Consider the following 72,089-nt stretch of genomic DNA (forward strand, 5'->3'; position numbering starts at 1 on the left):
AGGAGGGGTTGATATATGGGATGGAGTGCCCGGTTTGCTTGAGTGAGTTCGAAGAAGATGAAGACTTAGACTTTGCCTAAGTGTTATGCTTTTCATGTACCTTGCATAGATATATACCTGGTTAAGATCAAACAAGAATTGTCCATTGTGTCATGCCCCTGTAGTTAGTGACCTGGTTATCAGGTAAGTGCAATTGAGCCTAATTTGAGTGCTCTAGGTTCAAGCCAAGAAACCCAGTAGAGAATGTTGAAAACCATAGTGGAGCGGAAAGCAATCAAATTGGAACTCAAGTGGCGAGACTAGTAAAAGTGGGGCTGGTGAGGGTGAGGGAGAAGAAAGGGAGATGTAATCTAATGAGAGAGAGAGAGAGAGAGAGACTTTAGAAGTCTGCTTTTGATGGTCTCAGCAAATCCACCCTAATTGCCTTGTTAAAACAGCAATTGAAGGATGAAGAAGAAGCTGCAAATGCTAATGAAGAAGAAGAAGATGGCCAAGAATTAGGGGCATCCTCAGAAGCCTTTGTTGCTAATACTAATCCTTATTACCCCTACAATCAGGAAGTATTTGGCCATGATGAAGCCTCCACACCAAACTTAGGAGAGAATTAACACTATCGACACAAGTAACCAAAACTACTAATATAATCTAAAACTACTAATATATATATGTGTGTGTGTGTGTGTGTGTGTGTGTGTGTAAAAGATAGGTTCAAGTTACACATAGTTTAACTCCACAAAAGTGAACATTTTTTAAACCATAGATTTCAAATAGACCTAATAGTTAAAAATGAACTAAAATCCATGTCATTCATTCTTAAAATTTATTGTTGACCACATCAGCTAACCTAATCAATTTGAGATAATATTATACTAGTATTTTTTTCCGACTTGCTCTCTCTCCTAATTAATTCATCCCTAACCTCTGCACAAAATGCCTATTCTCAATGTTCTTGAGTTACAAATTTTCTTTCTCATGGACTTAATTCTTATCTGGTATTATGTGAAGTTTAGATAATAAACGTTTAGAGAGAGAGAGAGAGAGATATTTAATACGGTAGGGATTAGAATTTGAAATACAAACAAATTCTATTCACTACCGATCAAATTTTGATAGTTTAATCTCATCATAATCTTTACAATTTGATAATTTTATTTTAACTCTAAGGATCGGAATTGGTTTCATTTGTTTTTCCCCTTATAAAAACAATATCTAAGAGCCTAAGATCATTTAATAGTAACTTTTCCACACTAAGATATATATCTCCCTTATTAAGAGCATCCACCTGCCGTTGATTTTTACATTCCACCTCAAGATTTGTGAATTCAAAATAAAGAAATCTAAATCTAGACCCAAATAATCATTTGCCAAATGGCCTCACATATCAAATAATCAATACGTAAATACCAGAGTAATATAAGGCTATTAGGAAGAAAATCTGCAACTCAAAAATAAAGAATAAACACTTATGCAAGGTTAGGGATGAATTAATTAAGAAATAGAAATAAAGTAGAAAAGAATAATATAATATTCACTCAAATTAATTAGGTTAGCTAATGTGACAATTAATTTTAAAGATGACATGGATTATAGTGATTTTCCAACCATTAGGTGGCGTTTGGTACGGGAAAATCCACATTACTCCTGGCATCCAGATTCCTAGGAATGTGATTCTTAGGAATCACATTCCTAAGAATGTAGCTATTCCTATGTTTGGTTTCATTAGGAATTTCTTAAAATTCATAAGAATGTGAGATGATAATGTTTGGTTTATTCCCAAGAATCTTAAATGAATTATTTATTTTTCCCATTCTATCTTTAGATTTGAATGTGAACTACCAAGTCATTTAAAAAAAAAGGTTAAAATTGTCAATTTATAAAAAATACAATTTCCTTTAAACTTAGGAATCTGGATTCCCACTTGTTTTAAAAGGAATCTACATTTTTACTGAGAGAAGTTTAAAGGGGGAATCCAGATTCTCCTGACATTTGATTCCCTAGCATGATTTGCAACCAAACATAGGAATCTTTAAACATTCCTAAGAATCCTAAAACATTACCCTGTACCAAATGCTACATTAGGTTTCTTTAAAATCTACAGTCTAAAAATGATGTAAATTGAACCCATCTTATATATATATATATATATGATGACATCCCAACCCAAGGTGGACGAGGATGCACCCAAATTGTAAACCTTGCTTGACAGGTGGTGCACATCTAGTCTTTTCAGTTGACTTCAACTGAAACTTAGGAATTCAAACTCATCCATTCCCTATTTATACCTCACTAACAAGCAGTGTTCATACTGTCCCAACCATTAATAGACAAAGCCAAAAGCCCTAGTAATCACACTTCCTGGTGTTCAAATACCCCCTCTCACAACTTTTGAATTATCTATAAACAACAACAACAACAACAATAATAATAATAATAATAATAAAAAGGTATTTTGAATTATAATGTGAAAATGTAGACATCGCCAATGCATATGATTTCTTACTATCTGTTTTTGTTCAAGGCACAAACAACAGGGACAAGTATCTTGCCAACTAGTCCGAGTCTTCTTTAAACAAAGCCTTATCAAATACCAATTTTCTGTGTTTTTTTTTTTTTTTTTTGGGTAAGTTATATGCATCCAATGGGTCTTATAACTACACCTTCACCCAGAGGTCATTAGCTGCTGATATACGAAATAACAATTGTAGTTATAAGCAAATAATGTCAAAAACGAAAGCACTAAAATATACTGTGAGATTATCATATGATTATACCTATTTTACCTAAAACAATCTTTTATCAGCAAGGCAGAGACTCTAAAATTACCACACCAAAGAACTGAAATAATTAATTAATTAATTTTTTTTTAAAACCCTGTGATTTTTAATAATTTACTATATCATGATCCCCTCTACATTTGCTTTGAAATAGAGAGGGTTCATTTCATAGTAAGAATTTCATTTTTTTCATAAATCTAATCAGGTTAATGGCATTATGTCATATAAAATCTCATTCCACCAAATAAAAATTGATAATTGATGTTAAATGACGTGAGATTGTATATACCTTCAAATTTTTGAAGAGCTAAATCTTTGGCATTGAATGGTCCCTCTCCATTTCAAAAACAAATAGAGATTCCTAGTACTATCTTGGAATCACCAATAACTAATGCATCCAACATTGTTGTTACAATTCTAAAAAACCTAATTATGTCTAAAAAGTTCCCCCAAAGCAAGCAACAACTATAAGTTAAAAGTCTCAAAAAGAATGAAAAGTCAAGATCTTTTGCCATGAGAAAATGTAAAGGCTGAAATACATTTTAGTCCCTCTAACTTTGGTGGTGTTGTCATTTTATTCCTTCAAGTTTCAAAAATTGCAATTAATCCTTTGAACATTTGAACTATTGCCATTTTGGTGCCTCAAGTTTCCAAATTTGCAATTAACCCCATGAACTTTCAAAATACTATCATTTTTGTCTGTCAAGTTTAAACTTTTTTTTTAATGTTTCAAAACAAATGACTTCGTTTAGATATAGTTAACAAAACATGATGGGATGGTCAAATTGACAACAATGCAAAAGTTTGTGGTTAATTGCAAGTTTTGATACTTTAAAGGATCATAATGACAACAACACTAAAGTTATTTTGGGTGTAAAATGTATTTTAACCAAAAAAAAAAAAAAAAAAATCAATGTAATTCCAGCTCACCTTATACATATTCTAATTGAGAAATTAACTTTCCCATTATGGCTCTCCTCCCTTCCCCAACCTAAATAAAACACTAAAATTGCTCCCTTTCTTTGTCACTCTGTAAACAGGTTGATGACTGCCTTCATGGTCTCTAGATGGATTAATGAGTACCACTGTACCAAAAGACTATCAACTCCAAAAAAAGAATCAAACATACTCGGAACCCTCATCTAGAGGCACATCCCACATGAACCTTCCTTTTTCATTAAAGAGAAAAGACAGGTTGGGCTAGAAATTTTTGGAAGCTATATATATATATATATATCCTAAAATAAAACACCCCAAATCTTTCTCTACCACATCATACAATTCATCAACTGCATTTGCTAAATATAACTCTAAGCACCAAACATGCATCTAGTATCTCCCAGCATTTTCCCTTCTTTATATATATATATATATATATATCTCCCACCATAAACCATCCACCCTCTCAAAAGAGGGTAAAAAAACCAATCAACAGACTTAGTAAGCAGGCTATGAGGAGGAGGCGAAAACCAAATGCACCTTCATTCCTTATTCCACAGGGCCATCAATGGAACTTCTTGGCTCATGGCTCTTCCATATCCCATCATCAACACCATAAGGAAATATAATAGTATAAATATTGTATACACCTCATATTTCTCCTCCAAAAACTATTCTACACAACCAACAACCTTGATGACCTGCAAATGATGGTGGACCAGAAAGAAAGAAAAAAAAAAAACCAAAATAAGCAGCAACACAAAGAAAAACAGAAATGCACTAAATGAGGGGAAACAAAAAGGAAGAACACAACAAGATGGTATGTGGAGATCCTTGACTTGCACTTGGAGAAAGAGTATTTTATGATGCCACTCTAAGATCATTATTGAGGTTTGTAAATACTAAACACCCCAGTGTAATACTTCCTACCATGGCAGATCAACACCTAATACAAGCCTCAGAATCAAGCAACGTTTCTCAAACTTCTTAATCTACTCAATTTCCAAACCAAAGATAATAAGACACGGATCCAGACTTTCATATTCCTATGAAGGCAATGCTCAAAGATTAATGACAATTCACAAGTTAAGACACATATCAGAACATTATCAGTCATTAGGCTAAGTAAATATATATTCTACATATGAGCATAAAATTATAGGCACAATGTGTCAACTACCAGTAGCTAGGACTTGTGCAACCTTTGTCCTGGTCATTGTAGCATGTGTGTTGCCCAAGGCATGTGAGGCATGAAAACTTGACAAATATTAACAACCACTACACCTATGTGAAAGCCTGTGTGTAAGATCAATGGAAACATATTTTGAATTCCTAAAATAAGGTTTACATTTAGGTCAATTTACAAGCACAATAACTATCATTCCCTAACCAACTTCTGTTATACTAGTGAGATGCTGAAACTATCTTGAAGCAAACAACAACAAAATAATTACAAGAAGTGAATGCTCACCTAGAGAAGTGAAAAATAGAAAAATAGAAAAAGGGGCAATGGGGTGTTGTTTCATATTACACAAGGAGAACAAATAACCAAAAAGTATGAACCAAGAAAAAAGAATAAAGGGAAGGAGAGCAGGGAGGGGGAGGGGGAAGAGGAAAACATTGAAAGACGCCATGTACTGTGCGTTTATGATCATATGTACTCAAGAAAAGAATGAGTTGAACTGTACAGAGTCATAATAAAAATAAAAGTATAACATCCAAATATAGCTCACCAGCTGCCCTTTGTTTCATTGTAGAAGCTCTAAAACTATCTACCAAACAAATAACTCACTCATGGGCTTTAAATGAGAAATTTCTAAAGAATCACATTGTGCCTGAAAATTGTGGAGACTACCATGTTCAATCGCTGCTTGATTCTAACTTTTATGTTTATACAAATATATGTTACGACAAAAGTCACAACTGCATTAATATAGTTGTCAAATGTAAAAGGAATTGACAGCTCCAACACAAAAAACTTGCAAGATAATTAACATCTTCAATTTTGAGTGTCTAGAAGCACAGCTCATTTGAAAAGACATTATTCATTAAACTTAAACTGAAACCAAATAAATAATAATCATAATTTATGCAGACAAACCTAAAACTCTTCATAAACAAGGCGAGAATCATGTTGAATCCAGAAATGATAACAACTATCAAAAGATTCTAGCAGGATTAATTAGAATTTTCCCCAAAAAAAAAAAGATGAGTTCTTGCTAAAATCTTACCCTCGAAACTCTAACCCGAACCTTTGTCCTTCCCTTCATTACCACCAATAGCATCAGTCACCAAAGCCATCGGTCTTTGATCAATAACCTCATCGATAATCCCAAACTCCTTGGCCTCACCCGGTGTCATGAAATAATCCCTGTCCATGTTCGTCTGAATTACCTCTAATGATTGCCCTGTGTGCTTCACATACAGTGCATTCAGAGAATCCCAAACCCGAACAATCTGCTTGGTGTGAATTGTCAGATCCTTCGCCTGCCCACTGTATCCACCGGAAGGCTGATGAATCATAATTGTGGCATTGGGAAGTGCCCGCCTCTCACCCTTGGCTCCTGCAGCTAAAAGGAGAGAAGCCATCGAAGCAGCTTGCCCCAAACAAATTGTATTGATTGGAGACCGGATGTATTGCATTGTATCATAAATTGCAAGACCTGTATAATTCAATCCAATCCAGGAAAATATAAATAAGTTTCCGGACGGGGAGGAATAGAAGGACTTTCCAACAAGCCTTTAAATATGTACAACAGAAAAAACTAAGCTCAATACATATGCATCACAAATGTTTTTTCCTACAAAGAAGCCACAGCAAGAAAAGTTCCATCAACAAATTTTAAGTTGTTATGTTTTGACAAATATATCTTGAATCTCTAGATCCTTTGAACTAACAAATAGAAATAAGCAATATGGAATTTGAAAAGTGGAATAGAATGTACATACCTGCGGTGACGGCGCCGCCGGGGGAGTTGAGGTACATGTGGATGGGTTTGGAAGGGTTTTCAGACTCGAGGAATAGGAGCTGGGCGACGACAACGTGGGCAGTGTCGTCGGAGATGGGTCCGTTGATGCAGACAATTCGTTCCTTGAGGAGACGGGAGAAGATGTCGTAGGCGCGTTCGCCTCGCGACGAGTGCTCTATCACCATCGGGATCAGGCTGTAGCTGCGCATCATTGGCTGCTGCATCTGTTGACACCATGTCGCCCTGCCCACCAGTCTCGCGCTCGAAATTAGACTCCTCATCCTAATGCCAATGCTATAGAGAGAAAATATGAGAGTAGCAGTGGTAGTAGGAGTAGAAGATCTTTGATTTGGAAACAACCGCCTAGGGTTTATGACTTAAGATAAGACGTTTTTTTTATTTTTTTATTTTTATTTATTATTACTCCGTATTTTTTTTAGAATGTTAAGAATTTTTTTTTTTTTTGAGCATTCATATTGAGTCTTATAAATGCTATATAATGGTAATATTTAGTGGAGTGCCAAAACCCCCTATTACCTGGTCTTGCAAAGTATTGTAATTGCAAAAAAAAATTTGTAATTGTGCTACAGTGTCATCATAAAAGAAAAATGATATGTTTACAATATTTTTACAACATTTTTACAACAAATCTTAAGTAGCATGTTGTTACTGGTTGTTATTATTAGGTAAAAAGTAATCTTAGTGTTAGTTTTAAATTTGAACCAATAACAACTAACTACCTGTGATTTGTTGTAAAAATGTTGTAGAATTATTGTAGACGTAACATCTCTCATCATAAAATGATGGCACTTTAGCAACTTGTAAAAGGTGTATATTGTACTAGTTAAAGACTCGTGCGTTGTACTGTTTTATCATAAACTTATAGAATATACATTTTATTTGATAAAATGTAACATCTCAAATAAAGGAAAAAAAAATTGGTATAATAATTATCAAATATAAAATGATAACATATAATAAAATTATTATTTTGTAACCTACCAATTGTGCTCCAATGAGAATTTTGTATTTTTGGGAGATTGTTGAATACTTCTTTGTACACTATATCCTTGTTCTTGTTTGTCATTGTTCTTTATTATAAAATTTTATGATTGATAAAAAATCATGTCAAACCAAATTTAATGATTGATAAAAATAAAAACTAAATGGATAGATTGACTTCTTTTATAGATCAAAGTGTACAACTCTAATAGGTAGCCAAAGCTATTTCAATTAGGAAAAAAAAAAAAACAAATTGTTATGAACAATTTACAATCAAATTTATATCAAAACATGCTTAATTGTAAGCTAAAAAGAAGATTTTTCACTAAATCAAAATTGAGAGGATGAAGAAAACATATCACCATTAGAACCCATGTCATAAAACAAAAAATAATTTAAAAAATCATGTCGAAGCATATTTAATGATTAATTCTCAAACCATAATCATATATATTGTATAAATCATAAGCAAATTAGGTTAAACAAAAAACAAAACAAAAAAATACACAAAACCCATACGATTTAATGAAAAAAAAATTAGAGCAAACAAATACATACCTGAAAGGTTGTAGGTAGAAGAAGAGAAGTATAAGAAAAAGAGCTGTATAGTATATATTCATTATAAATTATTTAGTATATATAGACTCCACATTGAAGAAATTGATATGAATAAAAAGTCTAATGTTAGTCTAATTTGTGGGAGTGTAAAGCTAAAGTCTAAATCTTAAAAAAAAGTGACAAGAGGAAATTCAAAGAATTCAGTGTTTTATTTAAATACTAAGAGTAGTTGCTGTTTTTTTACATGTACTACCTTGCTGATTTTTTAAAGTGTACAGTGTACAACATTGAATTTTTTTTTTTTTTACGTGTAGTAATATAATTTAAATTAAACGATAAGTTGAAGATTTTGGATTGTAATCAAATTGATATTATTTATCAACTTATAAATTATAATAAGAAAATGATTAGATGACGAATTTGGATTGTAATCAAATTATCAACTTAGAAATTATAAGAGAAGAAGATAAGAAAAAAAAAAGTCTATTTTAAAAACAAAATCTAACAAAATTTCTGCAATTTGATTGAGAGGGAGAGAATTTTCAATTGTATGGAAATTAGATTTCTAATCATCTTAGGAATTATAAGAGAAGAAGAATTAACTTAGGATGTATGTTTATCCAAAATCTTCAGCATATACTTTATTTTTACGTGTACTATGTAGTTTTTTGGTTACACGTGATAATATAATTAAAAAAAAAAAGGATTAGATGAAGAGTCTATTGATTTTAGACTTTGTTGATAACATTTTAGATAAACATAATTGTTATAGTTGTAAATCAAATACTATTTTATTTTATTACTTGATTTGTCATATTTATCCAAAAAATATGTATATCTATTCTTAAAATTTAAAAATTTATTAAAATTTATGCAATTTGGTGAAGCCACTAGGCGCAACCATGGTGTCTAAGCCCAACTTTTATTATATATAATATGATATGATTTTATGGTTGTGGGTGGGTATTTTTAATTATATTTTATGAAGAGGAAGAGAGAGAAAAAGTTGGTGAAATTAATATTTTTAATGAATAGATGAGATAAATAAAACTTGGGATGTTGGGTGTGTTATAAAATGATATGGTATAATTGATATAGTAGTTGTTAAGATGGTAAAATAGAATAGTTCTAAAAAAGCGGATGTGAATACTCTTACTCTTTTAATTTAATTAATGTGAAAAATAATAATAAATAAAAACTATATTTATTAAATTTTCTTTAGTCAGACTTCAACAAAGTACCACTAGATCATACATAGTTATCATACCATTGTCACATCTATTGCTTCCCTTGTTCTAGTATTTTTGCACTTGCATGCTTGTAGTCCTCTTCTATTTTTTCTAAGATTGTTATATTTTTTAATCACAAAAATACATAATAGTGTGATGAGATTTATGTGTTTGTGACGAGTAGCATGTAAATGGTCGTCCATTACTTGCAAACCAACAGTGACAGTGACAAGTAAGGGTATGGACGAGCATATGTGCATTAACTCTAGGTAGTAATTGTTAGGGATATGAAATAATTGTTGTAATCCATTTAGTTAGGTAGTTAGTTGAGATTAAGATGAGTTAGTTAGGATTTGAGCACATGTAGCTCATTCAACATGTGCTCTAATGTGGGCTAATGAGATTAGAGCTAGTCTCATATAAATACATAATTGTAATTCAACATTAGATATCAATGAAGAATAAACCAATTTCTTAGTGCATTAGTGCATCCCTCTCTCTATCTTTTAATCTCTCTATTTCTCTATGGAGGGTGACTATCTCGAATTAAGTCAATTTCCCCACAATCCACATCCATTTCCCTATAATTCCCATCAATCTCCATTAGGAACCACCAGGTTCCTAACAAGTGGTATCAGAGCCATTGATCCGGAGACGAGCAATTGTGATCAAAGAAATTTTTTGAAAGAAATACAGCATATGTTGAACAAAGCCTTAGAAGAAGTCAAGGATATTTCAAAGAAGATGAAGGCTTTGGCTGAATCTAACATGGCCATGAACGAAAAACTTTCAAGAGTGCAGAAGGATCTCAAGAATATGACGGAAGAGGAGTTACAGCTTCTTGAAGGAACAAGTGACAAGTTTCAAGTTGTTGAATCAACAAAAACTACCCTTGACAATGAAGATGCAAATGACAATGAAGATATGGCTGATCTTGAAGAGTTTCTTTGTTAAAATATTAGTATTGATACACCATGTTGAATATGCTAATATGGATGCGGAAGCGAAAGTATAAAGTATAAAGTATAAAACACAATAACACATGAGAGTTGTGTGATTCAGCCTAACGACCTACATTCACAGAGGAAACCCTAAAGGGCTACATCAATAATTTATTATAGTGTAGTACAAATCCTGTGTTACAGTGAATCATAACATGTGTATATATAGTAGACTAAACCCTAGACTAATAGATTTCTAGTACAAGTAGGAGACTTAACTTGCACACAAAGTAGAATTAGACGTGGGCCTATACTAATGGGCTAATATATCTCTAACACCCCCTTTCAAACTCAAGATGGAACCTTGATGAAATCTTGAGATTTGATAAGGTTGAGAAGATTCCTTGAATGAAGTTTGGCTCTGTGACGGTAGTTTGAAGAAGGCAATGGTCTTGTAGTGTTGATGCGACTTCTAACGGTGGCATGACTATACCGGAGAGTTTTGATGACAGTAGTAGGAAGCCAAAGAAAATGAACGCAGCAAAAAAACACTAAGGAAGACAAAGATTGCTCTTAAATATACTGCAAGGACAGAAAACCATGCTACAAGAAGGTGGCTCTGATACCATATTAAATATTAGCATTGATACACCATGTTGAATATGCTAGTATGGATGTGGAAGCGAAAACATAAAGTATAAAACACAATAACACATGAGAGTTGCGTGGTTTAGCCTAACGACCTACATTCACGGAGGAAACCCTAAAGGGCTACATCAATAATATATTATAGTGTAGTACAAATCCTGTATTACAATAAATCATAATATGTGTATATACAGTAGACAAAACCCTAGACTAATAGACTTCTAGTACAAGTAAGAGACTTGGCTTGCACACAAAGTAGAATTAGACTTGGGCCTATACTAATGAGCTAATATATCTCTAACATTCTTTATTTAAAGGAATTAGTACTAGGAGAACACAATGCTTTCCCATGTCCAGTACAGTCCCCAAGAATACTTTGCAACAAACCATACTTGGTCTTGGACAGCCTTTCCATGCATAGCCTGGATATGGTGTATCCTAAGGTCTCTAAATTCTATAATGAGCTTCACACTAACTTAGCTTCATGTGGAGTAAATGGATTTAAGGTTGATCTTGGACTTGGCTACGGTGACAAAGTCTCTCTTTTCCTTGCCTGTCATCAAGATGGAGTCACATTCCTTTCTATTTTTGAGAATTCCGCACTTACATGGTGATTTCTTGATGGCAAGCCCAAGTTGATATTCCTAGAAGGTCTCTTGGCTACACTTATGGAAGCCAACATGCATCCTGAAGCCTTCACACCAACAAATGGTGGTGACAACTGTGGGATAAATGATGAGTTCCACAGCCCAGCTGATCACAATTTTTATAAGAAATTATGTTTAAAGTCAAGAGCATTACGTACTTATTGTTTAAATGATGAAGAATGGAATGTCAGGCTATTAGTAACAACACCGTCAGATCTTCATTTCCAAGAAGAAAGAATCACTTCTTGCAAGAAACAATATGTGATGTCTTTTCCTAGTGAACCTCGTGAACTATACCAATGTGTCCTTGGAAGCAAATTACTTCTCGTAAAGCATTTTGTGATTATCTTTTTGTGCTATATGTCAAGAAATGGTGCTCCTAGACAACAACTTTACAATGAGACCAAGGTAGCAAGGGAAGGTTCTTCTCAAAGAAAGGACAAAATTTACATCATTCGATCATGGCCATGTGTTAGTAACTACCCTGAGTTCATTTTTCAGCAGCATGTTATTCCAAGATCGTTGTCATTGTTGGGCTTAATCCATCTTGAGGATTTAATGGTGTGGCCAATGTGTCTCAATGGTGATTAAATCAATGTGACTGTTTCAATTTATTAATGGGCTGTGATTAATTGCTTGGAAATATTTGATGAGTTCAATGGTCAAGATGCTTTAGCATATTGGATTAGTGGTTGGTTTCCCCTCATGAAGGTGTCACTCAATAAAAACACCTTGTAGGCAAGGTGTTTTCAAGGGGAGAGAAATGTTAGGAATATGAAATAATTATCGTAATCCCCATAGTTAGGTAGTTAGTTGAGATTAGGATGAGTTAGTTAGGATTTGATCACATGTAGCTTATTTAACATGTGGTTTAATTCATAGAGCACATGTTGAATTAATTAGCCAATTATCTTGAGCCATGTGGGCCAATGAGATTAGAGCTAGTCTCATATAAATACATAATTGTAATTCAACATTAGATGTCAATGAAGAATAAACCAATTTTTTAGTGCATTAGTGCATCCCTCTCTCTTTCTCTCTCTCTTTTAATCTATTTCTCTATGGAGGGTGACTACCTCGAATTAAGTCAATTTTCCTACAATTTGCATCCATTTCCCTATAATTCCCATCGATCTCCATTAGGAACCACCGGGTTCCTAACAGTAATCAATAACTAAGCAATGAATAGCATAAAACCATTACCATTGTCCAATAATGCAGAATTAAGGACTAGTTACGAACAGAAAACATTGAAGTTAAATTGCAATCATTAAGCATTGATTACCCAGCTGCAACATAATGGTTTACTAAGAATTAACTCAACCTAAGGTTATATATAGCCAGGAAAAATAGGTAAAAGGACACGAACACACAACTGCTATACAAAGTACAATTTTTCCAGAGAGAATAAGCTAACTTAAGCATTGGAGGGTCCTTGGCAGGCCTCAAACTGGTGCCCTTATCTATTGAGTGCTTTTTGTGACATAGGTTTTACAGGTTGTCCATCATACTGATGAGGAACATACTGACGAGCTACAGTTTTCTGCTTCATCAGTTTAGCACTATCTGTGGGGACCAACTGAGTTGCAATTTTCTCAGGCTTTCATCGTATCTCTACCAACAAAGTTCCTTGAGACACATGGACACTTCCACTTTATCACCTCCTATAGACCCAGCCGTAATGGCCCTACAGATTCAAGCACTCACTGCTAATGTGCAAGAATTGATGGAACAGAATGAAGAATTGAAGCGAAGGGCACACCTTAGGTCTCCGACTATGTCGCAGTCTCGACGCAATCATAATGACAACGATGACAAGGCCCATAGTCTAGAGAATAGTAGAAGGGATACTTCCAAACATACCGCGTAATCAACTCATGGTAGTGATCAAATGATGAAAAACATGAGAAATGAGTTGGACGAGGTCAAGAATGCCATGAAAGGAAAAACAATAATGAACCTGGATGGCATGATCAAGAGGACCGACTCACCCTTCACAACTAGTGTCCTGGAGTGCCCCTTGCCTCCCAAATTTCGTCTCCCTCAGCTGGAGGTCTACGATGGCACTAAAGACCCTCTGGACCACATAGAAGCATTTAAAACAATTTTGAGTCTCCAACAGACCTTGGATAAAGTTATTTATAGGACATTCCCAGCAACCCTTAGGGAAGCAGCACGGTATGGTTCTAATAAACTGTCTGCAGCGTCCATTGCAAACTTTAACCAGCTAAGCGACTCCTTCATCTGTCACTTCATTGGAGGCCAACTTCATAAGAGGCCCACTTCTTATTTGCTAACTATGAAACAATAGGAAGGAGAGAACTTGAGGGAATATATGAAGCGATTCAACAGGCAATTCTAGAAATTGATGAGGCTAACGAGCAGGTGATAATGACGACCTTCCAAGCCAGGCTGATCAACCCCGACCTCGTTTTCTCCTTAGGGACAACTCCTTTAACCTTGATGACGGATTTGTTGTTTAAAGCACAAAAATACATGAATGGGGAAGATGCGCTGACATAAAGGGATTGACAGGCAAACGAAAGAAAGACGAAGGTGCAGAGTCCCAAAGTAAGAAGAAGGAGCGCAAAGATAGTCTTACAGAAGCTAAGGCTAGCAAAAGTAGTCTGGAGGCATCATCAAAGAAGAAGCTAAATTTCACCCCATTAATAATGCCTATAGACAAGATTCTCATGCAGATAAAGGACGACCCTACCTTGAAATGGCCTAACCCATTGAGCTCATCCTCAAAGCGAAGATATTTGAAGAAGTATTGCCGCTTCCATAAGAACCATGGTCATTATACAAACAAATGCAGGGATTTGAAAGAACAGATAGAAGAATTAATCCAAAGGGGGAAGCTCCAAAAGTTTGTTAAGAAAGATGAAAGCTCGAAAACGTGTTGAAAAACACAAGAGCTGTTTAGACCCCCGATTAAAATTACGGCTCGATAGATTTTACACAACTTTAATATAAAGTGCGGAATAGTGTAAAAGTGAGCGGATGAACAATATAGCTACTCTAATCCATAAACTAAACAACACAGCAGTATAATGGAATATAAAAGAGTAGGGAAGAGAGATGCAAACACAGAAAAACACCAAGACGTGTTTTCGAAGAGGAAACAGAAGAACTCGGCGAAAAACCTCTCCGCCGCCCTCCAAGCGGAAATCGATCCACTAGACAATCAGTTGGGATACATGAGTAAGCAAGAGACCCTCCAAGCCTAATCTACCCGATGTACCTAAGCCCTCCAAGCTCCTACTCCAACAAGGCTTCTCGGAACCGTGTCTTGTCTTAGTTATCCGGATCCCGCAACAAGCTCCATGTTGCATCTGCCATCCCAGGCTTCTTCCAATGCTTCCCAGCAGCACCAAAATGTCACACAACACTCTCCAAAGGTGTGGTAAGTGTTTGGGCTATCAACCTCTCAATGTATGATAATGGGAGAGGGATGGAGAAGAGGCTACAATGATTTCTCACTAAGGAGGAGTAGCTCTCTCTCAAAAGAGGGTGTGTGTGTTGTAGAAAACCTATCTAGGGGTTTTCTCTCTGAATAGCCTCTCATACATTTGTGGGTAATGAGGGTATATATAGTATGGGTGAAGGGTAAGAGAGTCACTTTTAAAAAACCTCCAGGCAGAATGTTTCGCGACTGTCTCGCGGGAAGGCCTTACCCGCGAGACAATCGCGAAAATGACATCCTGGCACGACTCTTCAGCTTCCAGTCATGTGCTTCTTACATGGCTCTTTCGCGGGTTAGCTTCCAGCGACACACCCGCGAGATTCACTGATCTTCAATAAAGCTTGAGTCTTCACTAACTTGATACTAAACCCAATACAATTAAATCCCACAAGATACAAGGAAATGAATTAAAGTAATTACAACACATTTTGTCATGGAATAAAGCCAATATAAAACATAGTTGTAAATCACAACTTTACAGGATCATACTCAACATTCAAAGATGACGACAAATTCTTCAACTCCCGCTGACCTTTCTGACCTGATTTGACCAACTTCATCTGATTACTCACCACAAGTTTTTGTTTCTCTTTCTTTCTGGCCTCTATGGCTATTAGCAATCCTGTAATCTATTCCTCAAAACCTTCCAGCGAAGTGCCCACAGACTTCCTGAAAGCCTTGATCCTATCGGTTACCTATTGTGATAATTGACAATTATCCACACTCTCCTTACACCCAATCTCTTTCACATGGCTAGACAACAACTCCAACGGACCTTCTGTGGCCAAAGGTACCACAACTAATGGCTCATCACCTCTCTCACAAGACCTCAACCTTTCATCAACTTCCCACATCTCACTCTCTGAACCAGGAACCACCAACGAAGACTCTGCTAACCCCTTACCCTCAACCGCCCAACTAACCTGCTGCCCTTCATCAGTAATAGAAACATTACCTGGTACACATTCTCCTTCCAAACTTGAGCTGACTGGCATACAGTCTGGAGAATGATACAGTGACAAAGGGAGTACTAATTGCCTGCCATCACGCAATTGTAATATCTAGTCTTTGGAATTACCCCAAGACTTATCCAAGTCTCCGACCAACTCCCTAATAGTGGGGCCAAGTAAATGAACTCCCTCAAAATCAGAATCAAAATTTGTAGTGACTGAATCTTCCAAACCCACAAAATCCTCTTCCCATCTTCCATTGTCACCTGAGAAGGTACTGACGCCATCGCCGACATTAACGGATCACTATAGGTTGTTACCGATTCACTGACTGTCTGGACCACCCCTGCTGGCTTAACTGACATGGTGCAGGACTAATTCTGAACACTCGGACCACCAACATCATCTACCGGTGCAAAAGCAGAGGACCTGGCGACCGAGGACACCACCGGTACCAGCTTTGACCCATACGAGTCACCGATTATCGATATCACGTGATGGGATGTGTGCACCACCACCTCAGCACTTATCGGCACGGTGGGTATCACCTCTAAACCTATCGGCATGTTGGGTGTTGCATCGAATTGGGTCGAGCTGTGCTGACCACCCTCAGTTGCATTGATTTCACTCCTTCCTAAGTTCGAATCAGCTATACAGTTCTGATAAGAAGTCTCCAGAACATTTTGGCTACTAATGGAACACTCTCTAGCCTCAAATGTACATGGGCTTGACAAACCTAGGCCCAAAGTAAACTTATCACTTCCCTGAGGGCCCACTGTTTTACTTAAATTGCCGTGGGTTGTCTGATTGCATGGGTCCAGCCCTACTAGTTTATTCTGAACATCCTTATTCACCCTTGCTACCTAATTGCCAGCCTGTTTACTACCCTTAACTCTATCCCAGGAGACCCGCCTCTTTCCAAGCTCAGTCACATCCACAATCAACCCTCTCCCTAACCAACATGACTATCTATTATCACGCAACTTTCCAAATTCAACAACTTTTGAATTTGAAATAGACTTCAAAGGAATACTGAATTTATTTCCTTCCGAGATTTTCTCCTCAATGATATTCTTACCATTAATACCACCCTCACCACCCTCACCACCTCCCATGGCTGCCTGGGGAAATTTTCCAGCCTGAGTTTCAGAAACTACTACCTGTGTGCGAGAATTGTCCCTCAAAGGCTCCAAACTATTCTTCACTACACCATCCTTTACCTTTTCGTTGATAAAAGGCTGCTGGATAGGCTTCAACCTTGCCTGCAATGGAGCTTTGACGGCTTCCACATAGGACCTGGCAGCCCGGTATTTTGGCGCCTGCTTATACTTGTACGGCACAAAGTTCAAACTACCCGACGCATATTGGGAAGGTTCCAATATTCTTCTTAATTCAATCCCAAAAGTTCTCCATCCTTGTTGTGACTTACCGGAAGGAATAATGATGGTTCTCCGCAGCCCCCCTACCTTAAGCTCTGTCATAGATAAGTACTGTCCGAACGAGTTGGACCCCCGTTGCAAGGTGTATGTAGTATCACCATCCCTGAACGTGAAAAATTGCTTAGGATTCACCCCAATCACGGTGTGTTCCAGACTCAGCATTACCCAAAATGCTGCACTCTTACCCAAAAAGACCGATTGCATGTAATATTTTCCCCATTCAAAATCTTGAGGGAGTAAAAATTCCCTCCTTCCTCCACCACCAACTGGAACAACTTAGATTCAATAAAAAAAACTTCTAAATCCACCCATACTGAACCAAGGAAACAAACTAAAAAGAGGATTTCTATCTATCAGTGGCAGGAGGAATAAGCAATCAGAATGAGCAAGGCCATAAATTATATGATTAAAGGAACTATTTGCTTATATCATTTGCAGATTGTGAGGCAAATGACAAATAAATAAATTACACAAGCATCTAATTAGTAGTTCATGGCCTATAATTGACAATGCCGAATGCTCCACTGCAGTCTGCAGAATCTTAACCATCTTTTATTCTCCAAAGAAGCACTTAAGCGCAGGAGGTTAGGACTCCCTTTAAATTTACCCATTTTATCAAACTTAGAGGCCTTGATTTCTTTGAAGCAACCAATAACATTTAGTGTATGCAGCATTAATCAATTCTTCCATTTTTATTTATTAAGAACAGGCTCGCTGATTAAATAATTGTTATTCATTGGCAACGTTTCTTTTTGTTGGTATTTGTCTGTGTGTGTAGATGGAAAATAGTGCATCTGAGATTAAATGAAGAGCGAATTCATGTAATTTGAGCAGTTGTTCCAGAAAAAATTCTGATAATAGCAATGCTCATAAGGTGCCTACCATGTTTCCACTAAGAAGTCTTCCATCAGCTTTTAATGTGATTCTTTTTTTTTTTTTACTTGCAGATGTTAGCTAGAGCACTTATTTAATTAGATGAAAGTATATATGTGACTGAATGGTTTTCACAATCTGTACTATTCCACTCTGAAGACAAAGATAGATCCATGCCATTGAAGTTTATTCTAGTGACATTACATAGTTATAAGCAAGCCAGAACATATAACCATAACAGTAAGTGGTAAAACAACACTAGTGACTATTCAAATTCTTCCTTTTCTAGTCTTCCTCCTCGACTCGAAGATAGAATTATTCATACAGAACACCAAATATACTATTTGTAGCAGCAGTAGTAGATGGATCAATTCCTCCAACTCTTCCTCATCAACTTGTAGGTTCAGAAAATCTCAAGTACTTTTCATATTGACCATAATAGTTCCATTGTCACAACCAAATACAATCCTGTAGGGAGTAGGAATATCAGTAAGGAATAATAAACGGAATGTAGTAGTATTTAATTTTAAAACTGGCATGCAGAAAACAGTTTTTCTTACACTTCCACACTAGAAAAATAAATAAATTTCAATATGCTATAGGCACAAACTTGATAATACAATGACTCATTCACATGTTTACATTATCTAATTGTGATCTAAACATCTCCTGCAACTCTGGACACACACACACAAAATAAATGAAGAAAAATCAAGAATCTTACTGGTTTGATCCTTTCTTGTATCCAATTGCCCAAACTCTTCCAAGATCATAGTTTAATGTGTTCTCAAGCCTGCAAATTAATCAGATTAATATAGAAGCTTTGAAACCAAAACGTAGAAGAATTAACCAAAGTCTTACTAAAGTTTCAAATAAAATTCAAAGAAATATATAGGTACATGTGCAACAACTACCAGGGCTCTAGTCGAGATAAAAGGCAAGTACATAACACAAGTCTTCTTCGAAAGCAGTATAAGGAAAAGAATTTGATTGAAAAATCTGTCAGTCTACTGAACATAGAATGTGGAAATTTTGAATCATACAGATCTTACCTATAGGTTGTTGCATGCCATATGTGAATAGTCCCGTCCTCAGAACCAGTAATAATTATGGGAAGCTCGGGATGAACACATACTGAGGTAACATTGTGTGTGTGGCCCTCTAGTGTTTGCAAACAACTTTTGCTTTGAGAGTCCCACACCTGTTCATAGAGAATTTTTCAATGAATGGATTCAAATCTTTACCCACACTGACACAGGCATATGAAATTAAACTGTCTGCATAACTCAAAATGAAGAGCAATAGGTTGCAAACCTTAGCAGAAAAATCATCAGAACCAGTTAAGATTTTTGGTTCATCACTGCCTGTGAAGTACTCAACGCAGTTCACACCTTTCAAATGGCCATCCAATGTAAAATTTGGAGCAGGGGAGGAAATATCCCATATCTACAGGATTAACCATTACCAAATCATGGGGTGTCACACAAGTATTGAAACCTTAAAATGCAGTTAACAAGGTAATGACCAATGAACCTAATAATACCTTTATGGTACCATCAAGTGATGCACTTGCAAAATTAAGATTATCCTTTGGGTTAAATGCAACTTGCATCACATAATGTGAATGTCCCTCAAAGATTTGAGTACATATCCAATCTTTCTCCCAATCCCAAAGCTTTATAACCATGTCATCAGACGCTGTCAATACATATGGAAGGGTAGGATGGACAGCCACACACCGAATGTAGTCTTTATGTGCCTCAAACTCTTTAACCTTTTCTAGTGTGTTATAATTGTAGACACGAATAAATGTGTCATCTGCTGCAGCAACTATCCAGTTTTTGCGTGCTATGAATTTTGCTGACCTGACTGCAAGCACATAAAGGGATGTGTAGAACATAAATAAGACCACTTCAGAAGAAAATTGGAATGCAAGAAAGATATGGTTTGTGACATTATCAGTTGGGGAAGGCAAATATATGTCATTAACCTGGTAACTCGGTGTCCTTGAAAGATTTCTCCATAGTCTGGAATTGTATAACCAAGTTAGAACCAAATGCTTGGAGAGAAATCAATTACAAATGCATAAAGTTTCAAAGAACTTACAACTAAATTTCTGAATATCCACTTGCATTCTCATATTTATGTAATATTCATAAATTTTTTAGTTAGCCTAGATTAATCGACATATTGTACTATTCGATAAAGATAGAAGGTGTAGGTCTTTAACATAATATTGCTTTACCTGTGATTGGTAGTTCCAGATACATATAGTTCCAGAATACAAACTTGCTAGAATCCTACATCAGAAAGTAGTATGCAACATACATTAGTTGTATCATCCTTATATTAATACTATATATTTTCAAGTACAGAAAAATGAACTATTTAAATTATGAGGTGTTAACCATTTAATTAAATTTTAATTTCCACTGAAAAGATATGTAACTACCATGGCTCAGTTGGATGCAGATCCACAGATTTTACTCGTTCTGAATTTTGAACATATTCTTTCTGATGCAGAAATATTCAATCGGCAAGTTAGTTAAACAGTTTGAAGAAATTAATATAAAAAAGAATTAACCTGGTTGTAAAAGTCAATAATGAGTTGAGTAAAGCATTACAATACCTCAATTTTGAGCGAGAGAGATTGTTGTGCTTGTGCCTGTATACCACAAGGACAAACTTGTCAGTTCAGTACTAAAATTTGATTCTCAATTACACTTAAGAAGTTAACAAAAATTAAAACTATGTTCTTTCCATATGCCATAGGCATCTTGCCTAGAGATTCAAATATGCCTATTGGTCACCCACTAATGTGAAATTAAAGGACATTCTAATTAACTATATTTAAGAATCTTCAGCGAACTAAATATGGTAATACCTTCAAAAGTAGCTTTGTACCTTTTCAAAAATTGGAAATGCATATTTCACAAAGTAATTGATTTTTTCTTTTCAAGAATGGAATATTGTGACTTTAAAAATGAGGTTTATTGAAAGACAGCTCATAAGTGGGTTCCAGTTTATTTAGTTGATAACGTCACTTTTCTCTCGAAAAAGAAATTTGGAATTCAAGCTCCATTAATACCAAAAACAAATTGGTATTTTGACCTTATCATAAATAATAATCCTCATGAAATAGAAAAAAAAAAAAAAAATAATAATAATAATTAAAAAAAAGACTCTCCATTTCCACACCATTGAGAGGTTGATAGCCCAAACACTTACCACACCTTTTGAAAGTGTTGTGTGACGTTTTGGTGCTGCTGGGAAGCATTGGAAGAAGCCTGGAATGGCAGATGCAACATGGAGCTTGTTGCGGGATCCGAATAACTAAGACAAGACACGGTTCCGAGAAGCCTTGTTGGAGTAGGAGCTTGGAGGGCTTAGGTACATCGGGTAGATTAGGCTTGGAGGGTCTCTTGCTTACTCATGTATCCCAACTGATTGTCTAGTGGATCGATTTCGCTTGGAGGGCGGCGGAGAGGTTTTTCGCCGAGTTCTTCGGTTTCCTCTTCGAAAACACGTCTTGTGTTTTCTGTGTTTGCATCTCTCTTCCCTACTCTTTTATATTCCATTACACTGCTGTGTTGTTTAGTTTATGGATTAGAGTAGCTATATTGTTCATCCGCTCGCTTTTACACTATTCCGCACTTTATATTAAAGTTGTGTAAAATCTATCGAGCCGTAATTTTAATCGGGGGTCTAAACAGCTCTTGTGTTTTTCAACACGTTTTTGAGCTTTCAATTGGTATCAGAGTGGGTACACTTGCTTGGTTTAAATACCTTAGTTGATCCTAGACCCCTTGGTGTGTTTTGAAAAGTGTTTTTGATTAAACCACCATGAAGGATTTGAAAAGTGTTTGTGAAAATGACTCAATGAGCATATTTAAAGATTGTTCCAGCAATGCTGTCTTAGAGTTATTTAAATCCAAGAAACATGCTAGAATTTTTTGTCATATGCTGAAATATTAGTTCATAGGAACCATGATATACACAACAGCCTATGTGAGTCAAAGTCTTTAAACTATGAATATGAGAGAAGAAATAGACAGTTAAGTGATAAAATTGGTCGTTTAAAAGGGAAACTTCACTCATCCTTGAATGAAATAAAGAAAAATGAGTCTTGTTTTGATGATCAAGAATGTCTCTCTCATGCATGCCTTTTTGTTCATACCGCATTGAAAGTGTTTAACTCATGTTTGTGGTACCTTGACAGCGGGTGTTCTAGGCATATGACTGGAGAAAAATCTCTATTCAAAACTCTTAAAGAGAAGGAAGATGGATTTGTGACATTTGGGGATGGAAGTCATTCACAAGTACTTGGAAAGGGAACAGTGGATATTCCGGGTCTGCCTTTGATGACTGATGTGCTATATATTAAGGGTTTAAAAGTGAACTTGTTAAGTATCACTCAGATTTGTGATGAAGATTTCCTGGTCCAATTTTCAAAGAAAGGATGTCTAATCTTGAATGAAGAAGGTGTTCAAGTTCTAAAGGGACTAAGGACCACTGATAACTGCTATGGGATCATTCCAAAACCCAGCATAGCATGTCGAAGTGCTCGGGTAAATCTCTTGGAGCTGTGGCATCAACGGCTTGGTCATGCAAATTACAAACAAGTGGCGAAAGTCTCGAAGCTTGAGGCTGTGGTTGGTTTACCTAAGTTTGGGAAGATTGAAAAGAATGTGTGTGGTCCATGTCAATTGGGAAAACAAACAAAGTCAAGCCATCCTAAAGTGAATGTGGTTAACTTCTCGTCCGTTAGAATTACTGCATGTGGATTTGATGGGTCCTACAAGAACAGAGAGCATGGGTGGAAAGCGGTACATCATGGTGATAGTTGACGATTTCTCAAGGTATTCTTGGGTGGACTTCCTTAGAGAGAAATCGGAAGCATGTGATAAGATGGAGAAATTGTGCAAGAGATTGATGAATGANTCTTCTGTAAGTAGTTATTTCCCCAGAGGTCTAAGTCCGAGGACCATGCAATACCTTGGTTCTTGTCAGTACCCAGTATATTTGAGTGGTTAGTTTTCCCATAGGTTTGAGTTCGAGGACCATGCAAGACCTTGTTCTGTCTAACACCTTCTGTTCTTCTGTAAGTAGCTAGTTCCCCTAGGTTTGAGTCCTGACCATGCAATACCTTGGTTCTATCTAGTACCCAGGTATAGTTGAGTGTTTATTTTCTCATAGCTTGGTCCGAGGACCATGCAAGACCTTGGTTCTGTCTAACACTTCTGTTCTTCAAGTAGCTAGTTTTTCCATAGGTTTAGTCCTTGGACCATGCAAGATCTTGTTCTATCTAGTACCTAAGTATATTTGAGTGATTAGTTTCCCATAGGTTTAAGTCCAAGGACTATACAAGACCTGGTTCTGTCTAACACTTCTGTTCTTTGTAAGTAGCTAGTTTCCCCATAGGTCTGAGTTCGAAGACTATGCAATACCTTGTTCTGTCTAGTACCCAGGTATATTTAAGTGGTTAGTTTTCCATAAGTTTGAGTCCGAGGACATGCAAGACCTTGGTTCTATCTAACACTTTTGTCTTCTGTAAGTAGCTAGTTTTTCCATAGGTTGAATCCTTAGACCATGCAGTACCTTGGTTTCTGTCTAGTACCCAGATATAGTTGAATGGTTAGTTTTCCCATAGGCTTGGGTCCGAGGACCATGCAAGACCTTGGTTCTGTCTAACATTTTTGTTCTTCTGTAAGTAGCTAGTTTTCTCATAGGCTTGAGTCCTTGGACCATGCAAGACCTTGGTTCTGTCTAGTACCTAGGTATATTTGAGCGGTTAGTTTTCCCATAGGTTAAGTCCGAGGACCATGCAAGACCTTGGTTCTGTCTACACTTCTGTTCTTCTGTAAGTAGCTAGTTTCCCATAGGTCGGAGTCCGAGGACCATGCAATACCTTGGTTTCTGTCTAGTACCCAGGTATATTTGAGTGGTTAGTTTCCCATAAGTTTGAGTCCGAGGACCATGCAAGACCTTGGTTCTGTCTAACACTTCTGTTCTTCTGTAAATAGCCAGTTTCCTCATAGGTTTGAGTCCTTAGACCATGCAATACCTTGGTTCTGTCTAGTACCCAGGTATAGTTAAGTGGTTAGTTTTCCCATAAGCTTGGGTCCGAGGACCATGCAAGACCTTGGTTCTGTCTAACACTTCTGTTCTTCTGTAAGTAGCTAGTTTTTCCATAGGTTTGAGTCCTTGGACCATGCAAGACATTGGTTCTGTCTAGTACCTAAGTATATTTGAGTGATTAGTTTTCCTATAGGTTTAAGTCCAAGGACTATACAAGACCTGGTTCTGTCTAACACTTCTGTTCTTCTGTAAGTAGCTAGTTTCCCATAGGTCTGAGTTCGAAGACTATGCAATACCTTGGTTTTGTCTAGTACCCAGGTATATTTGAGTGGTTAGTTTTCCCATAAGTTTGAGTCCGAGGACCATGCAAGACCTTGGTTCTATCTAACACTTTTGTTCTTCTGTAAGTAGCTAGTTTCCTCATAGGTTTAAATCCTTGGACCATGTAGTACCTTGGTTCTGTCTAGTACCCAGATATAGTTGAATGGTTAGTTTTCCATAGGCTTGGGTCCGAGGACCATGCAGACCTTGGTTCTGTCTAACATTTCTTTTTTCTGTAAGTAGCTAGTTTTCTCATAGGTTTGAGTCCTTGGACCATGCAAGACCTTGGTTCTGTCTAGTACCTAGGTATATTTGAGCGGTTAGTTTTCCCATAGGTTAAGTCCGAGGACCATGCAAGACCTTGGTTCTGTCTAATACTTCTGTTCTTCTGTAAGTAGCTAGTTTCCCCATAGGTCTGAGTCCGAGAACCATGCAAACCTTGGTTCTGTCTAGTACCCAGGTATATTTGAGTGGTTAGTTTTCCTATAAGTTTGAGTCCGAGGACCATGCAAGACCTTGGTTCTGTCTAACACTTCTGTTCTTCTGTAAATAGCCAGTTTCCTCATAGGTTTGAGTCCTTAGACCATGCAATACATTGGTTCTGTCTAGTACCCAGGTATAGTTAAGTGGTTAGTTTTCCCATAAGCTTGGGTCCGAGGACCATGCAAGACCTTAGTTCTATCTAACACTTCTGTTCTTCTGTAAGTAGCTAGTTTTCCCATAGGTTTGAGTCTTTGGACCATGCAAGACCTTGGTTCTGTCTAGTACCCAGGTATATTTGAGTGGTTAGTTTTCCCATAGTTTGAGTCCGAGGACCGTGCAAGACCTTGGTTCTGTCTAACACTTCTGTTCTTCTGTAAGTAGTTAGTTTCCCCATAGGTCTAAGTCCGAGGACCATCCAATACCTTGGTTCTGTCTAGTACCCAAGTATAGTTGAGTGGTTAGTTTTCCCATAGGCTTGGGTCCGAGGACCATGCAAGGCCTTGGTTCTGTCTAACACTTTTGTATGGAATGAAGGAGTTTGTCCTCGGCTCTCTGAATCTTACTTTAGCATAATGACATCCTCGACCGCGCTTCATCGGAAGTTGTTCATCTCGGGCTGGACCCTTAACCCTGCGGTGCCCTAGGCAAGGGTGGTTCGGTCTTTTGATCTCATACGTGACAGTATCCTCGCATTCAGCTCAAGTTTTCATCCTCCTCAATCACGAGGCGTCCCCTGACTGTTAGCATTCCGCACCTAACGTTTCGATGCGCGAGACGCGTTCTCATCAATATTTTCATGAATCGATGCAGGTCCACGGTCTCCTTGGAATTTGGTCAGAATTAATACCGCTGATAACCCTTTCCTCGAATTCTGTGTGGATCAATTCCCACCAACCTCCATCCTCTATATAAGGCTTTCTGGGGGAAACGTCCTTCTCACTCTCCATGAACCCTCTAACAGACCAAGAAACACGTCCCTTTAGCTCCCCGAGCCCCTTCAATAACCTTGCCAGGATTGTGACAAGGGTTTGGAGATATGGAGCGGCCTTGGGTGGGAATGAGGACACATAAGCCAAAGGTCCTCCTTCCTCGGCCGAGAGCCGTTGCAGCCGCAACCCACGTCAGACTTTTAGCGCGGCGAAAATTAGGCGTCATCCTGATGGTGTCGTGCATGGCAGTCAGGAGGAAAGTCCTTGAAGTATATAACGCCCTTCCCCGGGGCGTATCCAAGTTGGTGGAGGCACGCAAGATTACGTCATGTTTGGTGCCCGGGTGTTGCCGTCTCCAACAGCCAACCGCGATGGGGCTGGGAGAGAATCAAGGGAACGTCATGAGGAGGGGTCGCCAGGCGCCCATGCGTCTGCTCCTCTCTTGTCGCCGGCACCACCGCACCGGCTTAGGAGTTGTTGGTAGCATTAAAATAGGCCTACCTCAGCCCCATTCCCTCTAATTAGCTTTAGGACAAGCCTGTCTGGGCCTCTGTTTGTAGCCTTACCTTTAAAACACGCTTGTCTAAGCCTCTGTTTGTATTTTGTATTTGCTTTTCAATTAATAAAATGTTGTTGTGTTTGTTTCCTTCTCCTATTCTCCGAATTTCTTACTTTCCTACAACGATCATATCTTGTCCAAAAGCGTTCTTGTTAGTTGTTTCTTCGTTTTTTTTTTTTTTCATCGGGGTAGTTCGCGCAAGCCCTCAACGGTGGAAATCGCTAGCTGTTGCGCCTGCCAACGCCCTAGTCATTCCCACAGACGGGGCCAATTGTAAGGACTCCATTTGGATTGAACCCAGAAAAAAGATGGATTTCTAACCCAACAAGCCTAAACAATAAATTTTTAGAGAGTGGGTTCAAGGATTAGGCCCTAACAAACGGACAACGCTCAAAAGTCGGATCTTCACCCATTGAAGGTTGGTGCATTAAGATTATTCACCAAGGCTCCTCCTCGGCATTTGTCCGAGGATCCTCCTCTTTTCCCCCCCCCCCCCCCTTTTTGGCGTTCTATTGGTTCTTCTTATATAGCCCTCTTCCTTTCTTCTCTTTCTTCTATCTGTTGATCATCCATGCGCTTTCCTTCTGACCGTCCGTCCCATCAGCTTTACTATCAGTACTCAAGTGATTTACAGTGACCAAGGTTATCCAGTTCAGGAGTCACATCTCCATTAGTGTGGCCAGGGGATTAGGTAAGCACATTTATTGTGGAGGTGACAACCTGTCCTGGGCTTGTCCCCCCCCCCCCCCCCACTTGGGGTTAGTCTCGGTTTGCCGAGGATAGGGATATCCTCGGCGGGGATTCTAAGAGCTTAGGTCTTCATACATCGTCTTCGTATAATACTTCTTTCTCGGCATGGGCCCTGGGCAAATGTAAAGTAGGCCGAGGTTACCAGGCCCACAAGCCCACATATGATATTCATGACATTTTGAGTTCCAAATTTATTGCTAGTATTTTAGGGTCATTAGTGCATGTGTATGGATAGAAGCTGATTGTACATACCCAAGAGAATAATCATATACAAAAAGAGGTTCAGATACCATTGTTTCTCAAAAGAAAAAAAAATTACAATTAATTTCTTCTTAACATATGTATTATTCAAGTTGTATTAGTATCTTACAAGTTTGTCTGACTTAATCTGTGGAATAAGTGTAAATAATAATCCCAAGTATTCGGTATTCCGAACCCTTTTGCACCATAAGGTCAAAGTAAAACACGTGATAAGGCAAATAAGGTCAAAGTGTAAACTGTGTACAAAATCAATCTTTGCCGTCCATCCTAACGCGTAAGAATAATCAACGGGTAGGGGTGCATTGGATGACAGCACGGGGAAGACTCTTGTGAAACTCAATCTCTGCCGTCAATTCTATCAAGTAACATTTAAGAATAATTAACGGTTTGGAATCGTAGGATGACAACATAAGAAAAGTCATAGAGTATGGAAATTTTGGAAAACAGAGACTTTGAACGATGCATGAACCGAACATGCAGTTCCTTAGCTGGAAAGCTTCCCCTAATATATATATAGAGATACACTGCTCCATATTCTTTCACAAATTCGATCCAGCCAATACTTTACAAGCAACTATTTTCTACCATTGCCTTCGTCTTAACGTGAAAAATGGTGAGTTACTTTATTTTTTTTGTTGAACATTGTGTTATTTGTGGTTTTCTTTTTTCTTTTGGAAGGGTTGAGGAGATACCACAAGCAAGTGTATAGAGAAAGGTGGGGATGACAATCTCTAATTACAAATGTGTTTGGCTAGGGTTTTCTCTCTGAAGCATTCCTCAACATTTGTGGGTAATGGGGGTTTATATAGGATAGGTGCAAAATGTGTGAGTCAGTTAGTACATGCTGGCAGAACAGCATGTCTCGCGGGTGTCTCGCGGGAAGGCCTTACCCGTGAGATACTCGCGAGAGACAGCTGTCTCCATCTGTCATGACTCTTCGCATTCCAGCATGTGCAGGGCACATGCTTCACTTCGCGGGAAGCTTAGTCGCGAGATACCCGCGAGATTCCATCAGCTTCCAAATTGCTTGAGTCTTCACACACTCTCTATCACACACCCCTTACAACAATTCCCACAACAAATACAGGGTATAAACAATTGATAGTAATTACAATCAAATTTGGCACGGAATAAAAGCCAACAAAACACATAGTTGTAAATCACAACTTTACAAAAGACTATCAAGCTCGCTAGTGAACAAAAGAGAAACCCACTAACGACCAAAGAGAGGAAGATCGGGACAATCTCAAACCTATCGTAGGAGAGATAAGGATGACCATTAGAGGACCAGTCATTGGAGGATCATACAAGTCCTTGAGGAAGGCGGTGTAGAGGCAAATGAACAACGTCCATGTCAACCACCCAATGGCAAAACATCGTCGCACTGGGAATGACAACATTGTCTTCTCCGAGAAAGATGTGAAGGGGATCAGGCAGCCCTATAATGACCCCCTAGTCATTATGCTAGCCATTGAGGGGTTCAACACCTGAAGAGTGTTGGTGGATAATGGGAGCTTGGCAAACATGATGTATCTGAAAGCTTTCTAGCAGATGAAGTTGGATCTAAAATGCCTCAAGCCTTTTGGATCTCTATTAGTTAGCTTCAACGGAGACTGTGTATATCCAAAGGGCGTCATTTCATTATAGATTACAGTAGGGAACTATCCTGCTCAAGTGACAAGGATGGTAGACTTCTTGATTGTCGATTGCCCTTTGTGATTCTTGGGCAACCGACCCTTAATTGCCTTAAGGCAGTAACTTCCACATATTGCCTAAAAGTGAAATTCCCGACTCCCATGGAACTGGAGAAATCATAGGGGACCAACTTTTGGCTCGGGAATGTTACCAAGCGGTCCTGTCGTCTAGATAAAATCACACTTGGATGGTAGAAGAAGAACCATCCAAACCCATGGAGGAGGCGGAAAATGTAGTGCTAGTAGAAGGAGATCCATCCAAAACCACCAAGGTAGGAAAGGAACTTCAACAGATTTTGAAGGACGAGTTGGTAAAGTTTTTGAAAAAGAACTTGGATGTCTTTGCATGGAGCCATGAGGAAATGCTAAAGATCGACAGATGAGTGATAGATCATAGTCTTAATGTCGACCCAACAAAGAAGCCCGTCCAATAGAAAAGGCGATTATTCGCTCTAGAGTGGAGTAAAGCAATCATGGAAGAGATGGAAAAGCTTTTAATTGTTGGGTTCATTAGAGAAGTCTACTATCCAAAATGGCTTGCTTACATTGTTATGGTAAAGAAGTCCAATGGAAAATGGAGAATGTGTATGGACTTCATTGATTCGAACAACGCATGTCCCAAGGATAGTTTTCCCTTTCCTAGAATTGTGTGCTTGTTGATTCAACAGCTGGCCATAAGCTACTGACCTTCATGGATGCTTTTTTAGGTTATAACAAAATCCTAATGAAGGAAGAAGATCAAGAGAAAACTATGTTCATCACTAGCCAGGCCTATATTGCTATAAAGTCATGCCGTTCTAATTGAAGAATGCAGGTGCCACCTATCAAAGATTGGTAAATCATATGTTCAGCAAGTAGATAGGGAGGAATATGGAAGTCTATGTAGATGATATGCTTGTGAAAAGTAGGGAAGCTAAAACCCATCTTGCAGACCTTCAAGAGGCGTTTGATACTTTGAGAAGGTATAAGATGAAGCTCAACCCTATGAAGTGCCTTTTTGGAGTCTCCTTAGGAAAATTCGTAGGCTTCATGGTATCTCAACGAGGAATTGAGGCGAACCCAAAGAACGTTAAAGCCATACTTGACATGGTATCTCCCAAGACAGTAAAGGAAGTACAAAGACTGACGGGGCGCATAACAGTATTAAACAGGTTTGTCTTAAAGGCTACTAACAAGTGTCTTCCCTTCTTCAAAGTTCTTAAATAGGCTTTTTAGTGGATAGACGAGTATGAAGCAGCCTTCCAGTACCTCAAGGAGTATCTGGTCAAGCATTTATTACTAAGCCCGTCAGTAGAAGGAGAAGATCTGTTTTTATACTTAGCTGTATCACAAACAGCTGTAGGTTTAACTTTGATTCGCGAGGAATCCAAGATACAAAGGCTAGTGTATTACACAAGTCAGGCCTTTCAGGGTGCCAAAGCAAAGTATCCACGCATGGAGAAGATGGCCTTTTCATTAATCATGGCTTCAAGAAAGCTTCGTCCATACTTTCAGGCTCATACCATTGTAGTTATGATAGACTAACCAATCTGAAAAGCAATGAGCAAACCAGATGCCGCAGGTCGTATGGTCCAATGTGCGGTTAAGCTAAGCTAGTTTGACATTGAATACAGGCCAAGAATAGTAATCAAAGCACAATATTTAGTGGATTTCATTGTGAAATTTACTCTTCCAGATCCTAATCAAGAAGTAGAATATTGGACAGTTTGTTCAAATGGCTCATCTGTAATAGGACTCGGAGGCGTCGGTGTCATAATGACGTCACCAAAGAATGACATCCTTAAATATGGGGTTCAGCTCCAGTTTCTAGCAACAAATAATGAGGCAGAGTATGAAGCAGTCTTTACCAACTTAAGGGTTGCAAGAGCCTTGGGAGTCAAGAATGTGAGATTGAGGTCTGATTCCAAACTGATTGTTGGATAAATAACCAACGAATATGAAGCAAATGAGGAAAGAATGAAGAAATAACTACAGCTGATGAGCCAACTCATTGATGAGTTTGATAACATTAAACTCGAGTTAATCCTAAAGGAAGAAAACTCTGCTATTGACAAGATTGCTAGACTTGCCTCAACTAAAGACACTTAAGCAATGAAAGGCTTGCTCATGGAGGCTTAGATAACCCCTAGTATTGACGGATTGCAAGCCCTTTTGATCCAGCAACAAAGTAACTAGATGGAACTAATCATATCCTACATCAGGGACGGCCACCTCCCATCTGACTCATCAGAGGCAAAGAAGGTTAGAGTCCAAGCAGCAAGGTTCGCTGTTTTGAACGGAGAACTCTACAAAAGAGGATTCTCGATGCCATACCTAAAGTGTTTGGCCCTTGATGAAGCGACGTATATGCTACAAGAAATACATGAAGGTGTCTGTGGTAACCATTCTAGACCTCGATCTCTCGTGGGAAACACGATTAGGGTAGGCTACTTTTGCCAACTATGCAGAAGGATGCAGTTGAACTTGTGAAGAAATGTGATAAATCTTAGTGGTTCGACAATGTGCAGCATTTACCTGGGGAATTACTGGCGAGCATTTCTTCACCTTGGCCATTTTCTACGTGGGGAGTAGACATTGTCGGCCCACTCCCTTTAGGAAAAAGGCAAGTGAAGTTTCTGCTCGTAGCCATTGACTACTTCACTAAATGGGTCGAAGCAGAACCACTAGCAGTAATCACCGAAGACAAGATACAGACCTTCGTTTGGAAGAACATCGTCTGTAGGTTTGGGATCCCGAGGACGATCATATCTGATAATGGTCGACAGTTTGATAGTCGAAAATTCAAGGAGTTTTGTGCAGAGCTGGGATACAAAATCATTACTCTTCACTTAGGCACCCACAAGCTAATAGGCAAACAAAAGTAACAAATCTTACTTTGCTTAAACTCATCAAAGCACGACTTGAGGGGGCAAAGGGTGCATGAGCTAAAGAGTTGCCTGGGGTATTATGGGCTTATAGGACAACAACGAGAACACCAACAGGAGAAACTCTATTCAAGTTAGCCTTTGGCACTGAAGCATTTATTCCAACCTAGATAGGAGTCTCCAGTTTTAGGCAAGCTTATTACGACAAAGGTAGAAACAATGACGAACTGAGGCTTAACTTGGATTGTTTGGCTGAAGTTAGAGATGAGGCAGCCTTAAGAAAGGCTCGGTACCAACAAAAAAAAAGTAGAAGTACTACAATCAGAAGGTAAAACTCAGAAGGTTGAACCTTGATGACATGGTGTTGCGAAAAGTCTACCAAGCTACTAGAGGTCCAGCGCAAGGGAAGTTAGGGCCTACTTGGGAAGGTCCATATAAGGCCGTCCGTTATTCCGAACAAGGTAGCTATTATTTGAAGGATTTGGAAGGCAATCCACTTCCTCGTCCTTGGAATGTGGAACATCCCAAGAAGTACTATCAATAAAAGCTATTGTCTGGTCTAATAAGCTTTGTTTGCAAGAGCACCTCGCCTGACGACACATTAGATAAGCGAGATTTAATTGTTTTTTCTAAGTGTTTCTTTTCCTTCAAGTGTTTTGTTAAAGCTATTTTCAGTTTGTTGTTTCCTTGTAATTCCCTCGTATATGAGGAATGCATGAAATAATAAGGTTTGTTCAGCCATCCTTTTTTTAATAAAGTTTGAGAAAGTGTCAAAGCTAAGTTTAATGACGAAGAGGAAGTATCTAAAATCTAGGAACAAATTCAAATCACAAATGTGATAAGAACACGAATGGTAAAAGCTCGAATGACAAGAAAAAATCATAAGTGTGGTAAAAACTCAAAAAAGGAGTTAAAATCACAAAACATGGTAAAAACTCAAAATGATGAGTTAAAATCATAGATGTGGTAAAAACTTACAAGATAAGTTAAAATCACAAGCTAAAATCACAAATGTGGTAAAAACTCACAAGATGAGTTAAAATCACAGTGTATGGTAAAAACTCAAAATGACGAGTTGAAAATCATAGATGTGGTAATAACTCTAACAATGAGCTGAAATCACAGACCATAGTGAAAACTCAAATGATGAGTTAAATTATTAAGCTGGGTAATAAAAGAGCAAGCATGAATCATAAGAACTTCAAAGTTCAAAACAAGATAAATGCGTTGTTTCTAAAATAAAAGCCTTAAAATAGGAGGTATCCATTGTCTTTAAAATGGAACAAAAAAAAAATTACTTTAATTTTTACTTCAAGGAGCATTGATGATCTCTTCAACACGGCCCGCCTCTATCTGAGCCGCGTCATTAGCTCCTCCTGTAGTAGCACCTTCTCCCTCAACACCCTCGGTAGCTTCAGCAATGATTTCACCTTCCTTCTCATTAGCCTAGTTAGCAAGGAAGAGCTTAAGGGTCTCTCGTCCAACCGAGAGAAGGGATTTCCCATTTCTGTAGCAATGAAGAAATGGAGTTGTACAACATTGAGCACTACAAATCTTAACTGTATCGACCACAAGCTAATGGGGCCGTAGAAGCAGCTAATAAGAATGTGAAGAACATCCTAGCCAAGATGGTAATGACATACAAAAATTGGGCCGAGAAGCTTCTGTTTACCTTATGGGGTTATAGAACTTCTATTCATGCATCGACTAGGGCAACACCTTACTCTTTGGTTTATGGTAGTGAGGCGGTGCTTCCTATTGAGGTGGAGATACAACCTTTGAGGATGTTGGTAGAAACCAAGGTCCTAGAAGAGGATTGGGCTAAGGAGAGACATAAATAATTGGCCTTGATAGATGAGAAGAGGGTTATGGCACAAGAGTACCAAAAAAAGGTTGTTAGAGCATTCAATAAGAAAGTGAAGCCGAGAAACCTTAAAGAAGGGGACTTGGTCCTAAAGGTGCTTAGAGATGAGACTTTTGATCTAAGGGGAAAGATGAAGCCAAGGTGGTCTAGGCCTTTAATCATTGAGAAAACCAGGTTTGGAAGTGCTACAAGGATTACAAGTTTGGAAGTGCTACAAGGATTACATATTTGGATGGGGAAGAGAAGCGTTGCCCAATTAACATGGATAGACTTTGAAAATACAACATTTAAAGAAAAGAAAAAAAAAGCCTACTAGGTTGAAAACCTGAAAAGGCGGCCTAGGCAAAAGTTAAGGCAAGAGAACCTCGCTAAATTGAAAACCCGAAATGGCAATCTAGCCATAAGTTAGGGGAAAGACCATGGGCATGACGAAAGTTCTCAAAGGGACGTCATGAGCAAAAGTTACATGGCAAAGGAAAAAGAAAAGGAAAAGAAAAAAAAATGAGATGACAATAAGCAAAGATAATAAAAAAGTGATTCTCTTATTGCTCAAATTAAAAGATGATAAGATTTTTTCCATAGGGGATTTGGAACATTCCAATCCTTTATTAAATTAAAAAACAAAAACATGAGAATCATAAAAGTGTAGAAAGTAAAATATGGGGCATATCAAGGTGGTCACTGAGCCCCCTCCTTGCTTTCTTTCTAGTCTTCAAGTAAGCTTTTTCATCCCTCAGAATCCACTTCATGTCATCCTCTAACCATTGCTTGTCCCTCGTAGTGGAATAAATGTATCAAGGAGGAGCAATGCCTTCCGTCATCCTACGGTGTTGCCAAGCCTCACTAATCATGCCCTAGATCCTATTGGTAAACACCTTGGTGTGGAAGACACCTTCATCATTAGGAGCTCCTTAACGTCCTCCAAATTGCCTTGAGATACGACAAGTGGGGTAGTATGAGTAGCAATGAAGTCCAACTAAAGGCACACAGCAGTCCTTGTAGCAACTGTGGACCATGCTTAAGATTTGCCATCACTCCATGACTCGTTGAATGTCGGTCTCCTTGATGTGACCCATAAGCTTCATGTACGCCTCGAAGCTCATGTCATTTTGTTGAAGCAGGCAGTCCTTAAGATGCCTAAGAAGGTAGGTGCTAAGGGGTATGGTGGGAGGTTGAAGCAACTGAAGCCTCTCTTGTAGCCATATTTGAAAAAAAAAAAAAAAAAAAAGAGGGAAAAAAANCTGCAATTCAAAGAAAGAAAGGTTAGTGACCGAAGTAGAAAGAGAGAAATGGAAAAAAGAGAAAGAACAAAGGGAGGGAAGAACTCACTGCTCGGGTGCTGGGAGGAAAAAGATAGCCCATGACATTAGGATTACGGGGCACGTCACGCTTTCGAGCAAAGCCATTAAGGTCTTGAGCATAGACCGTCCAAGAAAGATGTGGAGGGCCAATGAGCTCACTGGCAGTAGGCTCCTCCTGTTACAATTTTCCACCATTAGAAGTCATGACAAACGAGGTAAAGGAAAAAGAAGAGAAGAAGAGGTTGAGCATATACTTGAGTAGTAAAGGAAGGCATGAGGCGGGTTATGTTGAATTCCTCATAGTCCAATCCCTTAGAAGCCGCCCAGCTTAGGGAACGCTACTCCCTCATGAATTGTACTCGGCATCGGTCATGGAATGTGGGGCAAGCATGAACTCAAGAGGATCCATCAAAATCTGGGGGTCATCCCTACCCACTAGTTGACACCACACCTTCTCTGCCAAGCAGAGTGCCCTCAAGCCCACTTTTTCAAAGGGCCGGGTAATCTTTAAAGCAATAATGGCGACGGCTTCCAAGTCCAGAATGGCCCAAGGAGTCTAATTGACCTATAATGATACAAGGTTAGAAGAAGTGTTTCCCTAGAGGAAATATATGAAGAAGCATGAAAACCTAGAACTCTTAAACTTACCTCATCCAAAGTTAACCTAGCAAGGTGGGCCCTTACTCGAGGGAACTCCTTTAGACTTAGAACGATGCTTGGGGTTATGAGGCCATACCTAACAACCCACTGCAACAAAAAGAAGCACAAGCCATAGGTTAGATACAAGATGACAATTTATGAAATGATAGTTTACAAGATGATACAGTTTGCAAGACTACAAGCTACAAATGGAAATACAAGAAATGGGAAAAGAACTAACCTCAAGGAGCCTCCAAGCCATAAGCTGAGAGTGTCATGGGTAGAGCAAAGATAGGCAAGACGTGCCTGCCCCCCGTTGGCCCTCCGTGCAACTCCAAAGTCTTGAAAGAGGGTAAACCACCTCAAGGACACCATTTTCCCACCATTGGCAAAAAGGCTCCCAATAAGTGTAGAAGGAAAGCCTTAGCCATACTGAAGTGCTGCTTCATAGTCTTCTGTGGGAGAAGCATGTAATCTGACACCAAGTCAAAATAGCAGATGGTCTCAGTGGAGTACGTCCTCCCTAACATGTCGAAACCCAGCTGGATGCCTGATACGCCATCCAAGATGATGATTGCCCCTTCGAAGTTAAGGTCGGTCATACGGTAGAAGTCGTAGGGGGTCACCATCATCTCCCGCTCAGCAATATGAAAGGTGTGAGTAGTATCCCACCACATTTCAATAAGGCATTGCACCAAGGTAGCACTTGCAAACCTTTTCGAAAGAAGGCCAATGATAGGCTCGAAGCACGCTTCCCGAATATAGGCTCTGGTTTCGGGGGCAAGAAGGTTGTACCATTCCACCACCTTATTGGTACTCCCCTTACCAGCATAAGGGGATGAGAATTACAAAAGAAGAAGATAATATTAGATTCTTGATTCAGGCAAAAATGATAAGAAATGATGTTTTCGATGCAAGAACAAAGATAAAAGGAAGGATGTAGTGATGTTCAGATGCAAAAAAGACAAAAAGAGGTGTTAGGATTGCATATAGAAGTGAAACAGTTAAAATAGAAGTGAAAAGGGGGTAGAGTGCCAGGTGTCTCATGTATATAGGTCAAAGCCCACATACGCAGACAGGACCTTGCATACGTAGGCCTATTCCCACATATGCAGAGCCTCAAGAATAGACTTACGTACGCAAGAATAGAGCTGCATACGATGAATCCAAGTTGTGTACATAGGCTCAAGCCCACACACGTAGAAGTATAGATAGGGATAGTCCTTCGACATTTTGCAGCATATATCACCCAAAATCATTCCTAAACATGTTCCTACCCCTCATAATATGTCAGGTTTCATCTAAACATATCCCACGACAAAACCCAAGCATTTACATGACCAAAAACACATCAAAATAGAAGATCAAAGAGAAACTTGAAAAATTAGAAAAGTTTGAAAAACTTACAGATTCAGCCATGAGAATGTGATTCTCTGGTCGATATGTCAATGGTGGGGGCTCCATCAATCTCACTACCCTACTCTAGTGGGTAAGGTGAAATGCATCAGAGGAAAGGACATAGGAGGACTTCTTGGCCTTGGATGCCATTGGAGAAAATGAAGAGAGTTTAGAGAGAAAATGAGAGAATCAGAAGGCGTGAGGAAAAGAAAGGAGAGGGAGGCTTTTGTAGAGGAAAAAAGAGTTATGAAGAATATAAAGAGATGAGAGAGATGAAAAGAATGAAGAAGAAAAAGAAACAATTGGTAATCGTTGGAGGAAAAAAAATGAAATGACGGGAACACACCTGATGGTTAACCTACGTGTAGTTTAGTCATGAATAGTATTTAAAAAAAAAAGAAAAACTTTTCTTTCACGAAAAGAAACAAACATCTCAAGATTGCCCCAATTGGGCACAAAATCATTAAGGACTCCCAAGTGAGTAGTAAAGGAAGCAAAAGACTATTCCCTCCTGAAAGTTCAAATAGCGTTAAAAACATTATGAACGTTTAGACCCCCTAACAATAAAATATCAATTCAAGCTTTATATCAAACAATGTATGTGCGAAAAATGATAATCAACCTTACAACAGAATTGATAAACAATCTAAAACATAAATAATCACAATCACAGTAGTAATTAGATTGTAAAGATAAAGGGAAGAGAGATGCAAACACAAGGACAACACACGATGTGTTATCAAAGAGAAAACCAAAACCCTCAGCGTAAAACCTCTCCGCTACCTTCAAAGCGGTCAATAATCCACTAGAAAATGTAGTTGGGATACATGAACAATAATAGACCCTCCAAGCCTAATCTACCAAGGTACCTAGGCTCTCTATGCTTATTGCTCCAACGAGGTTGTGCCGAACCTTTTCTTTTCTAGCTTATCGAATTTTGCTATAAACCATAGCATCAGCCAATAGTCATTGGTCTCTCCCAAACTGCTTCCTTTAGCACCAAAGGAACCTTCTCACAAACGTGGGTATGGTGAGAAAAAGATTTGGTCAAAAACCTCTCAAGGATGTATCAATGGAGAGGAAAAGAGTAAAGGAATTTTAAGAGTCTATTAGGTGAAGATTGTGGATGAGGCAATCTTGTTTTCTCTAGGGTTTCTCTTTCAAAATTCTCTCTGAAAGCTCTCCACATTTTGTGGGAATAAGGGGTATTTATATTAGGGTAAGAATGGAATGTGAAACGTCAGGTTTTTCAAAATAGGGTGTTCTGGCGACTTGACCTCGCAACTGGGTTGAGTCGCGAGTTCAAGCCGCGAGTTAACGGCCTGGCCAGCCTGGGATGTTTGTTCTGTAGTGTAACAGCTAGCACGACTCTTCAGCTTCTAGCATGCTTGGTATGTGTGCAACTTTTGGAACCTCGCAAGCCGCGAGATCCAGCTGCGAGTTCCTGTTTCTTTGCACAATCTTGAGCATTTCTTCACACTCTCTCACTCACTACCCTTACAAGATTCTCACCTAAATACAGGGTTACTAAATGTTAAAGTACAAGAAAATTTGGCATGGAATAAAGCCAACAAGATGGTTGATTAAATTCAACCTTACAATCTCCCCCTTTGGCTATTCCGTGACAAAATCCTAAAACAAACTCTAGACTTAACGCGTGAGTTGGGAACAGTTGGAAAACTCACTTAAACCTAACTCTAGAATCTGTGAAGCTCTTGAACTATAAAACCAAAGCATCTCCTGAAACACAATAACACAATAAGTTCATTGTATGCAGAAAACTTGTAATGCATATGGAGCAAGTACAATGCGATCAAGCAAAATGGAATAAAGTAATAAACCATGGCTTGACCAAACAAGCAATCACTGTAAGATAGTGACCACAATGCTCATTCTCACTTGGAATGAATATCAGGACATTCAAACTGATAAGCATAAAACAAATCACTTGAATGACCAACACTCAACCAATGCACAATACTTGAAGTATATGCATCTAGGAATAAAATCCTACAAGGGCACAAGAGTGAGAGTACTTAAAGAAAATGCTTAACATTTAACTTAAAGTACAAAGCAACAAAGCATATAGGCTGCATAAGCATGGTATAAACCATAAAAGCCTGCAAACATGCATAGAAACAAACCCTAAAAGCTTATAGAGATAACATGTACAAAAACAGTAAATAAAATAAAAATAAAAATAGAAAATAAACAAAGTCCTTCTTGCTGAAATTTCTTCATTTGATCCAGTTGATTCTCCCCCTTTCATTATACTCCCCTTGCCAACATTATCTCCCAATTTTTGTCATGGAATAGTTAGTCCTCATCATCTTCTAGCTTTCTTTGAATTTGATCCAATTGAGTTTGGATAGAGGTGAATTTCATATCCCATCGAATGTTGAGATGGTGCAAAATAGATGAAAGACTGGACATCTTGGCATTCAACTCATTGATAGATTTCACAATGTTGTCTATTTTCTCAGTAGATGTAGATGAGCTAGAGCGTGAACCACTGTGAGAGGTTGAAGTCTCTGTTTTGATTCCCTTCCGACTATGACCAATGCTAGCATTGTACGTGCGCATGTTGATTGGTGCCAGTTTTGTGCAGGGAGATTCATTTAGTGAAGGAATCCCTTTGAGCTTTAGTATCCTAGTGATGAGGCAGCAAAACGGAATGCATATCTGTGATTCAGTTCAAAGAACCGTTTTGCGCAAGACATGAAAGATGTGTGCACAAATGTCAATTTCAAAATTAGAGATCAGATCGTGAAGAAACAGAGCACGACCAAGGTTCATGTACCCGGTGCTAGATAGTGGGTACAAGTTGTGGAATATGATGATTGTAAGTACCCTTAATTTCAGAGGAAGAGAGGAAACACTGACTGAGTTCCCATTTGATGAGAATTCCAAGTCTTTACCAAAAGCATACCGGAGTAGGTCCTCGTCTGGACATAAATCATCATAAACCGGTGATTTTTTAAACATCAGTCGATTTATGTGAAGAATCTCAGTGAGATATGCTGGAGAGACTGAGAAACTCTTTCGTCTAACCCAGCATTTGAGTTCTTCGCCTTCAACAATTGCATTTGCATAAAACTCTTTGACCAAGTCCTCATATACTTCATCAATATCAGAGAGAAGGTAATTCCAATATTTGTGAGCAAACCATTGAGGAATGTCGGTGTCAAAAAGGGACGGTTGATCAATGACCTTTTCAAGTAACGGTGTAGTACTTTTGAAAAAATTTTCATGATTCTGAAAGGCAGCATAGGATTTGAATTTGTTGGGATCGAACACTTCAGATGATGAGCATGTCCTTTTTGCTTTAGGTGAGAGTTCATCAACATCAATGAAATGTTCTTTCCCTTTGTTGTTTCCCCCTTTTATAGCTGCTCTCTTGAATGGAGACATTTTCGCCCTGTGTCATGTTTTATCAAAAAAAAAAAAAAAAAAAAAAAAAAAAACAAACAAACAAACAAACAAGGCACCAAACACTATTAGCAAATGGAAAGTTCCAAAACAAGGGTAATGAGGGAAACCCTAAAAATTGGGATTTAGGTTTCAGGCATGAAAATGAGTGTGTGTGTGCCACAAACAACACAATGTGTACTCAAGAGATAGAAGATCCATACAAAACCACCAACAAAACAAAGCAATTTCAAACATGAGATCAGAAACAAGATCAAACATGAGATTAAAAAAAAAATAGTAAACCAAACAAATCAAGAAGAATAACCAGTAACAGTGAACAATACTATGAAAGAGACAGATCCCATACCTTTTCTTGAGGATCGAATCAGAAATGATGGACAACAATGGTGATGAATGCACAAACACGGTGAGAGTGAGAGCAGTTCAAGAGAAGATTATGAACAGTCACAATAGATCGAGGGAAAACTGACATGGTTTTAAAAAACTTTTTAAAACACAAAACACGCGTTTTTCGCGACTGGATCAAGTCGCCAGTCAGTCGCCAGGTAAGCCGTGAAACAAATAGAAGTTAGGATTCCTGAAAATTTTTTTAAGTGTTTTTCGTGACTGGAAGGTTTACCCACGAGACAGTCGCCAGAGGAGCCATGAAAATCTCTGTGTACCCCTCGTGATTGGACCTTCCACCCGCGAACAAGTCGCCACACTAAGCCGCGAAAATCATAAAAACTTAAGTTTTGAAAAATTTCCTAAGTATTTTTCATGACTGAGACCTTGACTTGCCAAAGAACCGCGAGAAATCTTGGAGTGAGCTCGCGACTAGGGTATGTGACTGGACCAACCCGCGACTGAGTCGCCAAAACAGGGCAACACTGTTTTTGAAATTTTTTGACATTTTTGTAAAAACAAAATACTTTTAAAAAACAAGGTAAAACACTAAAATTTTTTTTTGTGTTTGATCAACAAAAATTGAGCTTGTGAAAACACCTTTAAACAATTACAATCACACAAATGAATATGACATTCATTAAATATAGACTTGTATGTTGTGTGTGAATATCAAAGATGAGATAGTCTTTAGTCTAATGTGAAGCTTCAATGATCAATTCAAACAAGGCATACACAAATAGCACTAGATAATGTGACCCATCTCAATTATAGAAATATACATATATGACCTACCACATAAACTTGAGTATATTTCTTTGAAGCTTTTCATTTTGCTCCATATATATCATATCATATGATCATTTTGAATCAATACATCTCATTGAGAAATAGATGCCTGAAATTTTTAATATTTCAATTTGATAAGATAGCCTTTGGCTTTTTGGACATCAAATATTTTATTTTGGTCACTTTCCCTTTTTCCTAGTCAAATACTAGTATGTGCGGTAGGCTTTTGTAGCTCAATATCTCTTTTCATTTGGAGATTTACATTTGGTGAGCTCTTTAAGCAAAAACAACAAAATAAAAAGTGGGAAGATATATAGACACAAGTCTATGTATGTCTCAAGATCAACAAAACTATTCACTAATTATTCATGACAAGGTTGAAAATCTATTTACAACAATTACAAAGATTTCAAGATTTTTCTCACAAAGATATGAGTGCATATGAGACAAGTTAAGCTCGTAGATGCACAAAGCCATTAGTACAAAAGTACAAAGCAAAACATGTTTTGTGACAACACTCAACAAGGTTGATCAAACTTTTTGAATTTTTTACTTTTTATGTGTTTTTGGATTTTTGACATAAAAAATAAGAAAATATAAATAAAAAACAATGTAAAAACATCCTTTAAAAAAAAAAAAACAAACAAAATGCTATGTAAGAAACCAATAAAGTAGTGTGTGCCCTGCAACCAAGATGATACAGTATAAAACGGTAAAGCACACAACACACATGAGATTCAAGGTATTGTACCAACACCAATGGTCTTATAGAGAGACTCAAACCGTGGACCATCAAGAGGTTTGGTGAAGATGTCTGCCTTTTGATTGTTTGTGTGTATGAATTCAAGACATATAACTTTTTCTTCCACCAAGTCCCTGATGAAATGATAGCGTATCTCTATGTGTTTTGACTTTGAATGCTGAATTGGATTCTTAGAAAGATTTATGGCATTGGTGTTATCACAGAAGACACACATTGTATCTTGAGGAATCCCGTAATCATGAAGTAGCTTCTTCATCCAAAGAAGTTGTGTGCAGCAACTTCCAGTGGCTATGTATTCAGCTTCAGCTGTAGAGAGAGACACGGAGTTTTGTTTCTTGCTCATCCAAGAGACAAGATTGTTACCAAGGTAGAAGCAACCTCCTGAGGTACTCTTTCGATCATCCACACTACCAGCCTAGTTTGCATCTAAATACCCAGCAAGACAAGCATTTGAATCCTTAGAATACTACAATCCATAATCTGGAGTGCCATTGATATACCGTATAATTCTCTTTACTGCAGTCAGGTGAGACTGCTTTTGTGCAACTTGATATCTAGCACAAACACCAACACTGAATGCAATATCAGGTCTACTTGTAGTAAGATAGAGTAAACTCCCAATAATGCTCCTATACAAAGTAAAACTCACTTCCACCCCAGAAGAATCAGCATTCAGCTTTGTGCAAGAACTCATAGGAGTGGAGGCATGCTTTTTGAAGTCTAGTCCAAACTTCTTGATAATATTCCTTGCATACTTTTCTTGTGAAACAAATATGCCTTCCTTCTTTTTTTTGACTTGAAGGCCCATGAAAAATGTAAGCTCCCCCACCATACTCATCTCAAATTCTTTCTTCATCTCCTCAAAAAATTCTATAGCCCAATCATCAATCGTAGCTCCAAATACTATGTTATCAACATATACTTGAGCCACCAGATAGTAATCTTCATCATTTTTAACAAACAAAGTTCGATTAGCATAACCTCTTTTGGATCCTCTTTCCAGGAGATAATGAGTAAGTCAATCATACCAAGCTTTAGGGCCTTGTTTTAAGTTATAAAGGGCTTTCTTCAATCTCAACACATGATCAAGAAAGTGAGGATTCTCAAAGCCCTTGGATTGTTCAACAAACACTTCTTGATTCAAATATCCTTTTAGAAACGCACATTTTACATCCATTTGGTAGAGTTTAAAGTTCATGGTGCATGCGATGGACATAAGAATTCGAATAGACTTAAGTCTTGCCACAGGAGCAAAGGATTCATCAAAATCTACTCCTTCTACTTGAGTATATCCTTGTGCCACCATCCGAGATTTATTCCTGATTATCTCTCCATCTTCATCTGTCTTGTTTTTTAATATCCATTTAGTGCTGATGACATGAACATTTTCTGGTCTTAGAGCAAGTTCCCATACATCATTTCTCACAAATTGATTAGCTCTTCATGCATTGATTCTACCCAATTTTCATCCTAGAGAGCTTCTTCTATTCTTTTTGGCTCAAATTGGTTAAGGTAGCAATGATATGTTACATGATTGGCCAAGAGTATGTTCCCTTTTCTAAGTCGAAGACCTTCATCTAAAGATCTAATGATGTTGCTATCAAGATGGTTCTTAATTACTCTTGAGGATGGTCTTTTCGATGTGGTGACTTCATCATTCCGGGAGATGGGAGGATGACCTTCTGCAGGAGTAAGAGGACTCGATGTTCTAGACATTGATCTCGTTTCCATTCTTGTGTTCAAAGGAGTTGATTCTCTTTCTGGTGTAGTTTCTTTAACTTCTATATCAAGAGCTTTGGCCTCAACAATGGGTTCTTTGATGTGTTGTCCTTCCCCATCATCAATCATTTCTACCTTAGTTATGGCATCATCAATTTTCACATTGATGGACTTCATTACCGTCTTAGTTCTCTTGTTGAAGATCCTATATGCTCGGCTAGTAGTAGAATACCCAAGAAAAATACCTTCATCACTTTTAGCATCAAATTTCCCAAGGTTCTCCCGATCATTTAGAATGTAGCACTTGCTTCCAAACACCTGGAAGTACTTTACTTTCGGCTTATTTCCATTCCAAATCTCATAAGCAGTCTTCTTTGTTCCTACTCCAAAGAATATTCTATTACCAATGTGGCATAAAGTGTTCATGGCTTCTCCCTAAAACTTTTAAGGAATTTGCTTGTTGAGTAGCATGACTCTAGCCATTTCTTGGATCACTCGATTCTTCCTTTCAACCACTCCATTTTGCTGATGAGTTTTGGGAGCTGAAAATTCCCTTTTGATTTTGTTCTTTTCACAAAATAACTCAAATCTTGCATTCTCGAACTCCTTGCCATGATCACTCCTTATCTTGACAATGGGAACCCCTTTTTCGTTTTGTAACCTCTTGCATAGAATTTTCAATTTTTCACATGATTCTAATTTTTCTCTAAGAAATTCAACCCAAGTGTATCTTAAGAAATCATCAACAATGACCATAATGTACCTCTTTCCTCCTAGACTTTCCATTCTTGTAGGACTCATCAGATCAACACAGAGAAACTCTAAACACCATGAGGTAGCAATCACATTCACCTTATGATGACTTGCCTTTGTTTGTTTTCCCATTTGGAATGCTCCACAGATAATCTCTACCTTCCCAAACTTTGGAAGTCCCTCATCTGCTTCAAGTTTAGAAACTTTAGCCACTTGTTTGAAATTTGCATGCCCAAATCTGTGATGCCAAAGTTCCAGCATGTTAACATGAGCACTTCTACATGAAATAGGTGCTGTAGGAACTACTCCATAGCAATTATCGGTAGTCCTATTTCCCTCCAAGACTTGAATCCCTTCTTTGTTAATGATTAAGCATCCCTTTTTTAAGAACTGGACAAGAAAATCCTTACACATATTTGAGTGATGCTTAAGAGGTTTGCCTTCAACCCTTTGATGTATAACACATCTTTCCGTAAAGGTAATCCCGGTATTTCAACAGTCCCTTTGCCGAGAACTTGAACATGACTACCATCACCAAATGTCACATAGTCACCAACTTTCTCTTTGAGTCTTAAATAGTGATTTATCTCCTATCATGTGACGAGAACAACCGCTGTCAAGATACCATAAGCATGAGTTAAAAACCTTCAAAGAGGTGTGCACAAATAGATAAGCATGAGACAAGCATTCTTGACCATCAAACAGAAATTCATTTTCATTATCCATGCATCTGTTAGATTGAATCTTCTTTTTGAGTTTATCAACCTTTTTACACAATATTTTATTTCTTCTTTTGTACTTCTTAATCAAGGAGTTAGACTCACATAGACTATTGTGTAAGATGTGATTCTTATTTTCGAAATGCTTCAACATGTGAGCAAACATCCTTGCATATTTCTTAGTTTTTAACAACTCTAAGAGTTCATTGTTAGGACACCCTTTAAACATACTCATAAAGTCATTATCACAAACATTTAAACTACAATTTAGCATGGCCTTTTCCATAGCAACATCCAAAACCAAAGAGGTCTAGGATCGCACTAAGGTGTTTAAACCACAACAACTGCACCAGCTCTGATACCAATTGAAAGTTCAAATAACGTTAAAAACACTATGAACGTTTAGACCCCCAAATAATAAAATACCAACTCAAGCTTTATATTAAACAATGTATGTGCGGAAAATGATAATCAAGCTTACAACAGAATTGATAAACAATCTAAACCATAAATAATCACAATCACAACAGTAATCAGATAGTAAAGATAAAGGGAAGAGAGATGCAAACACAAGGACAACACACGATGTGTTATTGAAGAGGAAATTGAAGCCCTTAGCGTAAAACCTCTCCGCTGCCCTCCAAGCAGTCAATAATCCACTAGAAAATGTAGTTAGGATACATGAACAACAATAGACCCTCCAAGCCTAATCTACCCAGGTACCTAAGCCCTCTAAGTTTCTTGCTCCAACGAGGTTGTGCTGAACCTTTTTCTTTTCTAGCTTACCGAATTCTGCTATAAAACATAGTACCAATTAATAGTTATTGGTCCCTTCCAAACTGCTTCCTATAGCACCAAATGAACCTTCTCATAAACGTGGGTATGGTAAGAAAATGATTTGGTCAAGAACCTCTCAAGGATATATCAATGGAAAGGAAGAAAGTAGAGGAATTTGAAGAGTCTCTTGGGTGAAGATTGTGGATGAGGCAATCTTGTTTTCTCTAGGGTTTCTCTCTCAAAATTCTCTCTAAAAACTCTCTACATTTCGTGGAAATGAGGGGTATTTATACTAGGGTGAGAATGGAATGTGAAACATCAGGTTTTTCAAAACAGGGTGTTCTGGCGACTTGACCTCGTGACTGGGTTGAGTCGCGAGTTCAAGCCATGAGTTAACGGCCTGGCCAACCTGGGACTTTTGTCCTGTAGTGCAACAGCTGGCGGACTCTTTAGCTTCGAGCATGCTTGGCACGTGTGCAACTTCTGGCGACTTGCAAGCCGCAAGCCACCCGCGAGATCTAGCCGCGAGTTTCTATTTCTTTGCACAATCTTGAGCATTTCTTCACACTCTCTTACTCACTAACCTTACAAGATTCCCATCTAAATACAGGGTTACTAAATGCTAAAGTACAAGTAAATTTGACATGGAATAAAGCCAACAAGATGGTTGATTAAATTCAACCTTACATCCCCAATTAGGCATGTACATCCTAAAACAATTTCCAGCATATCACATAAAATCAAAAACCCTATGCCTAGTAAGGAAGCAGAAGATTCTTCCCTAATGGATTAAGCATGTCTTAAACATCATCCCCATAAAGGAATTAGAAGATTCTTCCCTGATGGACTTGAGCATAGTTAAACAATCCCTAGTAAGGAAGCAAAAGATTCTTTCCCAATGAATCAAGCATATTTAGAACATCATCCCTATGGAGGAGGCAGAAGATTCTTCTCCGATGGACTTAAACATAGTTAATTAATCCCCAATAAGAAAGCGAAAGATTCTTCCCCAATGAATCAAGCACATCTGAAACATCATTCCTACGGAGGAGGTAGAAGATTCTTCCCCGATAGATCCAAGCATACTTAAATAATCCCCAATGAGGGAGTGGAAGATTCTTCCCCAGTGGATCAAGTACACCTAAAAGCATCCCTAGTGAGGAAGCAGAAGATTCTCCCTCAGTGGATCACACATCTACAAAGTTGCAATACTCCTCAGCGAGTTTCTCATCCCCAAGCAAGAGGCAGAAGATTCTTCTCCATACATACCTACTCCTTGATGAGTTGTCACCACCCCTAGTAGGTCCAACAATTAAGACTACTCGTGCACATATCCTCCAGAAATTGAACATGCAGGCACTGTAGAAAAATGTAGAGATAGTGATAAAGAAAGAGACTAAGGTCAACCTGAGGCAAGAGCCTCACCAGAAAAGGTAGAGAAAGAAGCGAAGAAGGCAAGAGGAGTGAGTCGCTCATAGAAGTTTGAGGCAAAAGCCTCAGATGGACGCAAAGATCGCATCCTTCTGTTGTTTATGGGGTTAGCTCATAAAAGTACCCTTATTTGTTTTCTTTTTTCTTTTTAAGTGACTCTAGGATAGTGGGTCACTCAACATTTGCTTACAAGTGGCAAAACAAGTTTTGGGTTAGTGAACCTATCATTGCTCATTTCCCAAGCAACAAAGGTGGGACTTTGGACATACGAGTAACGAATCCCACGCAGCTCTCTATAGTTGCACCTTACCCCATGTATATGTGATGTGTGTCGTGTGCATGGGTTGGGCTCGAGCCGTAGGTCAAAACAAAATGTTTTGTCTCTTATTATTTTGATTCCATTAGCGAAGTTGTCGAATCAAAAGAGGGGCATCTATAGATACCACATTTTTTACCCTTTATGACTCAGGCCCCCATTCCCCATTGATGCTCAAACTCTAAGGCCCAAGGCTAGTTTAGAGCCCAATCAAATATCAAATTGACTTGAAGAGTGTTAAAATGGAAAATATAATATTTTAAATGAGCAAAAATCTATATTTGAAAATAAAAGACCAAAGTGGCCCTCGGCCCATATACGTGGGTAGCAGCTTGCGTATATGGGCTAAAGCATGCGTACGCAAGCACACTTTTGACTATGTAGCTAGGGTTTCAGAAGCATGAAAAATGCTAGTTTTTTGCAATAATGGCCAAGGTTTGGAATGAGTTCGATATCGTCTAGGAGCCGTTCCAAACCTTATTTGTTTCCCACTATATAAAGCCTTATATGGTACATTTTCAAAACATACAGAAATTATGATTTTACTAAGACAAAGGACTGTCTTCAGACAGGCGTTGTGGGGTGCCTAACACCTTCCTCATATGTAACCAAACTTTCAAACTCAAGAATCAAGATTTTTTGCCCATCCATATTAGATTAGGAAAAACTACCTTTTTCTTATCCTAGGATCGGTAATAAAATCAATAGAGTCAGGTGATTAATCACACCTTAGAAAAAAACCCAATGATTGGTGGCGACTTCACTTACCCTTGGTAATTTTCATAAAATCGACTCATATTCCAGTCACACACCCGATGTACGACACACCTCCACAGCACGTGCAATACACGCGAGCGTCGCTGCGATGGTTGGTCTAGTAGCCGTGAGGTATCGACTGGGTTCATCAAACCTCTGCACCAAGCTGAGTGGGTAGCCAATGTGATGCTGATACTTAAAAATGATGGAAATGTTAGAGTGTGTGTAGACTTTATAGACCTAAATGAGGCTTGTCCCAAAGATGACTTCCCTTTACCCCACATAGATTTCTTAGTGGATAACACTACTGGTAGTGCTTTAATGTTTTTCATGGATGGTTTCTCCAGATTTAACCAAATTAAGATGGCTCCCAAGGACATGACCAAAACCACCATCACCATAGAATGGGGATGGTGGTGACGCCATTCGGACTGAAGAATGTAAGACCAACCTATCAAAGGATGGCCACAACCCTGTTACATGACATGATGCACAACGAGGTAGAGGTGTACATTGGTGACATGATAGTGAAGTCTAGAGATAGAGTGCCACATATAGTCGACGTGAAGAAGTTCTTCAAGAGGATAAAAGAATACAAGCTTAGGTTGAACCCCCAAAAGTGCACTTTTGGAGTAACCTTGAAATTACTAGGCTTCCTAGTAAGTGATAGAAAGATAAAGGTCGATCTGTCAACTATTAAAGTCATTTTAGACATGCCTCCACCTACGAATGAGAATGAGATAAGGAGATTCCTAGATCGACTACAGTACATCAGCCGATTCATTGCCAAACTCACTTCTACTAGTGAACTAATCTTTAAGCTTTTAAGAAAGAATGAACCCCATACATGGAACAATAAGTGTAAAAAAGCCATTGAGACCATCAAGGAATACCTTCTCAACGCACTTGTCATGGTACCTCTAGAACCCAGAAAACTTTTACTCCTTTACCTCTCGATCATAGAATATGTCGTAGGAAGCATGTTAGCCCAAGAAGACGATGGTAAGGATGAGAGAGCCATGTACTACCTAAGCAAAAAGCTGCACGATTATGAAACTAGGTACACACCCATAGAGAAATCTTGTTTTGCTCTTGTGTAGGCCATGAGAAAATTAAGACAAGTCATCCTACCATTCCAAGTATGGATAGTTGCCCGAATGAATACTTATTTGAAAAACCCACCTTGAGTGGAAAGTTGTCTAGATGGTTGATCCTTTTGGTTGAGTTTGATTTGAAGTACGTAGCTAGAAAGACCATCAAAGGGAGATGGCCTAGGGTGGACCATAGCGGAGAGTGGACCATAGCGGAGAGTGTAAATGGAGTCACTGCCTAGATTAGGTTAGGAAACATTGTAGACATCTCATTTGTACCTGTTAATAAATTTGGTCTCCAGCCCTAATGATGAGCTTGAAATATGTCAACCAAGGGTAATTAAAGAGTTCACAATAGTTTGGAAGTAATCACAACTCAAAAATGCTTAAATCACATTGAAATCGATATTGAAAAATGACCTTCGCTCACTATTTTGACCATAACTTTTGATTCACAAAGAATGTTAGAGTTAGAGTTATTGCATTGGAAATTATACATCCTGGGCTTCAATTTGAATACAAAATATTCCTAGTTTGGATTTATATTGAGTGAGTTATGACCGTTTGAAGTTGGGCCATTTGAGCTGTTAGGAATTAGGGTATGCGTACGCATGAATCAAGTGTACATGCGTATAACCGAAAAATGCATACGCACACTCATTTTCTGGGTAGTAGTTCAGTTTTAGGGGCTCAAAAAATCATTCTTTGATGTGGTCCGCGTTGGAAAATCTGGTTTTGTATCTCATACAAAACACACAACGGAACCAACAAATATGGATCTATTTCATTCATGATTGATAGAATGCACTATGTAAATTTCAGAATTTAAGAACAAGATAGCGTACCTTGGTGTGATGAAATTCAAAATAAAATATTATAAGTACTTAGGAATACTTTTAATTTTCACTCCAATTCCACTAACATCTAAGAAGTGTGTTCTCTCAATTAGTACAACGGAGAAAATAAGAGAGTGGCTTTCTCTCATACGTACACACCATTTCACAATGATTGCACTCTCACAAAATTTTGTATATTTCTCCCTTTATATCTTACTAATTATCTAATTAGGCTAACTTTCTGGGCCATTCCAATTAGGCTTAAGTGTGTGGCTTGGAGTGAGGCCAAAAAGGGACTAATAAGACATTAGCTCCAATAGGCATTGGGCTTTTCTATCAACTCTTGACAAGTTGAAGTTATCATTAACTATATTTAATACCACTATATAAATATAGTTGCACTCTAAGTCTTATCTATGAATTATATCCCAAAACTTTATTGTACATGCAACCCCTTCATGAAATATTCATAGTAATACAAAGTCATGAATGTAGATTACCACTTTAAAGATTACTATATCTTAATCCTTGAGTACCCAGTTTAATCCTTTAAGTTATTCATCATATATTTATGAAATCCAATTCCATAAATATATACTTTAGTAATTCTTTACTAAAGTGGTTAGGCCCAACTCTCTAAATAACCAAACCCATTAAATTTATCTCAAGAAAATATTTTGTATCTCCATTAAGAGATTATGAATTCCACCTTAAGAATATATGTTCTATCAACACTAAATGTGGCTGCCCAACATACTCAGATTTTGATTGTGACTTTAGATCTCACTCCTGATATATCAAAGTAACCTACACCTCATGATCAAGTCCATTATTCTCTTAGGATTAAGAGTTCATGTAAATAGAAGTCGTGAGATTTATTATTCATTTGACAGTCGTTAGGAGAATAATAAATCTCACAACGGTCTAGTTCAATATGTCTTAACTCTTAAAACATATCAACATACCAACTAGAAGTCTATACTTCCATGATCAAGACAAATCATCTTAGTCGATATGTTATAGTTTTCGCAGATGAAATGCCCAATCTCATCACTAACTACGAACTAAGTTATGAGTTTACAAGGAACTTGTGATTTATATCTTATGTGGCTAAATCACATAAATCACATACAATGCATTTCATGGACTATGATAATGTGCCATTAGTTCATTTATAGATAGTCTCATATAATTAAACAATTTAATTATTTATGACATGCCAATAAATTAGATTTTAGGGCATAAACCCCAACAATCTCCCACTTGCCCTCAAAGACAATTTATCATATATTCGACACCTATTTCCCTTTAGAGTAATTCATAGTCACTCTAAGGCAAGGTTTGGAAATAAGTTTCAACTAAATTTATTGTATAAATTATTTTTTCTACTACTACATCTCATGTACTTATATGTACTCAATGAGATAATACTTACATTTAATATGTATCTTCATCACCTGGGATAAACACATAACTTGAAATCCGACTTCATGAATCACAATCAAATTACAAATCAATATTTGTATAACCAGTAACCAACAAATCCTTACTTTAGTGGACAAGCATGTAATCTTTCATTCTCCTAAGATATTTGAGTATATGCTTTACTACAACTAAATTAAGTGATTTTAGATTCAATTGATATTTGCTTACCATACCCACCACAAAATAGATATTTAGCCTAGCATATAACATAGCATAAAGACTTCCTATTGATGTGGCATAAGGAATCGTCTTAATATGCTCTTCCTTTTATATGTCTTAGGACTATAGTCCTATGTGGGGCCAGAAAAACAGGTGGCCTTGGCCCACTCCAAGCCAGGCCCAATGGCCCACGCCGAGGATGCATGAAGGGTTTGAGGATGAAAGCGCGAGGACCAACCCCGAGGAACGTATCCGAGGATGACCCCGTCCTCGGGCGTCCGAGACCTCGGAAGAACACGAGTACCAACCCACCAAAGGAGACTTCTTGAATATCTAAGGAGGAGAGGGCCCAGTGCCACGCGTCGGCAACAGGAGCACGGCGAAGGAGCAAGCCTTAGGCGAGCTGTCACCTCTGCATTGAATGCGCCCACCTAACCCCCCTGGCCGCATTAATGGGGATGTAACCCCTTGACAGGGCAACATTGATCATGGTGAGCCACTTGAGTACGGATAAGACTTGTGATGGGACGGACGGTCAGAGAGAAGGCCAATGGATGATCAACAGAAGGAAGAAGGGGATAGGAGGAAGAGAACTATATAAGAAAGGCGAGCAAAGCAATTAGGGGAGATTTTTTGGATCATTCAAGAGAGGAACATAGAAGGACTTAGAGGTGATGTTAGTTTCAGGGAAAGGGATCTCCTCGGACGAGTGTCGAGGAGCTACCCTTAGTTGTAAACTGGGCTCACTCCCCTTAAATGGAAGAGGGCGAGCTTGTATTCTGTTGCTAGTCTGTTAGGGCCTAAACCTTCGATCCACTCTCTAAAAATGTATTGTTAGGGAACCTTTTTAAACTGAGTCCCTACAATTGGCGCTGTCTGTGGGAAGGATTAGTGCACTGGCAGGCGCAACAGGCGATCGTTCCTAAGTAGTTATTTTACGGAAGGTTGGTAGCGACGCATCAAAAAAAAAAAAACGTTGCAGAAAAGTAGAAGATTCAAAGTAGAAGATTCAACAGAAAAGAAAAGGAACTTGATATTATTTTATTAAATGGAAGGTACAAGATACAAATAGAGGCTCAGACAGGTGTGTTTTACAACTAACTTTACAAGCTAATTCTACAAACAGAGCCCAGGTGGACCTATTCTAAAACTAACTAGAGGAAAGGGGGCTGAGGCTAGCCTACTTCAAGGCCACCAACAACTCCTTGTTCGGTGCAGCGGAGTTGGAACAAAGAGAGGAGCCGACGCAGGTGCTCCGGGAAGCCCTCCCCCATGATGTTCCCTTGATTCTCTCCAATCCTCACGAGCGTTGGCCGTTGGAGACGGCAACACTCGGGCACCAGCCATGACATGAGTTCGCGCATCTCCTCCGGCAGGGGTGCGCCCCGGGGAGGAGCATTAGGTACTTCAGGGACGTCCCTCCTAGCCACCGCGCATGGCACCATCAGGGTTACGCCGAGGCTCTGCTGCACCGGAAGTCTGATGGGGGCTACGGTCACGACGGCTCTTGGCCGGGGCGGTAAGACCTTTGGCCTGTGTGTCCTCACACCAACCCAGGGCCGCCCCATATCTCCCAACTCTGGTCACAATCCTGGCAGGGTTATTGAAGGGACGTGTTTCTTGTTGCATTGGGAAGTTCATGGAGTGTGGAGAAACCCTTCCCCCGAAAAGCCTTATATATAGAGGATGAAGACTGGTGGGAATTAATCCACACAGGATTCGAAAAGAGAATTATCAGCAGTACTAATCACGAAGATACCAAATCCTAAGGGGACCGTAGACCGCTGGATTTGTATCAATTCACGAGGATATTAATGAAGGTGTGTCTCGCGCACCGAAACGTCAAGCGCGGAGCGCAAACGGCCAAGGGACACCTCGTAAATGAAAAAGATGGGGACTTGAATTGAAGGCGAGGTCAACACCACGTGTAAGATCGTAGTCCGACCCGAGGAGGAATCGTCTCCAATAAAGTGGTCCGAGGACAAACCCCTTCTTACAGAAGAATGGAAGCGTTAGACAGAACCAAGGCATTGCATGGTCCTCGGACTCAAGCCTTTGGGGAAACTAACCGCTCAGCTATACCTTGGTACTAGACAGAACCAAGGTATTGCATGGTCCTCGGACTCAAACCTATGGGGAAACTAAATACTTACAGAAGAATGGAAGCGTTAGACAGAACCAAGGCATTGCATGGTCCTCGGACTCAAGCCTATGGGGAAGCTAACTGCTCAGCTATACCTGGGTACTAGACAGAACCAAGGTATTGCATGGTCCTCGGACTCAAACCTGTGGGGAAACTAGATACTTACAGAAGAATGAGAGTGTTAGACAGAACCAAGGCATTGCATGGTCCTCGGACTCAATCCTATGGGGAAACTAACTACTTCAAAATATCCTAAGTTAGGAAAGGATCAAGCCCTACCTAACCCTTGAGACGTAAGAGGGCTGCCCATGCATATATTCTTTCCCCTTATTATTGTTATTGGCGCAATTGGCCGGCATATAGTTCAAGCTAAAATCGTGCAAATCAAAAGAAAAGAGGGAAAGCAGGCAGCATGTAAACAAATAAGCAATTAAAATAAATAGAAAGGGAAATTAAACTCCCATTACAACAAAGTGTCCATAGAGGTCGTGTGGCAAGAGCCTCGTCCTTAGCCCGCCGAGCCTGGTCTTTAGCCCACTCTGCTTCCCTCTTGGCCCCCTCGACCACAGTCACCTTAGCCTGCAGATCTGTGATAAGATCCCTCGCGATCTGCAACTGCTCCTCTACCTCACCCAGACGCCTTGTCTGCTCCTTGGCCTGGTTCTGGGCACCCTCAAGACTAAACGCTGCACTGTCCCGAGCCCTGGTCATCGCCTTCAAGTCCTCTCGGGTCTTGGCGAGGTCAGCCTCGGAATTCTTCAGAGCCTGGGTGGCCTGAAAGCGCCAATCACGCTCCTGGTCGAGGGCCTTCCCCCGGTTGTTCGCCGCCCCCTCCAACCTATAGATGGCCTGGATAGCCTGCCAAAGTGACCGATGCACTATAAGCCCAACAAAGAAAAAGAGGGAAGGGAAAAGGAAAAGAAAGGGAGGAGAGTCGAAGTTATAGCCCTTACCATCCCCATATATCGCTTAAGGCTGAGGAAGACCTGCTTGCTCCTCAAAGAGTTCAGCTCGGCCATGTCCGCCGAGAGCAGCAGGCACCTCTCCAGCGCATCGGCCACGTGCACACCTTCGCCCTCATTGAAGTCCCTAAGGGAGGCATCATCCTTCAAGGGCTCCCCGTGGAGCATTGGGGCTGGGAGCCAGGCGTGGGCCTCGGACGAGATGGTATCGACCTGCCTGTCCTGGCTCTTGCCGCTTATCTTAAGCTGCTTCGACGGCCGCAGAGTGTTGTCCTCCTCCTGCGAGGACACCGTCTTATCCTCCATAGGCCTTTTTCCCTTATCCTTCTTCTTCTTGGGGTCGGCAGGCACGATCTTAGAAGGCAGGCCCGTCTGGGAAGGAGGAGGAGGAGGAGGGGGAAGCTTCTGCTGAGTAGAAGTCGACCTAGTCTTCGGAGGAGGAGGGGGAAGCTTCTGCTGGGACTTCCCTGGTTGGCCTTCAATTAGGTCCAACAAGCTGGTGGTGGGCTTCCTCTTGTAACCCATCGCTGGCAGAGGAGGGGCTTCTGAAGCAAGGAGGTCTGCTTCAGTCAAACAAGGGTCGCCCAAGTCCTCGGGAGGGTCCTCGGACTGATCAAGCAGTGCGAAAACGTCGAACGCGTCCTCCTCTCTCTCTGGATCCTTCTCGGCAGCCTCGGCGAGTGCTTAGGAAGAAGAAGGGACGGCTAAGGTAACTTCTGATTCTGAGGGCTCCTTGGGGAGCTGAAACCCGTCCTCGGTCATAGTAATCCTCTGAAGCCGAGGATCGTTGGTTCGGATCACGTGCTTTGGAACCGGGAATGATTTCTAGACAGGTTTATACCTTAAGATTTTGTGGGCGGCCCTAACTTGATTGTCGTCCTCGTTTATATAAACCGACGCCCTCAGCACCTTCTGCAAATCTTCCCGGTTGACCAAATGGAAGTGGCGCTCAAAAGCGTGCGGGTCTGCAAACGGAAAGCACCACCGCGTTAGTAAAAGGAAGGGGGAAGAAAAAAGACGAGAACTTGAAACCCCTCTTATTTCCCACTGCCCTACCTGGTGTTCCCTCTGTTGTTGGGCAGTGAAGGCCATCGTGCCACTCCCCTGACACGATGAGGAAATCCTCGTTTAGCCCCTTACTGGATCGAGGAGGCACTGGATGAGCCGCACCCTGTCGTCTCTCGTCTTCAGGTAATAAGACTTGCCCTTAAGGAGCTAAAGGTTGTAGCACCAGTTCACGTCATGGTGGGTCAACCTTAGCCCCATCTTCTCGTTCAGGGCGTCCACATAGCCCAGAATCCTAAAGACATTTATCCCACACTGGGTAGAGGCCAACTGGAAGTGCGTGAGGTAGTCCTTCATCACCGGCCCCATGGGGATTGTCATCCCCCCTTCAAGGAAGGCGACAATAGGAACTACCACCTCACCCTCCTGTCTGTGTAAGCGCCAATCCCCGTCCTCACAATATCTCAGACCTACATTGCCGGGAATTCTGTAGTCGGCGATGAATTTCTCCATCGCCTCCTCAGTATCGACTTATTTCTTAAACCTACCCATCCCAGTTGACGCCTAAAAGAACTAAGAAAGAACAGGCGAAGTAGAAGAAGGGGTAAAGAGGGAGAGGGCCCAGAGAGGGATAGAGCGACTTACTGGGAAGAGGAGGAGCTCCTCGGACAGGCCTTTTGTGTTGTAGATGTAAGTGAGAGTGTGTCTGAACTCAGGAAGGACGCGCGAGAATTCTTGATTGCAAATAAGGAACAGGAAGAAGCGGTTCGTATGGGTATTTATACCCCAAATCGAAGAGCCATGCGGGTTTTCCCGCCCATAAATGCGAGGCAAACTTCCACCGTTGGATTGGTAACGCCTCATTAGACGTGGGGAGCACAGATCCGCCTAAATTTAATGATGGGCACGTTACGCGCTCCGAAACGTTAGCAACGTGCCTAGGACAGATGAATAGACCCCGGTGCTGACGGGGGGTAAGGCCGAGGATGTCAAAATCCTTCTCCCCGCCCGAGAATGCGTGCAGCAGGATTTTGAGAGGCTATTGTGGGGCTAGAAAAACAGGTGGCCTTGGCCCACTCCAAGCCAGGCCCAATGGCCCACGCCGAGGATGCATGAAGGGTCCGAGGATGAAAGCGCGAGGACCAACCCCCGAGGAACGTATCCGAGGATGACCCCGTCCTCGGGCGTCCGAGACCTCGGAAGAACACGAGTACCAACCCACCAAAGGAGACTCCTTGAATATCCGAGGAGGAGAGGGCCCAGTGCCACGCGTCGGCGATAGGAGCACGGCGAAGGAGCAAGCCTTAGGCGAGCTGTCACCTCTGCAATTAATGCGCCCACCTAACCCCCCTGGCTGCATTAATGGGGATGTAACCCCTTGACAGGGCAACATCGATCATGGTGAGCCACTTGTGTACGGATAAGATCTGTGATGGGACGGACGGTCAGAGAGAAGGCCAATGGATGATCAACAGAAGGAAGAAGGGGATAGGAGGAAGAGAACTATATAAGAAAGGCGAGCAAAGCAATTAGGGGGGATTTTTTGGATCATTCAAGAGAGGAACATAGAAGGACTTAGAGGTGATATTAGTTTCAGGGAAAGGGATCTCCTCGGACGAGTGTCGAGGAGCTACCCTTAGTTGTAAACTGGGCTCACTCCCCTTAAATGGAAAGGGCGGGCTTGTATTCCGTTGCTAGTCTGTTAGGGCCTAAACTTTCGATCCACTCTCTAAAAATGTATTGTTGGGGAACCTTTCTAAACTGAGTCCCTACATCCTATATAAAGGAACTTTAAATTTAAAAGGAAAGAATCATTTCTTGAAGTATTATATGCTATACTTAGCTAGAATCTAATCTATTTAAGCCGTTTAAGATAGACCCAACATCCTAATTTCTGAATTTTTAACCAAAATTTAATTCTTAAGATGTGACCAGTCTTTTCCAAGTACTTTATATCAAATTGGACTAGACAACAAAAAAGTTTCATTGATGAGAATAACTCTATATCATTCTAAATGATTAGAATGTCATCAACATACATTAAGAAATTTATTATTCTATATAACTTTTACACACATAAGGCATTTTAATACTTGATCAAAATCAAACAACTTGATTTCTTGATCAAAGATTATATTTTATGATTTAGATGCTTTAAGCAACTTGCATACTAAATACTACTAGTTCTTTGCTATGAGCAAGTCTAGTTACATCATATAGATGTCTTCCATAAGATTGCTACTAAAAGAAGCTTTCTTGATATCAATTTCCATATTTCATCCAAATGAAATATAATGAATAAGAGTATCTAGATAGAGTCAAACTTGACTATTGGTGAAAAAATCTTTTCATAATCGAACAATTTCTTTCTGAATAAATCTTTTCCCATTAGTCTTGACTTTGAATGTTTGCACCTTCAAATCTATCAATCTCATTTTCTTGTAAACCTATTTGAAAATAATAGGCTTAATGTCATTAGGCGCCTCTACAAGCTCTAGACTTTAAATAGAATCCAATTCTATTCACATAACCTTGATCTAATAATACATATTCATATCATCTATTGCCTTTATATAGGACCGATAATCAAATTAATATCCTTATGGAATGACTTAAAAGTTTATTCCAAAAGTATGAATTTATTTGGTAATTGATAATCCTCCCACTACGATATTGTACCGGTGTAATAGTTATCTATAGAATAATGTCTTGTGGTGTATTTAATACAACTATCTCATTTCCAAATGTATTTTATAGTTGTCCTACAACAAATTATAATATTTTTCTTTTAGAACAATCTACCTTTAAAAGAGCTCTATTCCTCCTTTATATATGCACTGACTTAAAGAAGTCATTGGAACTTCATTCCTTTACAAAAAGGAGCCCTAAATCTAATTATCCTCTAAATAGAATTCATAGACTAGGAATATAATAAAATAATGGTTCTAAAAGCCAATCTTTCATCAATCTTGAATATCATTTAAATTAATAAGATCTAGACATAAGTGCAAAAATATACAATACCAAAGGATAGAAACTGTCTCTTTAAAATGTAAAACATGTAAATTTCCATCTAGAAAACAATCATGGACAATGCTTACCTTTACCAAAATAGAAACACTTTCTTTTTGGTCATATTTTTGAGTCTAATTTCCTTTTAGCAACTACTAGGGCAACTTTTTTTTCCAACTATTTGATATTATAATTCATCTTCTTACCACTCTTACCTTTCAGTTCAGGCTAGAAATTCGAATTAAACTATATTGATCTTAGCCTTAGCTTTTAGGATGTCTTCCGTTGCATAGAACTCACTTATCAATTCAGATAATATAAAAATAATTTATTTTCAAAACAATCTGAATTGATCAAATGATTCTAACAAGGGCCTATGGATCATATTCATATGAGATTAACAATTAATCTTTACATCCAAGAATTTCAATTCATTTTAAAATTAAAAAATTTTCATAAAATAATATAGAATTGGAACTCGTTAAGCCTTTCTTAGCACTTAATATGATTCATACCAAACATCTCATTTAGACTTAATATAAAGTCTAAGTCTAGTACTAACCCTTGCATCTCATGTTGTAGTACAATTGAGAAAGAAGCCAATGTAGCTGTAAAGTTGTTATTTACAACTATGTTCTATGTTAGCTTTATTCCATAAAAAAAAGTGTTGTAATTGGTTTAATTTTGTTCTTTGTATTTTGTGGGATTTTATTGTATTGGGCTTAGTATTAAGTTGGCGAAAACTCAAGCTGAAATGAAGATCAGTGGATTTCACGAGAAGCTCGCGAGAAGCTAACCTGCAAAAGAGCCATGTGAGAAGCACATGACTAGGAGCTAAAAAGTCGTGCTAGGCTGTCGTTTTCGCGAGTGGCTCGCGGGTATGGCCTTTCCGTGAGGTAGTCGCGAAACATTCTGCCTAGAGGATTTTTAAGAGTGACTTTCTTACTCTTCACCCATACTATATATACCCTCATTACCTACAAATGTAAAGGAGGCTATTCAGAGAAAAAAAAAAATCCTAGATAGGTTTTCTACAACATACACACCCATCTTTTTGAGAGAGAGCTACTCATTCTTAGTAAGAAATCATTATAGCCTCTTCTCCATCCCTCTTCATTGTCATACCTTGAGAGGAGATTTGTACCCAAACACAACCCACACCTATTCAGAGTGTAAAGAGTGTTTTGGAGCTGTTGGGAAACATTGGAAGAAGCCAAGGATGGCAGATGCAATATGGAGCTTGATGCGGAATCCGGAGAACTAGACAAGACACGGTTCCGAGAAGCCTTATTGGAATAGGAGCTTAGAGGGCTTAGATATATTGGGTATATTAGAATTTGAGGGTCTCTTACTAACCCATGTATCCTAACTGATTGTCTAGTGGATCGATTACCACTTAGAGGGTGATGGAGAGGTTTTTCGCCGAGTTCATCGGTTTCCTCTTCAATAACACATCGGCATGTTATCTTCTGTTTGCATTCTCTTTTCCCTTTCTCTTGTGCTTTACTTTTATTGTTTTTTTATCCGCTCACTTTTACACTATTCCGCACTTAGTATTAAGTTAGTGTAAAATCAGTCGAGTCGTATCTTTAATTTAGGGGTCTAAACAGCTCCTGTGTTTTCAACACATTTTCGAGCTTTCAATTGGTATCAGAGCAGGTACACTTCATTTGATTTCATTACCTAAGTGTGATCCTTAACCCCTCATGTGTTTTGCCATGGATAGTATTTTATATGCTTCTACGGATGTTTATAAGTGTAACATGTTATGTGTTTGTGAAAATGCCTTTATAAGTGTTAATCCCCATAATTGTGATGACATGTTACTTGAATATATGGATGTTGTTGACAAACTCTTGAAAAAAAAAATACTAAAAAGTTTCAAAATAATTTGAGCAAGTTAGTTTGTGAAAATGATGATTTGATTGCTAAGCTCAATGAATCCAACAAATTGGTTGAGAATTATAAGAAACTTGTTGAAAATTCTCTTGAACAGCTAAAAGAATTTGAATGTTTGAATATGGACTTGGATGCTAAACTTGTTTTGTCTAACAAACTTGTTGATGATCTTAAATGTGAAAATGAATCTCTTAAGATACATACCAAGTGTTTGATTGCTGAACTTGTTGCTAAAAAGGAAAAAAATATATGTTGCAATCATGTTGTGGTACTCGATTTTGTGCCTATTGTGTGTTCTACCTCAAAGGACAAATCGGTGTACATTCCTATAGACAAAAGAAATCAAAAAGTAGAGAGAAAGACTCTTAAGCCTAAGCCTCTGTTTAGGTCTCATCCTAAGGAATTGAGTGGATCTAAGTTTGTTCCTAATTGCTACCATTGTGGTGTGATCGGTCAAATAAGACATTAATGCCCCAAGTTAAAGAGAGAACAAACTCATGTTGCTAGATCCATTCCCAAAAGGTCTAGTGGACCTAAACACATTGTTTGTCACCATTGTGATGCCCTTGGTCATCTTAGACCTCATTGCTCTAAGTTTCAAGCTTTTAAAAGAATCAAAAGAAAAGACAAACTTGAGCTTTTTGGAAATTGTGCTAAAAAGGGTAAACTACATTTGAGTAAAAATATCATATTGTTAAAGAAAGTGTTTAATGTTCTTAACTCCTTGTCTATGTGCATCTTCGGTTCTCATTTTTCCAACCCTTGTCTCTTTTCATGAGACATTTATTCCAAACAATCATTCAGTTTGAATGAGGAAGGGTTCCTATGATTGAGTTTTTGCTTTTTTGGTCCTTGATCTAATTCTTTCTATCTTTGTAGGACCCTTTATGCATTAGGTGCTTCATTGTCATGCATTTGTGCATCATGTATCTCTTTATATGCATTGTATTATTTTTCTTTTTGATCTTACTTTATTGCATTTGTTTTGTGTAAGTAAAAATCTAAAACCACATAAAAAGTGAAAAATTCAAAAAATTTGATCATATATGTTTAAGCACATATTTCATGTGAGTTTGGCCCAGTGCCTTCATACTAATGGCGTAGTGCATTTACAAGCTTAGCTTGTTTTGCATGCACATTTATCTATGTGGAAGAAATCTTGAAATCTATGTATGATTGTTGTAAATAGATCTTCAAGCTTGTCATGAATGATTGGTCAATAGTTTTGATGGTCTTGATACTTGCATAAACTTATGCATATATCTCTTCCCACTTTATTTTTATGTTTTTGCAAAAGAGTTTACCAAATGTAAATCTCCAAATGAAAAGAGATATTGAATTGCAAAAATTTGTCGCACGTACTAGTATTTGACTAGGAAAAAGGGAAAATGACTTTTCTAATGAAATGTATGGTGCTCAAAAAGCCAAACGCTAATTCTCAATGTTGAAATATAAAAAATTTCAAGTACCGATCTTAAAAAGAGATGTATTATCCAAAATAGATCAAATGTTATGATTTATGCAAAAGCCAAATGAAAAACTTCTAAGATTTGTAATCAACTTGTGGGAGGTTATATATGCTCATTTCTATAATAAAGATAGTCTACTTGACTTAGTATCAGTTGTGTATGACTTGATTGAATTGATCATTGAAATTTCACTCTGGTTTAAGGACTATTTCACACTTGATCCACACACACAACACACATGTTTAATGTTCAATGAATGCCTATTTCATTTGTGTGTTTGTATATGCTCAAATGTGATGTGTGTGTGTGCTCAACCATATGTGGATCAAACTAAAAGATTTTTGTTCTTTTTTTTTTTTTTTTTTTACTTTTGGAAGTGATTTGTATCACCTATGATTTTCAAAGTTTTTCAGATTTTTTTTGTGTGAAAAACATGTTTTCTGGGTATTTTCGTGACTTATTTCATGTTTAAGTTCATTCACGAGTTAAAGGGTCCAATTTTCAAGTTTTTCAACTTTGGACAGAGACTTTTGCGACTATTTCGCAAGTAAGACTTACCAGCGAAATACCAGCGAGATACTAGCGAAATTTCCAAATTAACTTTTTAAAGGGCATTTCGTGGATCTTTTGTTTTAAACGTCTCTCATCCTCTCCCAAACCCCTATTTTAATGCTTTAACATCAAAACCCAACTAATTCCAAATGTTTTATATTCCATAAACATTTTTAAGGTAATCTTTAACTTTTTTCATAGATGTTTTTTGGGGGGGGGGGGTTTATATTCATAGTTAGGATTTTCTCAAATGGGAGTTGGAAAACTTACTTTTTGTCAATCTTTTTTATTGGGCTTTGTTTTAAATGATAATTTGCTTTGGATGTTGGCCCATTGTGGCAAAAATAACATGTATTAGGCAAGATTTTCATATGTTCATGTATTGTTTAACATACATGTGTAGTGTGTGCACTCTAAGTGTTTAATAAAATGTCCAAATTGCATTTTCTCATTATTTTGGACTCCGATGAGTACCAAATTTTGGAGATTACCATAATTATTCATGTTTATCATGTTTTGATCATTGGTGGTGTACTTTATACACTTTTCCCTGTGAATGCTTATTCATACATTGATCATGCATCTCACATGCACACTAGATGCACCTTTGCTGCATGCACTCTAACACTTGACATGTTCTTGCATTCACTCATGCTAGCTAAGTCTTTTTAGACCTTTTAGCTCATATAACATGTTCTTGTGTCTATGCCATGCCTAGGTCTATATCATGTTCCATCATCCTTAGCATGTCATGTTCTTTATGCTTTGTAGCATTTAAAAAAAAAGATGTTTTGTTTTGCGTTTGAGCTTTATTTTATCATACATCTTGCACCCCTCATGCATCATCTTTTACCCTTGTTCATATCTTCTTTTCTTTCCCTCATTCCTATTGATTAATTTGTCTATTCGTGACAAAAAGGCGGAGTGTATCATCATTTCTATATGACTCATGTGTACACTTTTAGGGGAGAAATTTTACCTCGTGCACATTCATAGGGAGATAAAGCCATAGGGAAGATGCATATACCAAGGAGGAGAAGGCATTTTTTTTAGAAAACCTTGTTTTGCCTTATGCTTGTTTTCTCATTGCTTTATGGTGCTTTGATATGCTTTATTGCTCTCATTGCATCATGCTTATATGTTGGACATGCATTAATTCTTATGTTATTGTGCTTTATTGTGCTCTGATACCAATTGAAAGTTTGAAAATGTGTTGAAAACACAAGAGCTATTTTGACCCCAAATTAAAGTTACAGCTCGATTGATTTTACACTTACTTAATACTAAGTGCGGAATAGTGTAAAAGTGAGCAGATAAACAAACAAGCTACTCTAATCCATAATCAAAGCAATATAGCAGTAAAATATAAAGTAAAAGAGTAGGGAAGAAAGATACAAACACAAGATAACACGCCAATGTGTTATCGAAGTGGAAACCGAAGAACTCGGCAAAAAACCTCTCCGCCGCCCTCCAAGCGGTAGTTGATCCACTAGACAATCAGTTGTGATACATGGGTTAGCAAGAGACCTTCCAAGCTTAATCTACCCGATGTACCTAAGCCCTCCAAGCTCCTACTTCAACAAGACTTCTCAAAACCGTGTCTTGTCTAGTTCTCCGGATCCTACAACAAGCTCCATGTTGCATCTGCCATTCTTAGCTTCTTCCAATGCTTCTTAACAGTACCAAAACTTCACTTGACACTATGAAAGGGTATGGTAAGTTTTTGGGCTATCAGCCTTTTAATGGTATAGAAATGGAGAGATAGGAGTTGAGGAAATTTCATAAGCAAATGTGTAGGAGATTGTGGGTATAATAATCTCTAACTCTCAAGGTGTTTGGTTAAGGTTTTCTCTCAGAAGCACTACTCAACATTTGTGGGTAATGTAGGTATAAATAGTGTAGGCACAAAAAGTGTGTATCAGAATGGATAGGCTAGTAGAATAGAATTTCTTGCGGTTGTCTCACGGGAAGGCCTTACCCGAGAGATACTCGCGAGACACAGCTGTCTCCATCCTGGCCTGACTCTTCGCATTCTAGCATGTGTAAGACACATGAGTCACTTCGCGGGATACTTAGTCGCGAGTTACCCATGAAAACTCTTCAGTCTTCAATTACTTGAGTCTTCACACTCTTTCTCTCTATCACACAACCCTTACAATCAAATCCCACAATAAATACAGGGTACAAAAGATTGAACAATAATTATAATCAAGTTTGGCATGGAATAAATGCCAACAAAATACAGTTGTAAATAACAACTTTACAATCTTCCCATTTAGCTATTCCGTGACAAAACCCCTAAAACAGACTCTATACTTAAACGTGAGTTTGGGAACAGTGGCAAAACTCACTCACACCTAATCTAGAAGCTGTGAAGCACTTGCACGTATATACCTGTAACCTGAAACACTTGCATAGAAACAAAACTCTTATTAAGCTTATGACAAGTTGAACACAAGGTACGTACATGAGCAAGTAAAGTGCGATCAAGTTTGTAATCACTATAAAACATGTAAACATATCTTGATCAAACAAAAACAGTCATTAAAGAATGACTACAATGAACATTTAGCAAGTAAATGTTCATCCGGACACGCAATGCAATTAAGAACAATCTAAAAGATCAATTACATGTCCAACACTCAACCAATGCAAAATACACGAAATATTTGCATCTAGGATGTAAGATCCTATTAGGGCACAAGAGTGAGGAACTTAAGACATATTAGCAATATCTTAAAAGTACAAAAAAAATGCTACAAAGTATAGAGATAAAACACAAATACTGAAAATAAACTGAAATTAAAAGCAGATTATTTAAGTTTTAAACAAAAGCAGTAAAAACTGTAAACACAAGATATAAAGGCTGAAATAGTTTGAACCAAAACATAAATAAAATTAAACCGCCTGTGAACCAATAACCAATATTTCTAAGCCTAAACCTATGCTCCCCCTAACACTGTGCAGGCTTTGCCTCAGCTCCCCCTCAAAATTTTCTCCTCCTTTTTGACCGAAATGGCCAAAGGGCTAGAACTTATTAGACTCTAAATCTAATCCCCGCGCCATGGACATGTCATCGATCTGTGAAGACATTGCAGTGATCTGTCCCTGGAGGTATGCAAATTATGTCGCGGTGTGCTGCACATGGGAGTCAAGTACTGAAGACATCTGGTCCATTTTCACTAGTAGGCGATCGAGTCTGACTAATCCTCGTGCTAGTTCTGAAGATGATAGCTGAGCTGAAGACTTTAGAGCAAAAATGAATCTGTCAATCTCCTCCTCTGTATCTCCACTCATGTCCTTAACACGATCTTGTGGCATCGTATGCACACCTATTTTGGAGCCCTTGATGTGTGTTATGCTTCTAATGACTGTGTATGCACCAATGGGATAGTCCCTTTGAACCATAGTGAGGCCACTCGGAAGTTTCAGCTTAGTCTTTGCAATAAGTCCCATAATCAGTGAAGGAAAAAGCATAACTGTTCTAGAATTTTGCTTTTCAATGCTCTTCTTCAGAATGTGGAAGAAATGTCCACAAATATCTATCTCCTCATGGGTGAAAAGATCGTATAGAAACCTTGTCCTTGGAGTAGACAGTGTAGTGAGGTTGTTGACCGGGTACAAGTTATGGATCATCACATATGCCAATGTCCTCCTCTCCGGTGAAAATTGGATTGTACTCATGGATGTCTTCTTCGGTGTACCACCAAGTATCTTAATCATCTTCTCAGTAGAGCCCAATCTATCTTCATATTGAACTGAGATTGGCTGAGAGGGAGGACGAATCTCCAAAAATTCTTGAATACTATCCCTTGTAATCATGAATTCCTTGTGCCTCACCCAGCAAACTATATGGTCTTCTTCCACAGTAGCATTTGAGAAAAACAACATGCTAAAACAGTTAAAACAAGTAAACATAGACACAATGTATGAAATTAAGTAGCTATGCATGTGTGTGCATGTGTGTGCATGTGCTGATGCATGAGGATGCAGCATGAGATGCAAGAGGTGTGCCCAGAGGGTGCCTAGGTGTGTGCCTAGTGTGTGCATGGCATGGCATTGAGGCACAAAATGGACAAAGTGTGTAAAACACACAACCATTGACCAAAGCATAGTAAACATGACCATTCAAGACCAAAATCAAACATTAGAACTCAGTTGAGTCCAATTCAACACAGAGATGTCATTCGGACATTCTGTCAAACACCTAACATGCAACAATGCACAACAGTTATGAATAATGCATGACCATGGTGAAAACTTGCCTCAATACATGCTAAATTGCCTCATGAGGCCAACATAGATGCACAAATACCAAATGGAACTCATCCCAATCAAAGATTTTGGTAAAAATTTCACAATATAAAGAATCCTAACCCAATTTCAAAAAATTCCCAAATTTTGGAACCCTAACTCAAATAACTGCATAATCTTAGAAAAAATGTGAAGAAAATATTTTAGAAACATACCTTGAAGTTGAAAATGCAGAAAATAAGCTTGAGAATGATGGGGTTTGAGTAAAATATGATTTTGGGTTGAAAAGGGTTCAAGAGAGGCTTAGCGAGGGAAATAAGAATGTTTTGAAAAACTGTCACATTTGCATTATAAAACTGAAAACACGCGTTTTTCGCAGGTTAGATAGTAGTAAGACAATCGCGAGAATGGCCACTGAAGCACAAAAACTTTCGCGAGAAGCTTTAAGGGCACATTTGATACACTGTAATGATTATTATATAGGAATAAGAATAAGTATTACAAGGAATACATTAAGTTGGAATGTAATAAGTATTACAAGGAATACATTAAGTTAGAATGTAATAAGTATTACTATTCATTTGTTTGGTGACTATTTAAGAATAAAATTCTGAATATGCATCAACAATTTAGTAGAGTACAAAAAGAATGTGTAATTAAATAATTTTTAAGTCAAATTTCCTAAAATACACTTATTTTAGGGTATTCAAAATAAAGCTAATAATTAACAATAAGGAAAATTTATTTTCTTTCCTTTCGAAGATATGGTGACTAATGGCTTTTTTGGAAATTTTAAAAAAAAGTTATTATATAAGATGAAAGAATAGATATTCAGTACTTTTGATAAAGAATAGTTATTCCTCATTTTGAAGAATAGTTATTCATAAAGAATAACTATTCATTGTAATAAAAACATAACCAAACAACTAAATAGTTATGCCATAGGAATATCTATTATATTACAATATCTATTATAGTCTATCAAACGTACCCTAAGTTGCGAATCAGTCACAAGAGTTTCTGTCTGAATTTGAAGAAATTTCAATTTTTGCCTAAAACTCATTTCGCGAGAAGTGTTTAGTCACGAAATACTCGCGAGACAGTAGCAAGAGTCTCTGTGTGAAATGGCCAAAAATTTATTTCCCTTAAATCCTTTTCGCAAGAAGCTCTAAGTCGCGAGCTTCTCATGAAACAACCTCTGAACCAGTTTTTGAAGAAAAACACAAAAATACATTTTGAACAAAAACTAAAGACACGAAAGTATAAAATCACTTTCAAAAACATATAAAACAATCAAAAATCTTTTTTGGCTTGATCAGCAAGTACTTGAGCATACATATCATACTTGAACATGTACAATTACACAAAAGAGATAAGCATTAATTGAATCAAAGTCTTGTGTGTTGTGGGTGAGTATCAAGTGTGAAATAGTCCTTAGACTAGAGTGAAGCTTCAATGATAAATTTAATCAAGTCATACGTAACTGGTACTAAATCAAGTGATTTATCTCAATTATAGAAATGAACATATATGACGTCTTACAAATTGATTACAAAACTTAGAAGCTTTTCATTTAGCTTTTGCATAAATCATAACATTTGATCCATTTTGGATAATACATCTCTTTTTGAGATCAGTACTTGAAATTTTTGATATTTCAACATTTAGAATTAGCTTTTGGTTTTTTGAGCATCATACAATTTAAAACAAAAGTCGCTTTCCCTTTTTTCTAGTCAAATACTAGTATATGCGACAAGCTTTTGCAGCTCAATATCCCTTTTCATTTGGAAATTTACATTTGGTGAGCTCTTTTGTAAAAACATAAAAATAAAGTGGGAAGAGATATAGACAAAAGTCTATGCAAGTATCAAAACCATCAAGGCTATTGACCAATCATTCATGACAAGCTTGAAGATCTATTTGCAACAATCACACATAGTTTTCAAGATTTCTTCCATAAAGATAAATGTGCATACATAACAAGTTTAACTCATAAATGCACTACACCATTAGTACGAAGGTACTGAGCCAAACTTACATGCGATATACACAACACAAGCGATCAAACATTTTGAAGATTTTTCAATTTTTATGGGTTTTTGAATTTTTTGAATACACTCAAAAACAGAACAAAAACAAGAATAGAGCAAAAGTTTGTAAAAGAGATATGCTAAAAACCAGAAGCAAATGGTACAAAGTAAATTACGCATGTAATGGTGCATGAACAAATGCCCCTAAACATCAGAAGTATTAATGTATGGACATGTTGAAATGCTTATGCATGAGTACTCCTTTTCACCCACACGGCATGTGCGTTTGAGGTGATATCCCTATAGGATTGGGTACATGAGTTAGGATTTTCAAACCTTTTGGTGAAACTTTCCAAGCAAATGGTGAATGCATCGATCATCTTCATCATGTCCATTATTCTGGAATCACCAACTCGACCTCTTGAATGCTTAATAGCCCAATTCCTTTTGTCATTTTTAGGGCTTCTTGACCTATGAACACTTGCATTCTTCAATGCCCTCAGCTTATGGCAATTTGGTCTGGTGTGTCCTTGAAGTCCACAGTAATGACAGAAATGCTGAATTCTCGAACCTCTTTATGACTTTAGAGGTGATTTCCCTTGAACCTTAGGCTTGACCACTGATTGGTTACGAGGCTTATTCAACACCCGTTAGTCAGCTACATTCTTCTTTTTTTCATCCTCCACTTTCTTAGGGGTAGAGGCAGCCACTACTGGTTCTTTGGCTTACACAAACTTCACTTCCTTGGTGATTTTGATAGCTGAACTACTTTCTCTAGTATATCTCAATCCGGTTTTGTCGGAGAAAAGTTTTTGATGAGAAAGGACTTCATCAAGCTTCTTGGAGGAGATTCGCTCTACTTTTGCATTGGATTAAACCATCTCAAGCTCAAGGAATTTTATCTTTAAGTAAGCTTCTGTTAGCTCTTCATTCAATGTCTCTATTTCACATTTGGCCTCCTTATATCGCACTAGGGAACTTTTATAGTCCTCCTCTGCCTTCTTCATCTTTTTAATAGCTACCTTGGCCACCCTTGTATATTCTCCTAACTTCTCAAGTAGGGAATTGTAGTTTTCTTGAAGACCAGCTGAATTTTCATCTTCTTCGGCATCCGATTCTTCTACAATTCCCATGGATTCCTCATCACTATGCTCCCCAAGTTCTTGCACTAGTAAACTCAAGTCCTCCGAGGACTTAACATGAGCAGTGGTCATAAAGGCGGAGTAATTCCCTTCTCCATCATAGCTCTCTTCCGAATCAGAATTGGATGAATCCGAGTTACTAAGAGTTGTGGCATATGCCCTGCCCTTCCCTCTTAGATAGTTGGGACACTTCTTTTTGAGATTTCCATGGTCATTGCATTCATAACACACAATGCCTTAAGGAGATTGGGTATCCTTCCCTTGTTTCTTCTTAAACTCTTTCCTATCACCTTTGGATGATGAAAACTTCCCTCTGCTAAACGGCTTCCCACTGTTCTTCATCTTCAAAAATTTTCGGAAGTTCTTTACAAGAAATGCTACCTCCTTCTCCATTCCATCTTCTTCGGAGGAATCATCCATTCTTTCGATGATGGTTTTAAGAGCAAGAGATTTGCTCGACTTATGAGAAGGCAGTCCCAGCTTATATGTTTGGAGAGATCCAATGAGCTCTTGAATTTTAATCTCATCCAAATCTTTGCTTTCCTCTATAGCTGTGACTTTTTCTCGGAAGATCTCCGGTAAGTACCTCAAAATTTTTCTTACCATCTTAGCATCTTCAATCTTCTCACCAAGAT

General features: G+C 38.5%; 3 protein-coding genes across 4 annotated transcripts; all 3 read right to left on the minus strand.

Annotated features, from left to right (window-relative positions):
• Nucleotides 1-3,900: 3,900 nt before the first annotated feature.
• LOC112034552 (ATP-dependent Clp protease proteolytic subunit 2, mitochondrial) lies at nt 3,901-7,048 on the minus strand. 2 transcript variants are annotated; one of them, XM_024067366.2, is made up of 3 exons: nt 6,663-7,048; nt 5,945-6,376; nt 3,901-4,414 (listed from the first exon to the last, which is right to left on the minus strand). In XM_024067366.2, the coding sequence occupies exons 1-2, from the start codon at nt 6,961-6,963 to the stop codon at nt 5,955-5,957; spliced, it is 723 nt and encodes a 240-aa protein (XP_023923134.1). In that variant the 5' UTR covers nt 6,964-7,048; the 3' UTR covers nt 3,901-4,414; nt 5,945-5,954. The 2 variants fall into 2 exon arrangements, with proteins under 2 accessions (XP_023923134.1, XP_023923133.1); XM_024067365.2 differs by lacking the exon at nt 3,901-4,414 and having other exon boundaries at nt 5,740-6,376.
• An 11,541-nt stretch (nt 7,049-18,589) lies between these two features.
• LOC111986948 (coatomer subunit beta'-2) lies at nt 18,590-21,099 on the minus strand. Its single transcript, XM_024018637.2, has 9 exons — nt 21,065-21,099; nt 20,888-20,949; nt 20,681-20,735; nt 20,426-20,462; nt 19,979-20,304; nt 19,750-19,881; nt 19,488-19,636; nt 19,160-19,228; nt 18,590-18,903 (listed from the first exon to the last, which is right to left on the minus strand). Exons 4-9 carry the CDS (start codon nt 20,457-20,459, stop codon nt 18,849-18,851), a joined length of 765 nt encoding a protein of 254 aa, XP_023874405.2. The 5' UTR covers nt 20,460-20,462; nt 20,681-20,735; nt 20,888-20,949; nt 21,065-21,099; the 3' UTR covers nt 18,590-18,848.
• A 34,414-nt stretch (nt 21,100-55,513) lies between these two features.
• LOC136068822 (uncharacterized) lies at nt 55,514-56,616 on the minus strand. The gene is made up of 2 exons (XM_065776535.1): nt 56,083-56,616; nt 55,514-55,987 (listed from the first exon to the last, which is right to left on the minus strand). The coding sequence occupies exons 1-2, from the start codon at nt 56,614-56,616 to the stop codon at nt 55,514-55,516; spliced, it is 1,008 nt and encodes a 335-aa protein (XP_065632607.1).
• Nucleotides 56,617-72,089: the final 15,473 nt, after the last annotated feature.

The sequence above is a fragment of the Quercus suber genome, unplaced genomic scaffold (assembly GCF_002906115.3).
Source record: "Quercus suber isolate HL8 unplaced genomic scaffold, Cork oak 2.0 scaffold_136, whole genome shotgun sequence".
NCBI lineage: Eukaryota > Viridiplantae > Streptophyta > Magnoliopsida > Fagales > Fagaceae > Quercus > Quercus suber.

Coding starts and splice junctions, on each gene's coding strand:
- LOC112034552 (XM_024067366.2), bottom strand. CDS start 6,963: ATGAGGAGTCTAATTTCGAGCGCGAGACTGGTGGGCAGGGCGACATGG. Junction 6,377..6,662: donor CGGCGGCGCCGTCACCGCAG/GTATGTACATTC, acceptor TGAATTATACAG/GTCTTGCAATTTATGATACA.
- LOC111986948 (XM_024018637.2), bottom strand. CDS start 20,459: ATGGAGAAATCTTTCAAGGACACCGAGTTACCAG. Junction 19,882..19,978: donor CACTTGATGGTACCATAAAG/GTATTATTAGGT, acceptor TTAATCCTGTAG/ATATGGGATATTTCCTCCCC. Junction 19,229..19,487: donor TGGCATGCAACAACCTATAG/GTAAGATCTGTA, acceptor ATTAATTTGCAG/GCTTGAGAACACATTAAACT.
- LOC136068822 (XM_065776535.1), bottom strand. CDS start 56,616: ATGGGTTACAAGAGGAAGCCCACCACCAGCTTGTTGGACCTAATTGAA. Junction 55,988..56,082: donor TTAAGCGATATATGGGGATG/GTAAGGGCTATA, acceptor TCACTTTGGCAG/GCTATCCAGGCCATCTATAG.